The sequence below is a fragment of the Lactuca sativa genome, chromosome 4 (assembly GCF_002870075.4).
Source record: "Lactuca sativa cultivar Salinas chromosome 4, Lsat_Salinas_v11, whole genome shotgun sequence".
Lineage (NCBI taxonomy): Eukaryota > Viridiplantae > Streptophyta > Magnoliopsida > Asterales > Asteraceae > Lactuca > Lactuca sativa.
This window is the reverse complement of record NC_056626.2, coordinates 185,508,600-185,580,688: the sequence shown is the minus strand read 5'-3', so window position 1 is coordinate 185,580,688 and position 72,089 is coordinate 185,508,600. Positions and strand designations below refer to the sequence as shown.

The 72,089-nt window shown below is 37.4% G+C and overlaps 2 protein-coding genes across 2 annotated transcripts in view; both read right to left on the bottom strand.

Annotated features, from left to right (window-relative positions):
* Positions 1-28,928: 28,928 nt before the first annotated feature.
* Positions 28,929-34,177, bottom strand: LOC111886878 (homeobox-leucine zipper protein GLABRA 2). Its single transcript, XM_023883123.2, has 11 exons — positions 33,838-34,177; positions 33,523-33,758; positions 32,012-32,129; positions 31,273-31,467; positions 30,805-31,182; positions 30,622-30,723; positions 30,330-30,539; positions 30,085-30,259; positions 29,725-29,996; positions 29,557-29,643; positions 28,929-29,485 (listed from the first exon to the last, which is right to left on the bottom strand). The coding sequence occupies exons 1-11, from the start codon at positions 33,919-33,921 to the stop codon at positions 29,099-29,101; spliced, it is 2,244 nt and encodes a 747-aa protein (XP_023738891.1). The 5' UTR covers positions 33,922-34,177; the 3' UTR covers positions 28,929-29,098.
* Positions 34,178-65,166: 30,989 nt separating this feature from the next.
* LOC111886943 (L10-interacting MYB domain-containing protein-like) overlaps positions 65,167-72,089 on the bottom strand; it is a 7,743-nt gene continuing 820 nt past the window's right edge. Inside the window, exons 3-6 of the mRNA XM_023883185.1 lie at positions 66,101-66,162; positions 65,988-66,016; positions 65,637-65,934; positions 65,167-65,562 (exon numbers count right to left, since the gene is read on the bottom strand). Coding sequence (XP_023738953.1) covers positions 65,167-65,562; positions 65,637-65,934; positions 65,988-66,016; positions 66,101-66,162 — 785 coding nt within the window. The remainder of the gene's footprint in view (positions 65,563-65,636; positions 65,935-65,987; positions 66,017-66,100; positions 66,163-72,089) is intronic.

The window sequence follows — 72,089 nt, the reverse complement described above, 5'->3', positions numbered from 1 at the left end:
CTGCAACTCCAACAATTAGACACAAACTGTCTGATATCCCTCTTGAGCATGCTCAGATATCGAGACATCTGAGCCTGCTCCGAAGCGAACTCAGGGCAAAACATCACCCTCTTAGTGAACATCCTGGTGATCTCCGTCACCGACTCCGAACTCTGCTTCAGCTCCAGGAACTCTTGAGCCAATCTCTCTCTCTCAACCCGCGGAACATAACGAGTGCTGAACATCTTTCTGAACTGATCCCATGAAACTGTAGCCCTCTGCGCATCCGAATATGACCCCGTGGTCAATCTCCACCAATCCTTTGCCCCGAGCCTTAACAGGTTCAGAGCACACCTCACCCTCTGATCAGCAGGGCATGAACACGTGAAGAAACACCCCTCCACGTCCGATAACCACCTCATAGCAACAATCGGGTCCTGAACTCCATCGAAGGTGGGAGGCTTCATATTATCGAAGTCCTGATACTGAAAGCCCCGACCAACTCCTCCCCCTGTCGCTGCTACAGCCGCTGTAGCCGCAGCGGCAACCGTCTCTGTGAGAGCTGCATAGCGCTCATCAAAATACTCAACCACGGCGGTCTTGATCGACCCAAACAGTTCCGAAAACTCGGCCCAAAACAACGCAGCAACCTCATCATGCAGGATCTCACGAATCCTCGCATCCAACTCGCATGTGCTCATCTGACCAATAACCTCGGGGGGTACTGACCCACCCGGAACTCCCTCTCCTATTCCCGATCCTGATCCGGATCCACTCCCAGCATGCCTCGGAATCTCCATACTGAAATAACACCACAAAATCTCAGACACTTCCCTATATCCCGGGAACCAAGTCTCTCAACCCCACCCTAGAGGTCATGGTTTCCCTGATACGCGTATGGGTCCTGTGCTTTCAGTAGTACGGGCCCATACTACCTTCCACACCTACCTATATTTGTATGAAGTACTACCACAACTCCCTAGAGAAAACATACAATCAAGCGCTCAACCCTCACCACTAGAGGAACACTGGAAATCTCCCACAAGGAAACCCTAGGCTACAGGCATCACAAATCAGGCAGCATTATCATGAAATCCTGAAGATCCCTAGCCTAGCACTAGCATGCTGTTCTAACAAAGCTCAAAAACAAATATCATGTATGGTATTTTGGGGTTACTTACTGGCTCCGGCTGATCGTACCTCTGCGTCCTCCTTTACTTATTTTGAAAACCATTTTAAATTCTCTTTTGAAAACTCTCCTCGATTTGAGACTGGAGTCACACGAGTGTTCCTCCAATTCACTCAAACCAAGGCTCTGATACCAACTTGTAAAACTCTAAAAATTCCAACCAAGGGGGAGATTGTTGGGTAAAAAATATGGTTTATACTTTACTTTTCTAGAAAAATGTATTTTTGTGTCTTGGACCGTAAACAACTTGGTGTTTACAGACGTATACGTGTTTACGGCCGTAAACCCATTTACGGCCCATGTTCACCAACCCCATATTCCCTTATATATATATATATATATATATATATATATATATATATATATATATATATATATATATATATATATATAGGTGTTAGGGTGAGGAGTAGCGATTGATGAATGAGAGAATAAAGAAACTAGAGAGCATTTTGTGTGTGTGAATCTTTTGTATCTGGAACTTTAATTCTAATCAATTCATACAGCGATTCATATTATTCTTCTTCTCCTTCTCTTCTATTTGATCTGACATCATCCGTTTGATTGGGATTCCGCACCATCAAACGGACCTGATTGATACACAGGCAAATTAGGGACTTACACACCTTTATGAATGAGGGACCCTTAAAATGTCCAGATCTACTAGATTTAGCTCCAAAAACAACCTAAGCTCACCAAAACCAAGCAAAAAGGACTAAAATGGCCAAAATTCAACCCAAAGTAGATCTATATAATGAATAACCAAGGTAGAGACTTTATACCTCAGAAGTCTCGGAATGAAGATGTTAACATTGGATTTCTAAGCTCTTCCCTAGAAGTTGAGTCTTTCACCTTCTTCTTCTCTTGCACAAACCACCAAAAGTCTTCTTTTAAGCACCAAGCTTCACCCAAGGCACTCTAGGGTTTCATGAACGTCAAAAGAGGTGGTGGCCGACTTAAAATGACCAAAGGGGTGGTATAAGGTTGTTTATATAGGGTTGTTGGATTTGAGAACAACTATAATGCCAAAATGGTCGTGCCCTCCGGTGTTTCATGTTTGGCCCCTGTCTGTACATAGTAGTTGAAAAGTATTGATTGACACTTATATAATACAAGAAAAACAATATTGCTCATAATTAGTCGCAATAAATATTATACTAAAATCTAGCGGTAATGATACTAGGTTTCGTCAAAGGAAAATAGAATTGTTAGAAGCGAAGCGCTGCCCGAGTTGGGAATCATCACTTTAACAAGTGGGTGCATAGTTACTTTCATCTTACACATATATATGAAGTATTTAATAGAACTACGTGCTATGTGTGCATATTATCTGTTTTCTTGATATCTAAGCTGGATAAACAAAATATACATGTTTTTTTATTTAAACTATATATATATATATATATATATATATATATATATATATATATATATATATATATATATATATTATATACCTATAAATATGATGGGTAAAGATTGGTAGATGAAATAAATGATGAGCGATGAACTAAAATGATGAGAGGTCTCAATGTTTAAGATGATTTAGTCATCTAGCGGAGTATAGATGACGGCCACAGACTATTCCAGACAGTCTAGTGGAATGCTGGCAGACTCGCAACCTGTAGGTGTTTGTGAATGATGTGTTCACTGGTGTACTCCATCCCATTCACGGTTACCTTACTGACATATATTGTTGAGGAGTCCCCTATGTCGTATTGTCATCCCGATGATGATCCTTAGGTTAGGTCACTTAATTTAGATGTTCTAGGGACAGAAAGTGAGGATAACGAGAATGGGTAATCAGGTTGATTGAACTAATGAAATTAATAAACTTAATTATTGTGGGTTGAAAACCCTATGTGCTCACTAGACTCCCAAGCCTGACCCACTCAATTTCTTGTATACAGGTAGTGGAAAGAGGGTACAGGAGCAATGATATGACGAGAGATCAATGGATTATAGGCCACTAGAATAATAGATGTTGTAAGGCCTATGTTATTTCTATTTATGCTTTTGATCTGTATTAACAATGACATCCTAAGGTTTTTAATATAATGAAAATACATTCCTTCGAAAAGGCTTGTTAAATCCTTTATCATATTTTTTGGAACAAATTGCGCAACATTTTTCTTTAAAAGTATACTCTGATTTTCAAATAAAGCATAAACAAATTGGTCTTTTTTGGCTGAGAAAATTGGGATGTCACACCTCATCAACAACAAAGGTTGCATGATGGATATGGTTGATCCTGATGGCAAACTCTGGGTGTTCGATTAGTTTGTCCATAATATGCACGACTCCAGCCCACAAGAGCCAATCTCGATCACGGTGTAAGGCCTCAGCTTCAGCTCGAATTTCCTCGATGAATTTGTCACGATCAGTGACGTCTCGCTCAAGGCTCTTATGTTAAATCATTAATCCATTGTTTCTCTGTACTACGGAATCTACTTTAGCTTCCAGCGCGGTCCGAACCTCTTCGTCAGGAGTCTTCTCCGATGCCAACAAAACATACTTCTGATCGAAATTGCGAGCATCTTTCTCAAGCTCAGTGATCTAATGCTTGAGCTCAGTCTCTTGAATAGCAAAACTAGCATGCATAACCACCATCACATGCAGAAGTTGGACTCGTGGGGGAGCCGAAGACAAAGTAGAACATGGCTTGTGCGACAACGTACGACATATTATGGACTAGTGCATGGCTACCCACCGCATCCATATCAGTGATGGCGGTCGGTGGAAAGGTGTGGTGGGTTAACTCTATGATATTGGTACACATAGACAACCGAGAATCATTCTGCAGATTCCAAGCAGGAACAAAGGGACCAGATCAAAGATCGTTTGAGGATGGAAAGACCTCTTCCGGAGGAGTCTGATGACACGAAGCCCCATCAGGGTAGAAAGACTGGGATTATATTGTGAGACAAATTGAACTGGAACAATGGGTTGTGAAGATGCCCCTTGATTCACCTTAAACTGTTGCGTGTCATCATCGGGGATCACCACAATCGCCTCCGGAGTAGAGGAAATCGAGCTCAGTAGGCGGGCAAAATTCTGCCTCGACTAAATGCGCCTCCCGATCTTGAAAACATTAGAGGAGGCCTCCCTTATCGTCAAGATGGTTTGCCTCTTGGGCATGGACCGCCGGACATCCAAGATAATGTCATCCATGTTATCCTTCACCATCTCAGTGCGATTAGGATTAGTGATTGGAGCCGGTGTGAACGTGGTAATGGGTTGGTGATCAAAGGTCGCTCCCTAGAGGTCGTCGAAGAGCCTTCCAGGGCCAGCGTAACCAGAGTAGGATTCACAACGAGCTGATCAGCACGGTACGACAGAGGGAGAGCTTCGAAAAGGTCTCACGATGCTCCAACTTCCCTCGATACCGCTTCTGCAAGATGTCATCCATGGACAAAGGGAACTCGACACCTGAGAAAGAAGAGCTCGTAGGCAAAGTGGCAGCTATTCCTAGATCCAATTTTCTTTTTTATAAAAGGGGGGCTGGAGTAGAAGGAGAACACAACAAAGCCACTTACCATCAATGACAATGTAAAAGATGGGCATTTTCCCCTGACGTGTCGATGAAGGACTCATCCCAACACCAGCAAGCAGGACATTCGAGTACTCCTCAGGCTAGACCTGGATGGTCTTCAGAAGATCAACAGTAACCTGGTTATGGGGAAACAGTTTTGGAGAAATATCGAAGAAGTTATTTGCTTTGTAGTGCTCGTGGCCAACTCGGTCCTGGTTGACCTACAACCATTTATCCTGCTAATTCTCGGGGGTTTTACCGTCAGGAACCAGGACATAACCACCGCGTTGAGTGGAGAGCTTATACTTGTCACCGGTAGTGCTAAACCGAAAAAAGAACTTAAAGACAAACGAAGCAGGAAGCACACCATTGGCCTGGAAAGTCATCTCGAACGTCCACACTTTTGTTAACAGCGTTCGGGGTAAGCAATTGAATACTACATTTGTTCTTCTGAAGAAGCTCCTACTGGAAGTCAGTGAGAGGAAGGCGTAGACCAACATCGAAACTCTTCAGGTAGATACCAACTTTGTCGGCAAAAGGGGAGAGAATTATTGAGTCAGTCTCCGAAAACTCCATGTTGTCAGCCGAGGAAAAGCCATAAGCGTCAATGAGAAGTTCAAATTCAGCATCAGAAAGAGTAACACCAGGTAGAGCAACCATTGAAGCAGATGGGAAAATAGAGGAAACCTTGATGGAAGAAAAAGGAAAGACGGGAGGAAAAGGTTGAACTGATAAGGAGGATCCCCAACTTTATAAGGAATAAGGAAAGTTGGGATATTCAAAATGCATGACGCAATGATGTAACTGACTTCCATAATGGGCAACCACGTTGCTAGAAAAATTGAAGCGTTGATTGAATAAGAACTCAACACTTGTACAAAGCAGTTAAGTCCAAAACATTATAGCTAGTCTAACTACAGTACAACTACTGGGCTAGGGGACTAGATGACGTGCCCCCAGCACAGGTTAGAAGTTGCGCTCAGACGCGCCAAAGAACTCCCCAAGACAGACCTACACCTAATAGAGCAAGCGTGATAGAACCTTGTTCCCGCAGATGCCACTAAGCGCAGGGCGCTCGCGGAGAAGGCCCAGAACTACCACCTTCTACTCTGCGACAAAGCATAACTGGTCTAGATGACAAAAGGGATTCTCAATGCATTACCACCTAAACCAATTGTCATCTCTGACAGAACAAGGAGCATGATTGCTCAATCAGGGCGCCCGATCCTATCAGGTCTGCCTTTGTCTCATACAGATTGGCAGGAGACATCAGTATAAAAGGCCTCATGTAGCGCCTGGAAAGGTAACACGCTCTTTCCCAATTAATCTCAAAACAATCCAAGTCTCTCCACTGACTTGACCGTCAGAGCGTTTTCTCGGGATCCCCTCCCGGAGAACGGCTAACGGTTCCTCCCTATTGTGACCTTGTAGGTTCATCGGAGTAATAAGAATAAGTAAAGAGCATCACTGGAAGTCGAGGTCACATCACACGAGAACATCTATTAAATCAACAAGGTGAAAACAATTATTTGTCCATGTTAATCATACGCAATTAAATACCTATAATCACATGTGATTAAATGTATAAGAAAAATTATTGAATCGAACAAAAATGAGTATTTTCCATATACTTCATATGCAATTGGATGCATATAATCACACGTGATTTATATGTAGCTAATCATATAATAATTTATATTGACAAGATTCATTTTCGTGTCGTTGATTCAATAGTTGTTATTTAGCAACTTTAATCATATGTGATTAAATATATTTAATCACATGTGATTAAATGTATCTAAACACATATGATTTATATGGATAAAACTCAATATTGTTTATATAAATCATATGTGATTAGATACATATAGTCACATGTGATTCCATACACAGTGCCAACTATTAAATTAATAACACAAGAATAAATATTTTCCATATAAATCATATCTGATTAAATACCTATAATCACATGTGATTATTTACACAAAACCAACTATTAAATTGAAAATGAGAAAATGAATATTTTCCACATAAATAATATGTGATTAAATACATATAATGACATGTGATTATGTATCTAGTCTAATATGATTTATTTGGATAAAATTCATTTTTTGCTTTCTCGATTCAATAATTTTTCTCTTTTATTTAATACATATGGTTATATATATCTAATCACATATGATTTATATGGACAAAAACGAATTGTGTCCATATAAATCGTATGTGATGAAATACATATATAATCACATGTAATTTTATACACGAGAACAACTATTGAATGAAGAACACCAAAAGAAATATTTTTTTACATAAATCATGTCAATAAATATATAAAATCACATTTCATTAAATACACTAGACCAACTATTAAATCGAAAACGTAAAAATGAATATTGTCCACATAAATCATATGTATGTATGAACATGTGATTAAATACACGAGAGCAATTATTAAATCAAAAGAAAATAAATATACTTTCATATAAATAATATGTGATTAAATACATATAATCACATGTGATTATATGTATCCAATAACATATCATTTAATTTATATGGACAATATTCATTTCCACATTCTCGATTCAATAACTGTTATGTGTCCACCTTAATAATATGTGCTTAAATATATTTAATCACATGTTATTATATGTATCTAATCACATATGAATCTTTGGAAAAAAAACCGAATCATATCCATATAAGTCATATGCGATTAGATGCATATAATCACATGTGATTATATACACTGTAACATCCAGATTTCCACGTACATTATTTATTCATTTATTTTGGAGATTTTGAGATGGACTCGGCGAGTTGATGCGTAGACTCGCCGAGTAAAATCGCGAATTTCCATCCGGGTTAATGACCGGACTCGGCGAGTCGACTAGTGGACTCGACGAGTCCGTGCTGTTTAATGAAGCCCTAATTCCCAGGGATTGAGACTATTTAAAGGCTCTTATGGCCTTCAGTTGCGGCTACCAGCTGATAGAGAGGAACCCCAGAGTGTGTGAACGTTTTCAGAGAGAAAGGAAGCCATTTTTTATATTTGTGTGGGTGTTTTTGCAAGAAGAAGGTGACCAAGGCAAGAGGAAGCTGAAGAGGGTGCTAATCTGTGGATTTCAGAGCTTAGGGACTTCATCTTGAGGTAAATATTCGATCCTCTTTCAGTTTTGGTGTAAGCTTTGAGAGTTAGGGTTTCTAGCCCCCTTTTAGAGTATGATTTGTGAAGCAAATGATCCCTTCTTGTGTTGAGGCTTCGAATCTGGATCCAAAGAGGTCCAGAGACCTTAAATCCTTGATCTTTATTGAGTGTCATTGAGAGATATGGGTTTTGGATGGCATATTGAGGCCATTTCTTCAAATAGAGCCATTGGGTCTTTGCATGGGAATCATGATCCAAACTTTACGTGTTTATTATGATCAAGGAGGGCAGATCTATGGGTTAGAGGAACAGATCTGACCTCAGGAGGTCATTTCTGTTGAGCATGGCATGAACTCGCGGAGTCCCAAGAACAAACTCGACGAGTAGGGCTAGGGTTTCCCGTAGTTCACTCAGTGAGTAACTTGCCGAGTTGGGGGAATGAATCGGTGAGTCGGGGGAAATAGAGGATTGGAGTTCAAGGCATAACTCGCCGAGTTCATCATGGTATCGGCGAGTTGAGTCGGGGTGGCCCCGCGATTCATGCCAGGTGTAACCCATTGAGCAGGGGAAAGGCTCGATGTGTCATGAGAGGCTAGAGAGATAGTGGACATGTGTAGACTTGTTGAGTCGCCCAAGTGCACTCAACGAGTCGGGTCAAAGTTTGACCATTGACTTTTGTTGACTTTTAGGGTTTGGTCAACAATGGGGTATTTGAGTCAAGAGAGGGGTAAAATGGTCTTTTACCCTTCTGAGGGTGCCAAGAGAGGGTTGCGTCTAGTCTCAAGAGTTATATTTATGAGAGTATTTACTTTATGTGATTAGGCAGAGGCTAGATTGTATTTCTACCGAGTTAGAGATTTATCGAGACATCTGAGGTGAGTCTTCTCACTATACTTTACCTAGAGTGGTAACAGAGTTATGTGAAAGTGTATTTTAGAGTTATGTGCCAGTGTATTCATATGCTATTTATGTGTTGAGATTTATTGTGATATGTGATATGCATGATTCGGAGGTTCCAGAGTTAGGACCAGTGGGTCCATAGAGTTAGGATCTTTGGGTCCACCGAGTTAGGGCCAGAGGGCCCACAGAGAGTTGGGACTGGAGGGTCCTACTGAGACACACTGACCAGAGGGTCAGCAGAGTTATAGCCTTGAGTGGCTAATATGTGTTAGAGTGGTATTTTGGGAAACTCATTAAGCGTTTATGCTTACAGTGTTATGTGTTATGTGTTTCAGGTACCAGTGACGATCGCGGGAAGGCACCGGCATGATCTGTACACACACACCCGCGGAGTTTATTATGATTTGTTCTTGGGATTGTAATGAGATAATGTTGATACATTGTTTCTTAAAAGTAATTATGAATGAAATTATGTGGTTTTAAAAAGTGAAAAATTGTTTTAATTTTTACGGTGTTACAAGTTGGTATCAGAGCCATGGTTTGAGGGATTCGGATGCATATTCGGGCATATCTAAACTTAAACTGAGGATTTGAGAAAAAATTTGATACTAAAACAATTTTTAAAAAGAGTAAAAAGAGTTTTGAGACAAACAGAGCAGAGCCGTGTGTACGATCAGCCAGTACCCGAACGGTGATTTCTCAAAATACCCTTGCAATAAGTGTTATGAGATATATTATGCTATGATATATGATGAGTTATGATAATGCATGCTAGAGTAGACTCGGTATTCTTATTAGGACTAGAGTGGCCTGATATATGATGCCTTAGTCTAGGGGTTTTGCTGCTAGAGATTCTTGAGAGTGTTTAGATAGCAGCGAGGAGTTTATGAGAGATATACTAGTGAGTAGCACATGATTAGAGAGAGTAGAGTACTTGGGATTTGGGACTCTGGGAGGAGGACTTGGGATGAATGATGATGCGGTGTGGATGGTAGTATTGGGCCCGTACTACTGAAGACACCGGGTCAGTGCGCAGTCCAAGTAAGAATCCTTAGAGTACTAAGGAACAAGTAGGGTGGAGTTATCGAGTGTGATTATACTCGACTGAGTCCCTAATATTCTTATGTTGTATTTCAGAGGGAGATCATGGTAGGGACACTCCATACACCTGAGAGCAACGGTACGAGTGATGCGGAGATCCGTAGAATCATTCATGAGGAGGTGGCTGCGGCCATCAGGGCAGAGATAGCAGAGATGTTCGGGTCTATCAAGACCACTCTGATAGAGACATTTGACAAGAGATACGCTGCTCTTTCTGAGGCTGTTGTTGCTGCGGCCACTGCAGCTATAGCTGCGACTAGGCCGCAGGGTGGTGATACGTTGCTATTTCGAGAATTCAGCAACACGAAACCACCGGAGTTTGATGGGACCCAGGACCTGATTGCAGCGATGAGGTGGATATCATACATAGAAGGGTGCTTCTTTACTTGCTCACCTTTAGAGCATTTGAGAGTCCAGTTTGCGTTGAACCAGCTTCGCTTGGGAGCGAAGGATTGGTGGAAGTTTGTGACAGCACACTATATGCCTGCCGAGCTTACTGCAGTGACCTGGGAGAGGTTCACTGCTACGTTCCGAGATGAATATGTTCCCCAGGTGGAGAGGGAGGGGTTGGCACAGGAGTTTCTGACCCTCAACCAGGGTACCGAGTCTGTTACAGCGATTACACGGATGTTCCATGAGAGGGCGATGTTCTGCTTAGAGCACGTGTCCTCCGAGCAGATACGTATGAGCTGATACCTGAGTGTGTTGAGGAGGGATATACGAGAGTTCGTGGCGAACTCGATGTACCGGACATTTGCTGAGCTTCAAGAAAATGACCGGAAGAGGGAGATAGAGCTGGAGACCCAGGCTAGGGAGGAGGCTAAGTCTCAGGGGAGGGATCGGCGACCGACACAGTCCCAGCCGGCAGCCAAGCGGGCCAAGCCTGCTGATTCGAGATCTGGGAGCCAGAACGGACGCACTTGTGGCAAGTGCGGCAAGAGCCACGATGGGGTGTGCAGAGCAGGCTCTTGCTACAAATGTGGCAAGGAGGGGCATATGGCCAAGGATTTCCCCAAGGGGTTTGTAGTATGTTTTCACTGCAACTAGACCAGACACCGGAAGGCAGAGTGTCCATAGTTGCGAGGGACAGCGCAGGGAGCATCTCAGGGATTTGCCCCTGCTGCAATGAGAGCTACAGACAGCCGGCCCGCGAAAGCCGAGGCACCGAAGGCACGAGGGAGAGCCTTCCAGTTGACTGCGGAAGAGGTCCGTGTAGCGCCCGATGTCGTGGCTGGTATGTATTCTTTCATGTATTTATTTTTATGTTGAGATATTGTGGTTATATTATGATATGCGTAGGTACTTTTCTGTACTTGCCTTAGTGCTATTTGACTTGGGTGCGAGTCGGTCTTTTGTATCTTTGGCTTTTAGCCAGCACATCAGTATTAGTCGAGAGGCGTTGAGTCGACCTCTGAGAGTTTCCATAGCGGATGAGAGAGCGGTGAATGCCACAGAGGTAATTCGAGGTTGCGTACTCAAGATTTTCGAAGTGGAGTTTCCGATCGACTTAGTTCCTATCGTGATGGGAGATGTCTGTGTCATCATGGGCATGGACTTGTTGAGCAGATTTGGAGCGGTTATCGACTGCGAGCGATAGCTGGTGAACATACGAGACCCTAGTGGGGGAGTTCTTACGATGTACGGTGAGGGTACACATTCTGGGTCGGCATTTTGTTCAGCCGCTAGAGTGAGACAGAGTCTACAGCAGGGCTGTAAGGGATTTGTAGCATATGTGATGCACACGAGGGTTGATTCAGAGATACCGAGGTCAGTTAATGAGGTTCCGATAGTGCGTGAGTTCCCGGATGTATTTCCGAAGGAGTTGTCGGGTGTGCCTCCCGAGAGGTAGGTAGAGTTCAGTATCGATTTGGTTCCGGGGACTGCGCCTATCGCCAAGGCGCCCTATCGTCTTTCTGTTGGATTAGTGTCTAAGTCCATAACTATTTTGGTATGTACTTGACCCGATGGTGCATGGTCCTTTTGGGTTGCCTTGACCAAAGCAACTTGATAGGATGAATTATGGAGAGAAAGGATTAAATATGATTTGTTAATATATTATGAGAATAATATATTAAAGGAGAAATCATATTGTTTAATTAATATTAGTCAATAATTAATTGGTAATTAGTTTTGTGACTAAAAGAGATTAATTAAACTTAAGGGACTGGAATTGTAATTAGAAGATAATTGCAATTTGGGCCATGGATTGCCTTATATTAAGGAGTGGACGAATTATATGGGGAAACCCATGGGGAAATTGTCCAAGGCCTTAAGGAAAGGAATCTATGGGTTGCTTAGGGCTTAAGCATCCAAATTAGGGTTTCCTTGTTAGATAACCCTAATAGCCTCCTATATATATATATATATATATATATATATATATATATATATATATATATATATATATATATATATATATATATATATATATATATAGATCCCTTATGACCCAAAAACGTGGCTAAGCATCCTTCTAGGGTTTCACACGTTTTAGGGCAGCCTCCATCCTCTCTCCTTTTCATCCTCTTGCTTTTGGTGTTTGTGAACCATTAGAGGAGTGACATTTGTGACTCTAAGCTTTCTAAAGTCAATACAAGGAGGAATTGGGATTGTTATTGCTATATAACAATCAAGGTATGACCTAACCCTAATTATATGTTATATTGGTTATCATATTCTAGATCTAGGGTTTATAGTCTTGGATAACTTGCATGTACAATAGAGAAACCTAGATCCAAGCATTAGGGTTTGTATGAGCACATAGGATGTTCTTAGGACCAAATCTCATCAGTGGTATCAGAGACTAGATTGGTTTCTATTGTATTGATGCATTGTATGTTGAAAAAATTCATTTTTTGTGGTTCTGCTTGCTGAACTCGCTGAGTCCATGCTGACTCGACGAGTCCATGCCTTAATATAAGGAAACCCTAATTTGGATGCTTACGCCCTAAGCAACCCATGGATCCCTTTCCTTAAGGCCTTGGACAATTTCTTATGGGCTTCCCCATAGAATTCGTCCACTCCTTAATATAAGGCAATCCATGGCCCAAATTGCAATTATCTTATAATTACAATTCCAGTCCCTTAAGTTTAATTAATCTCTTTTAGTCACAAAACCAATTACCAATTAATTATTGACTAATATTAATTAAACAATATGATTTCTCCTTTAATATATTATTCTCATAATATATTAATAAATCATATTTAATCCATTCTCTCCATAATTCATCCTATCAAGTTGCTTTGGTGAAGGCAACCCAAAAGGACCATGCACCATCGGGTCAAGTACATACCAAAATAGTTATGGACTTAGACACTAATCTAACAATCTCCCACTTGGATAAGTCTAATAACTATTATGCATATGACTTCAGATCCTGATCTGCAATCGTAGCTTTCCAAAGCCGCTGTCAACTCTGATCCTATCATATACGCGTGTCCTTTAGATAAGGGATCATATATTCCTCCATTCTAGATATCGTATAAGACATGATTTCAAACCATTCTTTTTTTTTTACTATTTCTCGACTTCTGATTTATGACGACTAACTAATTTGAACAAATCAAATTAGCCCTAGCCCGGCCGAGCATTTATGTTTGTCATCACTAAATCATCGAGGGGCCCAAAGATATCGCTTTTATCCTTCTTTGGATAAAAGGAACGGATAAACTTTGACTCAATGCTCGCTTGCACTTACTCACTGAATCATACACAACAATATGTTTTATGACACCAAGTTACTAGTGCGTTTACATATTATCAATGTGCAACCGATTTGCAAGATACAACTCACACATCTCGGTTTCAAGAATATAAGATGTTATCGTCTCACCAATCACTCGTGATACAATCGATGGAGTGATCTAAGTGAGCGTGGGTTTGATCCAATGCTCAAATTCATAAGCACTCATGAACGTTGCAGCAAACATTTGCTTATGTCTAATGCTCTTTAGACAATCCACACACCAATTCATGACAGTCTTCATTCATACCTACTTCCAACATATGAACGACTGTGGCCCGTTCGAATAATTTGACTGTTCTTAACCAATTAAATTATTCAGGAAGTCAAAACATTCAATGTGAAACACAAGAATAATACTAATCCCATATGGCCTCAAACCTTTGAGTATAAATAAAACACCTTTTATTTATCACCATATCGATTACTCATTATTTGTTGTTTCGGGTAATCAACTTCTTACTTGAATTATTACAACACTTGTCCCATGCTCCTAGCATGCACAAAATGTTTACCTATGGTTCTTACTTTGTGAAATAGATCAAATTGAACACATTTCCAATCATTCTCATTTCACAACTCCTAATCCTTTTTCATAAGTGTAAGAATATCAAATTCTTGCTACTTATAGAATATGCTAGATTCTAACATTTTATGCAATGATCCTTTCGTAATGTCACTGCACCAAAGTCACAAAGACTATTGCCAACGATTTTACAAAGTCCTCTATTGGAGATTGTTACAAGACAATTCCTTAGATATGATGTCTCTCACTCAAGGTACATTCCTTTGAACATCCTTTTGCATAAAAGTTTCTAATCTAGTCATAGATTTTCAATGTTCAATTTCCAATATGGACACGTTTCCATATTTTCCATATGACAACTCATTCTTAATAGAATCTTATCTATTCATAATAATGTCGATATGGTCCATCCAATATGGAAGCATTTCCATATTTTCCAATACTATACTTCCAACTACTCACAAGCGACCAATCCTCGGCGAACTTTGGATTGTCCTTTGATAGTTGTTTAATTATTTTAGTCAAAACCGATTCTTGTCCCCTTTTTCCCTCTAAATGCGCTAGACATTTTGGAAAATTTTCGAATGGTCAAATATTATAGAATTTTCAATCGATCCTATACCCGAAGCGTATGGGACACGATGCATAATGTCTTACATACAGATTTGATACTTTATCAATCTTCTGCCATAATATTTTATTTGCTATGTTCTCAAAATTTGAATTGTGAAGAGGAATGTCGTAATCATAATTGAAATTTTAAGAACACACTATGTACCTTTGACTAAATTTATTAACATTACACAACCTAAGCCTTTAGATTTGAAATGAAGCATAATATTCTCTCCCTTAATTATAGCAAAACAACTTTACAACTCTTGCGACTTTGCAAAGTATAACTCTTGTTTTCTATAATTAATATTGCTAACTTGCAATACTTGCCATAATAATCATACAATCATAACTTTTATGCTCCCACTATCATGATGATTATTATAAACATAACACTCATGCGCCCACTAGCTTTGACATGTATTCATAAACAGCTTAACTTTCAGAAAAACAATACTTATTGAATTTCTTAAGTTCATGTTTCTAATACTTAGTGCTTTGATAATCTTTTATCAAGGCTTCTTGAACTTATACACCTTTGTCTTAGATAGTTCATATGTGTTTCTAAACAATTGCCAAACCTCACAATTCAAATTATGGAAAGGGATACCGTAACCATAATCGAATTCGAGAATGCAATTTTACAATCACTATCTTCTCAAAATCTTTCTTAGTGAAAGTATTTCCTCACAGTCATTTTCATGAAGGAGGAAATCTTATGAAACTTAGATTTAAACGCCGTATGTGTTCCTATCCATGTGAATTTGTCAAAACCAAAGTTTACGACAAGTTCAAACTCATATGGACCGAACTTCCTTAATCTTGATTTCTTACCTTATGGTAGCACAGCTGCCCACCATGTCTTCCAAGTAGTTAAGCAGCTCACATTTTCTTATCAATGTACTTTCCATTAATCAAGGTCCTTGCCTTTTATGCATTCAAATGAGAACTCATGAACTCACATGCATAATTAACTTAATTGGAACGGCACAGAAACAAAATAATGTCAACACGATAGGTTGTAAACCTCAACTCGTGTGCTAGTGATGATCGATAAGGTCTATTTTGATTTGTTCTTGAAACCTTTCAAGACATTAAGACTCCCACTGACTCCTTGACATATAAGATTCTCTTGTCAATAAACATTTCTTGACAACCAAATATTCGAGAGTTAGTGTAGTTTTATCAAAACACTTCATAAATTGGTCCTAGTTGGTCTTTGTCTTATCCAAGACATCACAAATTTTCCATATTTGATGAATGCTATAAACCTTTTTAATACTTATCACTCAATGTCGCAATCTTAACTCTAAGACTTGTTTTGGAACGAAGTATGATTGACTTCTTGATTTAACCATTTCTTCAATTCTTGAATCCTCTTCTTAGACATACAATTGTACTAAGACTCTCTTAGAGGATCAATTGAGATATGGTTCTTAATCATTAAGACCTATCATAAAGCATAAAAGGTACTCTCCCTTCTTCTTAGAATGGAGAAACTTTTATCTTTCTGCCTACTTGATTCTTCTTATTCGTTTTGCTATTGATTTAAACCTTTTTAATCAACTCCGAATTACACTTAATCCTATAAGTATAATCATATTTACTAAACTTTTTGTAAACCATGAAGAATATCTTGTTACTCTTATGGTGGACTTTCACCAACACACAACTTTGTGTACTCGATCTCCTAGTCCTTCACTTGACACTTTGTCAATGAATTAGTCTAATTTCCAAATATGAAATTTCTCATTCTTTGTGCAACCAAGTTGCATGATTCCAAATTTCTGTCCAATTGAAACTTGGGCGATGAGAAACTCTCCCTATTTGGTAAATTCTCGACTTTTCCATAAACACCATAAATAAGAATCATATCCATTTGTTGTAGAAATATGCAAACACCAATTTTCATAACGATTTCATTGCAAGGAAATAAACAAATAAATAAATAAGTCAAACCAAAATTTATTTTATTTATAAAAGCAGCAGAAAACATTTGTCCTTACAATGCAAAATCAACTGAAAACTATGTATTCAAAAAGAAAACTTCTAACAACTCTATCATAACTATCTAAGCTCAAAATCTAATCTTCAAGTCCATGCGATCTAGATCCATTTCTTTGTGATTAGACTCTTCTTGCTCTCTTACCAAGCTTCCTTTCTTTTCACTGATCCTGCAAAATATTCAAATGCAATCTTATCACATCATGTATCAAGAATCAATGAATAGGAACTTGACGGAGTTAGATAGTGGATTTTACCTGAAGCGCAGCCATACTATTTGACTCTCCCATCTTCTGGACTCTTCAGGCTCTTTGGGCAGACTTGTATCCAACGCCCTTTCTTTTGGCAGCAAACGCAGGTCGGTTCTCCTAGAACGTCCTCGGAAGCATGGTCGGTTGACTTTCCCAACAAATACGCTCCATTGCTTCGCCAAATCATTTCTGATTCAGCAGCAATGGGCATGTAAGTTAGGTCAATGAGGTTGTCGTCATGATCCATCATATAATACTTTCTTTTGAACTCACTATATGATTCAGGAAGTAACTGCAAAACTCAATTCACGGCCAACTCATCCGAGAATGACACATCCAACATTATCAACCTATCAATGTGTGATTTCATTCCTAGAACATGGGCACACACGGGTTTACCATCTTCATGTTTCATTTCCAATAGGGCTTTAGTGATATTGAACCTTTCAATTCTTCGATCTTGTGGGTTAGGGAGAACAATTGGAGGAGGTGGAGAAAGTGAAGCATGATTTCTTGTTCCTCGATCGAATCGTGGAATACCATCTTCATGTGGAATGCTTGTTCCACGGGATTTGGGAAGACCATAGTTGTCGAACTTTGACATCTACAAAACGGGAGAAAACGAATTCAAGTTAGTTGATTGATTGAGTCCTTAGTAAATCACCCAAATGAGATACTAAGGCTAGGACCCAACACAATATTCTACAACTCGGGAGAGGGATGCCGTAACCCAAATTGCAGAACATTTGAAGGTAAGTGAATGATGATTCACTAATTTCCACCATGAAAAACGAAAAAGAAATTTAAGTTTTAAATCTATGAAAACTCCTAGATCCTATGAGATTCATTGAACATTTCAATGGCATGTTTAAATCTCGATATGCCCCTCTTGTTTGTGACTGGGATGCCGAGGATCACAAAGTGGGTGTGAATAACCATGCAAACTACATGGTGCCCCCACATGTTACATTCACCTATTCGATGTGTCGGTAAACCACACACGCTCCACCGAACTATGACAAACATTGAGTCACCCTTTGCTACCTTTGCTTAGAACCATTTAGTGTGCCGGTAAACCACACACGCTCCACTAACGTCTTCGCAAGGGCACAAAGTGTAATTTCATGGAATTGCATAAATTCACTTTTGCCTAAGTAACTAAGATTGGGAATTTGTAAAACATTTAGTTACTTTTGTAATTCATTATACTTATAATGGAAGGTTTCATCCTATCCTACCCGTTCGGCTAACGACCCTCCACTAGTCAAGAGTGCGGTGGGTAAGAGTGGATACCCATTCAATCGCCATTTTATAGGCAATTTCCTTAAACACCCCTTATAGACTAGCTTCGTGAATGAGGCCTACTAACGGTAAGACTGACCTTTACTCATACATATATATAATGTTAGACTTTTAGTGTTATACATAGTATAGGGTGTATTTTACAACTTTTAAAATACTAGGTGGTCAAATTTAATAATCATACTTTTAATTTAATTAAATTGTAAACCAAAACTTTTATGGATTTATTGAACCTTTTTTAATTATACACCTTAATTAATTAATAAAACCATAAGGGTATGATTTGAACTTTTTCAAAACAATACTAGGGTTTTAGAATTTAACATTCCTAATTAAACTTTTAATCAACTTTTAAATTCCAAAACCTGAGGGCAAGTTTTGAAACCTTTTTCAAAACATTAGGGTTTCAACTATTTAAATTTCAAAACAACAAAACTTTTGAGGTCAAATTTAAACTATAAAACCTAAAGGGGAAAATATGAAACATTTCATAACACAAGGATCAAATAACAAATAATCTAAATTAACATTTAATCGCATAATTATCCATATTTGATTTATTTAATGATTTCTTGCAAAACAATTTACCAATTTAATCAAAATAATTAATCAATTATCACATAAGGAAACAAATATTTTATTAATTGATAAATATCTTCAATTAGATCAAAAATATAGTCATATATATCAAAAAATTGGATTTATATTGATCTAATATGATAAGGCAAGTATCCTTAAGCAAAAACAGCAAGAAATCCCGGTTTTCCCTCATTCTGACCAGCCGACTCGTCGAGTCAGGCATGGACTCGTCGAGTCAGCATGGACTCAGCGATTTCATCTAGAGACTCGGCGAGTTCAGCAAGCAGAACCACAAAAAATGAATTTTTTCAACATACAAGGCATCAATACAATAGAAACCAATCAAGGCTCTGATACCACTGATGGGTTTTGGTCATAAGAACATCCAATGTGCTCATACAAACCCTAATGCTTGGATCTAGGTTTCTCTATTGTACATGCAATTCATCCAAGACTATAAACCCTAGATCTAGAATATGATAATCAATATAACATATAATTGAGGTTTAGATCATACCTTGATTGTTATATAGCAATAACAATCCCAATTCCTCCTTGTATTGACTTTAGAAAGCATAGAGTCACAAATGTCACTCCTCTAATGGTTCACAAACACCAAGGGCAAGAGGATGAGGAGGAGAGAGGATGGAGGCTGCCCAAAAACGTGTGAAACCCTAGAAGCATGCTTAGCCACGTTTTGGGTCATAAGGGATCTATATATATAGGAGGCTATTAGGGTTATCTAACAAGGAAACCCTAATTTAGAAGGATGCTTAGCCACGTTTTTGGGTCATAAGGGATCTATATATATGGGAGGCTATTAGGGTTATCTAACAAGGAAACCCTAATTTGGATGCTTAAGCCCTAAGCAACCCATGGATCCCTTTCCTTAAGGCCTTGGACAATTTCTTATGGGCTTCCCCATAGAATTCGTCCACTCCTTAATATAAGGCAATCCATGGCCCAAATTGCAATTATCTTATAATTACAATTCCAGTCCCTTAAGTTTAATTAATCTCTTTTAGTCACAAAACCAATTACCAATTAATTATTGACTAATATTAATTAAACAATATGATTTCTCCTTTAATATATTATTCTCATAATATATTAATAAATCATATTTAATCCTTTCTCTCCATAATTCATCCTATCAAGTTGCTTTGGTGAAGGCAACCCAAAAGGACCATGCACCATCGGGTCAAGTACATACCAAAATAGTTATGGACTTAGACACTAATCCAACATATAGATCCCTTATGACCCAAAAACATGGCTAAGCGTCCTTTTAGGGTTTCACACGTTTTAGGGCAGCCTCCATCCTCTCTCCTTTTCATCCTCTTGCTCTTGGTGTTTGTGAACCATTAGAGGAGTGACATTTGTGACTCTAAGCTTTCTAAAGTCAATACAAGGAGGAATTGGGATTGTTATTGCTATATAACAATCAAGGTATGACCTAACCCTAATTATATGTTATATTGGTTATCGTATTCTAGATCTAGGGTTTATAGTCTTGGATAACTTGCATGTACAATAGAGAAACCTAGATTCAAGCATTAGGGTTTGTATGAGCACATAGGATGTTCTTAGGACCAAATCCCATCACTTTCGCCTCCAGAGATGCAGGAGTTATCCTCGCAGATTCAAGAGCTGCTGGGGAAGGGGTTTATTCGGCCAAGCAGTTCGTTGTGGGGAGCGCCTATCCTTTTTGTCAAGAAAAAGGATGGTTCTCACCAGATGTGCATTGATTACCGGGAGTTGAACAAGTTAACGGTCAAGAACCATTACCCATTGCCGAGGACCAACGATTTGTTCGATCAGTTACAGGGAGCATCTTGGTTCTCCAAGATCGATTTGAGGTATGGATATCATCAGGTGAGGGTGCGAGATGAGGATATCCAGAAGACAGCGTTTAGGACTCGTTATGGGCATTACGAGTTCTTGGTGATGCCTTTCGGGCTCACCAATGCACCGGCGATGTTCATGGATCTCATGAATAGAGTGTGCAGGCCGATGTTGAATCGCTCAGTGATCCTATTCATCGACGACATATTGGTGTATTCGAGGTCCAGAGAGCAACATGAGGAGCATTTGAGAAAGATCCTCAGAGTTTTTAGATCGGAGAGGCTTTATGCCAAATTCTCCAAGTGTGATTTCTGGTTACGAGAGGTCCAGTTCTTAGGGCACCTCGTTAACCAGAAAGGGATATTGGTCAATTCTGCCAAGATTGAGGCAATGATGAGTTGGTAGGTGCCGAGATCCCCTACCGAGATCAGGAGTTTCTTAGGATTGACAGGCTATTACCGGAGATTTATCAGGGATTTCTCCAAGATCGCCGTGCCACTCACCAAGTTGACCCGGAAGGGTGTTGCTTTTTCATGGGGCCCAGAGCAGCAGGCCTCCTTCGAGACACTTCGCTAGAGACTATGCGAAGCCCCGGTGTTAGCCCTTCCGGAGGGAATGGAGGATTTCGTAGTGTATTGTGACGCGTCGATATCAGGGTTGGGAGTGGTGCTTATGCAGAGGGGGCATGTGATAGCGTATGCATCGAGGCAGCTGAAACCTCATGAGTCAAGGTATCCCACCCACTATCTGGAGTTAAGGGCAGTAGTGTTCGCCCTCAAGATCTGGCGTCACTATCTGTATGGGGTTCGGTGTACCATATACACGGACCACAAGAACTTGAAGTACCAGATGGACCAGCCCAACCTAAATATGCGCCAGAGGAGATGGTTGGATGTGGTAAAGGATTATGACTGCTAGATCATGTACCACCCGGGAAAGGCTAATGTTGTAGCTGATGCCTTGAGCCGTAGGGCGGAGGGCGCCCCAATGCGATATGTTTGCATGAGGTTGACAGTGATGACTCCGTTGTTGGACACCATTCGTGGGGCCCAGGCTGAGGCCGTGAGACCAGAAAACCATAAGAGAGAGTGGGTTATCGGGCAGGTATCGGAGTTCGTTACCGATAGCCGAGGGCTTATGACATTTCAGGGTCGGATTTGGGTACCATTTGTGGGCGGAACGCATACCATTTTGATGGAAGAGGCACATCGATCGAAGTTCTCGATCCATCCTGGGGCCACTAAGATGTATTTGGACCTAAAGAGAGAGTATTGGTGGCCCTTCATGAAGAGGGATGTCACATGGTTTGTAGAGAGATGCTTGACCTGTCGCAGTGTTAAGACCGAGCACCAGCGTCCATATGGTAAGTTGCAGCCATTAGAGATTCCCGAGTGGAAGTGGGAACAGATTACCATGGATTTCATCACCAAATTTCTGAGGACTGCGAGAGGTGTCGATGCGATTTGGGTGATTGTGGACAGGTTGACGAAGAGCGCTCATTTTCTTGCTATTAGTGAGAGCTCTTCTGCCGAGAGGCTGGCAGAGTTGTACGTGAGAGAGGTGGTATGGTGGCATGGAGTACCGGTCTCGATTGTTTCAGATCGAGATGTGCGTTTCACTTCCAGGTTCTGGAAGAAATTTCATGAAGAATTGGGTACGAGGCTGCATTTTAGTACCGCATACCACCCACAGACTAACGGACAGAGCGAGCGGACGATTCAGACGCTCGAGGACATGCTTCGGGCATGTGTACTGGACTTCGGAGGGAGTTGGGACACGTACTTACCCTTGGCTGAGTTTTCCTATAACAACAGCCATCATTCGAGCATCGGTATGCCACCCTTTGAGCTATTATATGGGAGGAGGTTTCGGACCCCCATTTGATGGGGAGAGGTAGGGTAACGTGTGATGGGTAGTATAGAGATTGTGCTTCAGACGACCAAGAAAATTCAGCAGGTCAGGCAGAGGTTGCTGACGGCCCGAGCTGTCAGAAGAGTTATGTGGATAGACGACGGTCAGAGCTCGAGTTTCAGGTCGGTGACTTAGTACTCTTGAAGCTATCTCCTTGGAAAGGAGTGATTCGGTTCAGGAAGAGGCAAGCTGGGACCTCGGTATATTGGTCCATTCCGAGTGATTGCGAGGGTAGGCCGGGTAGCCTACTGGTTGGAGTTACCTGCAGAGTTGGGCCAGATTCATGACACCTTTCACGTTTCGCAGTTAAGGAAGTGTATTGTTGACGAGTCAGCAGTGGTACCATTAGAGGATATTCAGGTGGATGCGATCCTGAACTATTTTGAGAGACCGGTTGCGATTATGGATCGGAAGATCAAGGTTCTGAGGAACAAGGAAGTGCCCCTGGTGCAGGTCCAGTGGCAACATGGGAAAGGGTCCGAGCTGACTTGGGAGCCGGAGCAAGAGATGCGTGAGCAGTATCTCGAGCTGTTTGCAGAGTAACACTTCGAGGACGAAGTCTGATTCTAGTGGGGGAGAATTGTAACATCCGGATTTCCATGTACATTATTTATTCATTTATTTTGGAGATTTTGAGAGGGACTCGGCGAGTTGATGCGTAGACTCGCCGAGTAGAGTCACGAATTTCCATCTGGGTTAATGACCGGACTCGGCGAGTCGACTAGTGGACTTGGCGAGTCCGCGCTGTTTAATGAAGTCCTAATTCCCGGGGATTGAGACCTATTTAAAGGCCCTTATGGCCTTTAGTTGCGGCTACCAGCTGATAGAGAGGAACCCCAGAGTGTGTGAACGTTTTGACAGAGAAAGGAAGCCATTTTTGATATTTGTGTGGGTGTTTTTGCAAGAAGAAGGTGACCAAGGCAAGAGGAAGCTGAAGAGGGTGCTAATCTGTGGATTTCAGAGCTTAGGAACTTCATCTTGAGGTAAATATTCGATCCTCTTTCAGTTTTGGTGTAAGCTTTGATAGTTAGGGTTTCTAGCCCCCTTTTCGAGTATGACTTGTGAAGCAAATGGTCCCTTCTTGTGTTGAGGCTTCGAATCTGGATCCAAAGAGGTCCATAGACCTTAAATTCTTGATCTTTATTGAGTGTCATTGAGAGATATGGCATATTGAGGCCATTTCTTCAAATAGAGCCATTGGGTCTTTGCATGGGGATCAAGATCCAAACTTTACGTGTTTATTATGATTAAGGAGGGCAGATCTATGGGTTAGAGGAACAGATCTGACCTCAGGAGGTCATTTCTGTTGAGCATGGCATGAACTCGCCGAGTCCCAAGAACAGACTCTATGAGTAGGGCTAGGGTTTCCCCTAGTTCACTCAGTGAGTAACTTGCCGAGTTGGGGGAATGACTCGGTGAGTCGTGGGGAAATAGAGGACTGGAGTTTAAGGCGGAACTCGCCGAGTTCATCATGGGACTCGGCGAGTTGAGTCGGGGTGGCCCCGCAATTCATGCTAGGTGTAACCCGTCGAGCAGGGGAAAGGCTTGAGAGGCTAGAGAGATAGTGGACACGTGTAGACTTGCTGAGTCGCCCAAGTGCACTCAACGAGTCGGGTCAAAGTTTGACCGTTGACTTTTATTGACTTTTAAGATTTGGTCAACAATGGGGTATTTGAGTCAAGAGAGGGGTAAAATGGTCTTTTACCCTTCTGAGGGTGCCAAGAGAGGGTTGAGCCTAGTCTCGAGAGTTATATTTATGAGAGTATTTACTTTATGTGATTAGGCGGAGGCTAGATCGTATTTCTACCGAGTTAGAGATTTACCGAGACATCTGAGGTGAGTCTTCTCACTATACTTTACCTAGAGTGGTAACAGAGTTATGTAAAAGTGTATTTTAGAGTTATGTGCCAGTGTATTCGTATGCTATTTATGTGTTGAGATTTATTGTGATATGTGATATGCATGATTCAGAGTTTCCAGAGTTAGGACCAGTGGGTCCACCGAGTTAGGGCCAGAGGGCCCACAGAGAGTTGGGACTGGAGGGTCCCACTAAGACACACTGACCAGAGGGTCAACATAGTTATAGCCTTGAGTGGCTAATATGTGTTAGAGTGGTATTTTGGGGAGCTTACTAAGCGTTTATGCTTACAGTGTTATGTGTTATGTGTTTCAGGTACCAGTGACAATCGCGGGAAGGTGCCGGCATGATCTGTACACACACACCCGCAAAGTTTATTATGATTTGATCTTGGGATTGTAATGAGATAATGTTGATACTTTGTTTCTTAAAAGTAATTATGAATGAAATTATGTGGTTTTAAAAAGTGAAAAATTGTTTTAATTTTTACGGTGTTACATACACGAAAACAACTATTGAATCAATAATGCAAAAACAAATCTTGTCCTTATAAATCACATATGGTGTGTTGTGGTGGTGGTGGATGGTGGTGGAGGCGGGTGATGGTGATGGATGGTGGCAGTGATGGGTGGTGGTATGTGTGTAGGTGATGGTTGGTGCTTAGTGGTGGTGGCGGATGGTGCTGATGGTGGTGGGTGGTTGTGGTGTCGGGTGAGGGAGAAGGTGGTGGTGACGGATGGTAGTGGTGGAGATAGGTGGTGGTATTTGGTGGTAGGGTGGTGCATACGGGTGATGGTGATAGGTGGGTGGTGGTAGTATAGGGTATTAGGAGTAGTAGTGGCAAGTGGTAGTTAGTAGTAATGGGGCTGGCGGTGAGTAGGTGGTGTTGCTGCTGGGTGGTAGGGGTAGTAGTGACGGGTGGTAGTTGGTGGTAGTGACAGGTGGTGGTGGTGGTGATGCAGGGTTATAGTGGGTAGGTGGTGGTGGTGATGGGTGGTAGCGGGAGATAGGAATGGGTGGCAGTGACGGGTGGTGGTGGTGATGGATGGTGGAGGCAGGTGGTGCTGGTGTTTGGTGGTGGTGATGGGTGGTAGTGGTGATGGTGGGTGGTAGTGGGAGTGGTGGTGGTGGGTGATGGAGGTGGTGGTGGTAGGTGATGGTGGCAGTTATGTGTGGTGGGTGAGTGGTGGTGGTGGATGTGGTGCTTGGTGATTAGTGGGCGATGGGTTGTAGGTGGTGGTGGGTGGTGGAAAGTGGTTGGTAGTGAGGTGGTGGTGATGAGTGGTGATTTTGGTAGGAGATATATGAGGTGGTTGTGGTGGTGGGTGGAGGTTGGTGATTGGTGGCGGGTGGTAGGGTGGGGGTGATGGTGGCGAGTGGTAGTTGTGGATGTTAGTGATGGGTGGTTGTTATGGATGGTGGTAGTGGGTTGTAGGTCGTGGTGATGGGTGGTGGGTAGTGATGGTAGGTGGTGTGTGGTAGGGGTGGTGGTAGTGGGTGCTGGAGGTAGGTGGTTGTAATGGGTTGCAGGTTGTAGTGTTGGATGGTTGGTAGTGGTGATTAATGGTGGGTGGGTCGGTCATGTTGGGTGGTGGTTGGTGGGTGGTGTTGAGTGGTGATGGTTGCTAGTGTTGAGTGGTGGGTGATGGTGGTTGGTGGATTGTAGATGGTGGTAACTGGTGGTAAGTGGTAGGTAGTGGTGGTGGGTGGTGTTGGTTGGGTGGTAAGTAGTGTTGGTTAGTGAGATTTTTTTTTATTCTTTGTAACTAGGGGTGTTGATCAGGTAAAATTTTCGGGTTTTGGGTAGAACGGGTTGGATAGTTCGGGTATTTTCTTAAAATAATAATATCCGATACCCGACCTATATTGTAATTCGGGTTCTCGGGTATTTGGGTTTTAGGCCTGGTCGGGTATTTTCGGGTATACCCGAAAATTATTTTAAGTGTTACTTATTGATTTTTTTTTTAATTTTTTTTAGCATTTCGGTTGCTTTAATAAAAAAGTGGGTAACAAAATATTATATACAATTAACAAGTACATATACGATAACAATACAAGTCATTGTAATATGTTATGTGGTTTTTGCATTCCATTTCAAATTTTGATAAAAAAAACAGTTTATGGAGTACATGGTCAGTGTTTAATCAAATCCGGAGTAACCAAACATGTTACATGATTTAATGCAAAAGGTGAGTACATAAAAGTTATAAATAAAAAAAATTAGCATGTCATTCAAATTGCAGGGAACAATTATATAGCTATATTTTAATTCATAAAGAATAAATTACAAAAAAGAAACATGTGCATAGTTGAAGATACATAGTTGCACAAAGAAAATGAAGGGGAATCTTACATCTCATTCATTTTAGTATATTTGTTGTAACATTCTATTTAAAACTTTATTTCATTTTCAACAATTTTTTTTGTATTTACTATATACCGTTTAAATAATGAATCCATATAACATTTGGTTTAAACTATAAGGAACAATAATTATGTAAAATAATGATACAACTTTAATAGTTATTAGAGTAAATTACACGAATGGTCCCTAGGGTTTGGGGTAATTTGCACGTTTGGTCCCTAACTTATTTTTTTAACTCAGAAGGTCCCTATTGTTTGCTTTATTACGTGTTTGGTCCCTGCTGTTTGTTTTTGTTACGCGTTTGGTCCCTATCTTACCTAAAAATACTATTATTTAAATAGGAAAAAATGGTGGGGTAGGTAAGGTAAGGTGAATGGGGTGGGGTTGGGAGTGTGTTTATCTAAATAAATTAGAAAATCAAGGGCAAAATAGTCTTTTTAGCTAAGATAGGGACCAAACGCGTAACAAAAACAAACAGTAGGGACCTTCCGAGTTAAAAAAATAAGTTAGGGACCAAACACGCAAATTACCCTAAACCATAGGGACCATTCGTGTAATTTACTCTAGTTATTATAACTAGTGTATTAATTAGTTTTTTTTTAATCGAGTATTCGAGTATACCCAAATTTTTTAAACCTACCCAATACCCGACCTATTTAAATATCAGGTTACCCGATATTTACCCGACCCAATCTACCCGAATTCAAAACGTGTCGGGCAGGGTAATGGGGTATTGGGTATTTCCAACAGGCCTATTTGTAACTATTTTTTTTATTTATGTAAATATTATTTTATAATTTTAATTAAAAGAAATTATGGTCCAAATTTATTCTTAAATATTCTCGCAATAAGAAATATTCTCGATTGAAATCTATAGCTAAAATTTGTTTGCAATGTTATAAAATTAATATATATATATATATATATATATATATATATATATATATATATATATATATATATATATATATATATATATATATATATATATATATATATATATATATATATATATATATATATATATATAACCAATGAGATTATTGAAAGTGGAGCTTCTAAGAATGATTTTAATTTTATAACTTTTAGATTTCATAGAAAAATATCAAATTAAAGGTGACATTGCTAAGTACGATTGATATATAATAAGTGTTGGCGATTAACATTTATAGTTCTTGATTTAAAAATTCTATTTTCTTTTTCTTGTTCATTTATGTTCATGTTCATATATGGTTTTTTATAACTTTGTTCATTTATAATGGTTTATGCTTATTAATCTAACACCTTAACAAACATACACAAATGAACATGAGAAAAAGATAAATTGTTAAAGGAGTAAACACAAACAAGAAAATTTGTTCGTTTATCTATTTGTGCTCATTCGGTCAACTTAAACGAATAAATATTAAAAAACCATTTTCATGTTCATTTTGAATTCAGATTTCGAATAGGAGGTGACTTGCATGCTATTCTAAAATGCGTCGCACATCAAATGGTTCATCTTTATAAATGTTCATCAACACCGTGTATTGTGATTATATGTTGCATGAGTCCTTATGCGCTCGAGTCTTACTTGTGATTGTGTTTATAAGTCTTGTATTAGAAGTTGTATATATATCTTACGCATCCGCATGCTCTAGAGTCTATGCTTGGGAGGTCCAGCATACATGGATATGGATATGGATTCATGTTACTTCGATAAGTAAATAGCTGGTTTATTGACTTTGTATGTTTGTGAAATGTTTGTTTATTATCTATTCAAAAGATTCCATGCATTATAAGTCCTCACTTATTTGGTCAAGGGTCCACCACTAAGGCTCCTTGTAATTTGAATTTGTACCATTTACCACTATGAAAATGTATTCCTTACAGAGGCCTTATAAGGCAACAATCTCTGGTATCGTGGCTAGATACAGATGTATATAACCACTTAAATATCATGAAGGACAATCAGTTTATTGGTTGTGACTTGTGAAGTGAGTCTACAGGAGACATGTGCATGCATATATGATATTCCCACCCACATGTAAATCAAACAGATGCATTTATAAATGTACGGATTTAAACTGTTACCATCTAAAGTCTAAAAATGAACTTTATTTCTTCTTAAGTTAACCATAATCAAAAACTTTCACGCTTAAGTTCATCAGTTCATCAACATAGGTTAAAACCCAGGAAATATTTACTAGTTCCAAGACTTTTTCACCTAATATTTGGAAAAAGTCAATAATGTTGACATAAAATTATTCATGTTTCATCTTCACACTGTAAACCAGCCTTGATGTTCTGCAGTGTGTTTGAAATAAGAGTATCAACCGACTCCACAGATTCCACACTTAATTTTCCACCTGTAGAGTCGTCAGTTGTAAGGATTTGAAATCCAACGGTTAGCAACGACCCACCTTCTTCCAAACTTTGATCCTGTCCCTTTGATCTGATCAGTGAAGGCCTCGTTTCTACCCCATCAGGAAGAATAGCAAAACCAGAAGGTAATATAGCAATGTTGCTAGAGTCACAGCCACCCATCACAGACTGCATGTTTGTCACACACACTGGCGCACACACTACCATGGATTCATACGTGTTTGTAGAAGTGTCCTGGATCATCCACATGTTTTCCTTCGACTTCATTGTCTGGATCATAAAAACAATATTAAATATATGATGCAATTTAATATGTTCAAAAATAAAAATAAAAATCTTACATGGATGGAAACGCTATTTCCTCGATCTTGTCCTTTTGCTAAGTTGGCTATAGATTGGACTGGACCTCCATTTGACATTATATCCCACTGAAATATTAGGCGATGATATTATATTTTTATAATAGTGGCTTATATGTAAATTATGCCCATAAAATTAATATGGTTTACCTCATTTCTTCGAGTTTCATCTCGTAGGAAATCGAAAAGAACAGTGTGAGAAACAGGTAACCAAATAGAGGACACTGCACATAGTATCACCCCTAAAGGTTCACCAGGATCATTTAAATTCTTCCTGGAAGCCACGCGTATGTCATCTCCAGTTTTACTTGGAATTTTTTTCCATGTGTGATGGCTTGACCCTCCTAGTGCTCGACTAAAACTCCATGTCATTCTCTCTGCCAATTTGAAAATACTTTTCCTCCCAGCCATTGTAGGAATACCTATTTCAATACTTAGTCGTATTCCCGATAATTTTTATAAAAAAGATAAATATGTAAAAGGAGTATAAAGAGGTCTAAATTTAAATACCAGTAGAATCTTTAGTAGGAACATTAGTTGCAAGGAAGAACACAAAACGCTCGCATTTTTGCTGCAATGTGGCCATCCAATGCCTTGCTCCAAAAGCTACACCGCTATTGATGATTCCTCTATACATAGAATGAGCTACGCTTTTTTGGCATTCCAAATGCTCTATCCATGTCACCTGAAAAAACATGTTTTATATATAAATTTTAAGAAAAGAATATTGGATTTTTGGGGTGAGGGTGCTTTACCTTACAGTGACCATTTGAATTATCCTCAATGATGCAACCAGATGGACGTTTTCTACATCTAGAAAGAGACGCATCGATGTTTTTTTCTATGTTGTCAACTGAAATATCTACAATTGCCCATTTATTAGCACTCAACTGCTTGGAGTATCTCACAAAATATACTTCTCGTGTTGCCACCAAAGGAGTTAGCATTTGCAACTCTACAAACATCTGTAGTCAATGTGATAGGTTAACTAATTGTGGTCCAAAATTATGTTATAAAAGATACCATTATTTGAAGTATGTTACTCACCAATTGAACAGTGCCATTTCTATTAGCACCCTCCCCATTGCAGATTACATCAAGGGTAGCTGCTTTTGAAATCATGCATGGAAAAATCTCTTCATATTGTTCCTACAATAACAAATCCACATTACACAGTGACAGTACTGACAGTGACAATGACAATGACAGTGTTTTATAAATGCAATGTACCACATCCATGAAACTTCGAACTAGCTGTGGAAGATCTGCAAAGACAATGCCACAATCTCTAGAAGCTTCAATGTGTCTCTTATGTTGAAATTTGCTTAAATTTTGAACATGAAACTCCTTCAAGTATTCATCATAGTTAAGTATTTCTCGACCTGTCTCAAAACTCCGTATCCACAGTGGGTCCGCAGCAGCAGCCATCTTTACAAGCTCTTCCACAGCCAAATTAACAATCTCCATTATTCTACAAGTTTCAACACCAAACACACCACTACACAAATCCAATGAGCTTCTGTTTTCATGGTCATTTCCCGTAGAACATGAGTTTGTAGGTGATGTTCCCTTTGGATATTTCCCAATTGAAGTCCTCAGCTTCTCAATCTAGATATAACACAAGTTTATTAATAAACTTTGAGGTGCATAGATTTAGTACAAGTATTTACTATTTATGAATAAAGAAGTAAAAAAAACCTCGGTTTTGAGTTTAGAATTTTCGATACGAAGCTGTTGTTCATCGGTGTAATTGGTGGCATCCTTGCTAGAGCTACCAAATCCACAGTTAGGACAAGTACCCTTTTTGATAGTGTCCCTTAATAACCTATTCTCATCGCGTAGTTTATCCATTTCTGATTTTAACAATGAATTTTCATGGCGCTCCTGTATGGCCTGCAATAGCAACGTAGTTTCATAGTCACTTTTTGTGTAACCTCAATATACATATGACATTTTTTTTTTGTATCATATGTGTAACTAAAGATGGGCAAAAGATTCCAAAACCGAAACTGGTTCTGAACCCGAAACCGGTCCTAAAAGACAGTGGACTGATTAGGACCGGTCTGGTTAAAGGACTGGTTTAAATCCCGATTTAAACCAGTCCTATTTTTAAAACCAATTTCGGTCTTCAGAATCTCTTTTGGTCAGACTTGTTGGAATACTAATTTCTTTTTTGGGAAAGAGTGTTGGAGTACTGAGGAATGTTTAAAGTTGGTAATTTTAAGGTATGTAAAAACACAGAGATATTTTGTTAAAGGTTTATTTTTTAAAATATATTGTGATACTAATTACTAAGTGATTACATAAATATGTTCAGCAAAAATGAATAAAATTTATCTTTTTTTGACATAAAAATCCGATGAAAAACGATCCACACTAACTAAAAGTTAATGTAAAAATCTAGACTAAAAAATTATAAAATTTCCATAAAAAAAACCTTGATTTGGGTACGACGATTTTGAAACCAGAACTTGACTTGTCTAGGATGAAGCCCTAACCGCTTGCTCAACTGTTGTCTTTGCTTTTCATCCGGGTGTGGTGACTCCTTAAATAGTCTGCAATTGGAAGGTCAACATTGATTTATGACACAAATCAAGCATTTTATATTTGAAGGAAGAACTTCTCATCATATATTAATTATATGCCATTTTGTTACTTCAAATTGTGATATATATATATATATATATATATATATATATATATATATATATATATATATATATATATATATATATGTATAATTGCTACATGTTCAATCTAACAAAATTGTTCTTAAAGAATCAATTTCAATAACTAACTTTACTTTACTTCTTCAGGGATTAGTATCGCTTAATTTGTATTGCTACTACATAAAAATATGTAGAGATTATTTATATTTATTCCTATTTGCAAACTTTTTAAGGTTACATAGATAAATGATTTGGATGTGTAATATGTTTTTGGAAGCGTAAATTAGTGTACATAGGAACAAGACATAGAAAGTGACTTACCACTCCTCTTAAGCTATTTGACCAACAGGCAACAATAATGAACTTTTTTAATAATTCAGAATAAGTTGAGTCATACCACAAACTCAAAGGACCACATTTGTCATTAAACAAAAAGACTTTGTATATTTATATTTGTATTTATATACACATGTGACAATATTGTGCCAAGCTTTACCACATCACCTTTAAAATATGGGGACACACATGCTTGTGGTTAGTTGCTGCCTAGCCTTTCGTGACCTTTAGTGATACATTAATATTAAATTATTTAAGAGAAAGGAAATAGCTTTACATGATGACCTTTATATTTTATTTTATTTTATTTTAATTAACAATAGCTTTACCTTTTTTTGGTGTTTCTTGAAGCTGAATTAGTGATCCTATTCAATGTATTATCATCTTACCCAACTACCTCCATTTTGTTGCAAAGATTCTCTGTGGGCTATTTTGATGTAATGTCTACCTCTCACTCATTATCTACCGAGTCCCTCGAACCAACTGAGTCTGTGTTCTTGATAAAACCGAGTCACAAGTTACCAAATAATCAGCTATCGAACGCTTATGCTTCCCCTCCTTTTTCTGGTAAAATTATATGACCTTTGGAAAACTATGGGTCTGATAATTAATGTAAGATTCTTTTGAATTTGTATCTCAAAACTTAAAACCGGTGTAACTTGATTCGTAATGTTAACAATCGTGTTTATGAACCATGCATCAAATTGCACCATTAATTTAGACGGAAGAAAATTCTACGCAATCAGATAATAAGATCTAGACGATTTTGTGATAGTGCAAGTGCGTTTGTGTAAAAATTCACAGCTAAACGAAATCAATCTCGGATCAATTTCAATCTGATCAACTGCATGTTGAATTATGTGCGTGTTTGTGACTGGCGTGATGATTTTAGGGGTAATAATTGAAAAGCATGTGTAAGAGGAGAAATTAAGAACTGACGTACGCTTCCATTTCACGAATTTGTTCGGCGGTGTGACGGTGGTACTTTTTTCTCTTCTTACTTTTGTTCTTATTGTTATCGTCGTCTCCGTCGTCGACGTCAGGATCGGCATCGAATTCATCATCCGATCGTGATCTCGCCGGTCCAGAATACTCACTGCTGATCTCCGTCACCGTCGTATTAGCACCGACGTCATCTGTTCGACCATCCGCCGCCTCCTTTATATCACGAAAAATCCCCTATCAAAACACCAAAATCAAACCATAGAACAAAAAACTAACGAAAATTGAAGCATACAGGAGATAAATTACGACTTACGAGAGTGAGAGCGAGAGATGTAGACGGAAAAAGGTCTTTGGTAGAAGTCGGTGGATTATTTTCATTCGAAGACGACATGACCATGGCAGTATTTGGTTTTGCTTTTTTTTTCTGCTTCTGCTATGAGTTGGCCATGGCGCTGATGATGGTAAGTCTGCTACTGCTTCTACTCAATTGTCTGAACTGTTACTATGGAGGTGGGGTCGGGGTTGAAGAAAACAAAAGGAGGAAATGAAGTCGCAACGTTTTCTTTGCTTTTCGTCTGTGTGTGGGACTGTGACGCTGAGAGAGAGAGAGAGAGAGAGAGAGAAGCCACGCAGAAAACGCAATAGCGGGGATTGGTAGGGGTGGGGGTTGGGGGAGGGGGTATGGGTCGTGGAGGAAGTGAGTGGGGGCTGGTAGGGGTTGACCGTTAGATATTGTTGGACCAGTAGCCTCCTCTTTAGTTTCCAACTATCTCGTTTCCTTTGTGGAATTAGCCAGGGGTTAACTCAAGAAGGTGATGTGTTTAATGGGGTTAACTCTAAACTTAATGTGTTATCATACAGCTAGCATTTTTTTTTGAATCTCATGCATTTGAAATCCTTTTTTTTAAATTCCTTTCACCACATTCATTTGAAACTCCCATAATTTTTCAATTTCTTTACAATAATATTATAAATAAGTTAAATAATGTTCTATAAACAAGAAATGGTGTTTTATTACAATGTTTTCATCCCACATCGATGGTGAAAGTAACAAGAGAATGTTTCCTCATCTATAAATATAAAAGGTTGTGAAACGTTTCAAAGGGACCAAACCATGAGAACTTCCTCATGCCTACCTTTGTAGGATTTTGAAGGTATTATTTGGTGAGATTGTCTATATTGGCAAGTGTCCAGTTAACTTTTAGAATTCCAAAAATGGTTTTGAAGTGAATTTTTTCAGATTTAAACTGTGTTTCAATTAGAAAAAAAAATTATGTAATTGGGTATATTGACTTGAACCGGAGCTGAATCAATTTGGACCGATAAAGGAATCATTTTCCTTTCACAAAAAACATTTGAAACTCCCATGATTTTTTAAATTATTTCTAATAATGTTACAAATAAGTTACATAATTTTATATAAATATAAAAAAGCATCTAACTAAACCTAAAATTATAATTGTTTGAAAAATCAATTTTATTCAAAAGCACGAAATATATACTAAGATTATATTTTATAAATGAATTCTTTTTATAATGAACTTTTGAATCATGAAAATAAATATAAACAAACTTTCTATATTAAGTACCTAACTGAATTTATGATTTTAGAATTAAACAAAAAGATATTCAATAAAAACTTACTTTTTTGAATAGCCACTTACGAGATTATAGAAAATGGAACTATTGAACAATAAAGAAAGGGTAAACAAGAGAAATGGTGTTTTACTAAATAAGTTGAATAATGTTTTATAAACAAGAAAGTGTGTTTTATTACAATGTCTTCATCCCACATCGATGATGAGAGTAAACAAGAGAACGTTTCCTCTACTATAAATAGGAAAGGTTGTGAAATGTTTCAAAGGAACCAAACCATGAGAACTTCCTTATGCCTACCTTTTTAGGATGTTGAGGGTATTCTTTAGTGAGATTGTCTTTATTGGTAACTGTCCATTTAAGTTTTAGGATCCTAAAAATGGTTTTGAACAAGATTTTATTAGGTTCAGTTTCAGCTGAAAAATTGTTATGTAGTTTGGTATATTGAGTTGAATCGGTTTGAATTTGATCAATTTGGATCGATAAATGAAGCATTTTCCTTTCAGCACATACATTTGAAACTCCCATGATTTGTCACATTGTTTCTAATAATATTATAAATAAGTTACCAAAACATACAATTATAATTGTTTGAAAAATAAATTTGATTCAAAAACACAAAATATATACAAACTGGGTTTCAATAGAAAAAACGTTATGTAGTTTTGTATATTAAGTTGAATCGGTCCGAGTTTGATCAATTTGGACCGATAAATGATGCATTTTCCTTTCACCACATACATTTGAAACTCCCATGATTATTCAAATTGTTTATAATAATATTATAAGTTACATAATGTTATATAAATATTTAAAAAATCTACCTAAACATAAAATTATAATTGTTTGAAAAATCATTTTGATTCAAAAACACGAAATATATACTCGATTATATTTTATAAATGAGTTCATTTTATAATGACATTTTGAATCATGAAAATACATATAAACAATCTTTCTATACTAAGTATCTAACTAAATTTATGATTTTAGAATTTAACAAAAAGTTATTCAATAAAAACTTAATTTTTTTATAGCAACTTACAAGATTACTGAAAAATAGAACTATTTAACAATAAATTTTCTGGATAATATTTTATTTTTATTATTTAATATTTTATTTAACAAAATGAAATTATTGGCAAATAAAGAAATGAGTTTAATTAAAATGTCTTCATCCCACATTGATCGTGAGAGTAAACAAGAGAATATATTATCCTCTATAAATAGGAAAGGTTGTGAAATATTTCAAAGGGACTAAGCCATGAGATCTTCCTTACATCTAACTTTGTAGGACGTTGAGTGTATTCTTTGGTGAGATTGTCTTTGCCGACAAGTGACAAATTAAATTTTAGAATTTCGAAAATGATTTTGGACCGTATTTTTTAGATTTGGATCGAGTTTAATAAATATCTGAGTCTCTTCTGGCTGAGTTAAACAAACTTGCTTTCATTGGAGGCCGAGTTTAAGTAACATACCGAGTATTTGGTTGTGTTAGCTAAGTTTTACAACCCTGTATGTATGACAATTTAAAGTTTAACCTTATAAAAGACGTCACTATTATCATATGTTCTATATAATTATGGTAATATTTATGATGCAAAACATTTTTTTACAATTTAAGATAAAAAGTTGTCTCTATTATCATATGTTGTACAAAATAATAAAATTTAAGATAGATAGAAAGATGTCTCTATATTATCGTATTTTCTACATAATGATAATATTTAATATAAATGTTTTAATTTAATATGAAATTATTATTTAATAGATAACAATAACGATTTATTTATTAAAATTATTTTTTCTATTTTAACCATATAACTTTGTATATGCAAAACAGCTTCAAGTTCCAACATTATCTCTTATGATATAGTTCAACATAATAACAATGCTAAAAATATTTTTTATAATTTTTATGAAATTATTATTTAATTTTTAATAACAATGATTTAGTTATTTTTAATATAAAATATTTTTTTATATCACACGCAACGCGCGGGCATTCGCCTAGTATTAATATGAAATACTAAAGAGAAATTTTCAAATATAATTAAAACATGAGAAATAAAAATATCTTCCTACTTTTCTTCTTACATATTTTCCTATCCATTTGAAATGATGACACTTGATAAGTGTAAAGAATCACACATGTCATCATCCTTAAGGTCGAATGACTCCAAGACTCCATCCTTTTGGAGTTGGGCTATGTGTTTCTTGTTTACATGGCCAATACGACAATGCCACAAGCATGCTTTGTCCAAACTATTGGACGAATCAATATTCAACACATCATTTATCAACAACTAACACAGATTCATAAATCCCATTACTAGGTAATGCATTGAAATAAAAAACACCATTCAAATAAACATTAATAGAACCATTACTATTATCAAATGAATATTTGAAACCTTGTTTATACAATCCATGAAAAGAAATGATGCTCCTTTCCATATCTGGCGAATAACAACAATTATTTAAATCTAATCCTAACCCATTACTCAACACTAAAGAATAAACTCCGACTCTCGTCACAGGCGACGATCTTCTGTTTCCCATAATCAGGTTTATCTTCCCATGTTCCACCTCCTTACTTCTTCTTAGGCCCTGCAAATCAGAACAAATGTGGAAACCACATCCTGTATCAAGAACCCATGAAGTAGCAAGTGATGATTTTTTAGATTTAATAGAATACATACCTGCATAGGTGGGCTTTATCTTCCCATCTCTAATGTCCTGCAGATATTTTGGGCAGCTTCGTTTCTAGTGGCCATTCTCGTGGCAATAGAAGCACTCTGCTTCCTTAGGGTCAGAGGAGGGTTTAGCAGAACCTGCTTTGGTCCCACTAGAGAATGAACCATCATGGGACTTTCCCTTTTGGTAGCTATTTGAAGGAGCCTTCCTCTTCTTACCTTCCCTTGGCCAATTGCCAACACGGGAGCAGCCACAACAGGGGATGATGCAACTGATTTATCCTTGAGGTTTCTCTTAGCAGTCCTTGAAGCTTACTCAAGGAGACCTCTTCCTTATTCATGTGGTAGGTCATCCCGAACTGGTTGTAGCAGGAAGGCAAGGAGTGGAGGATGATGTCGATAGGCAAATCCTCATCAAACTTAACATTAAGTTTGAGAAGACGATCAACATACCTCTGCATTTTCTGCAAATGCGCAGTTAGGGATTCTCCACTCCCCATCTTAGCGGTAATCATGTTAGTGATGATCTCATAGCGCTCTTGTCTTGCGCTTTGGTGGTATATGTCCAACAAATCCTGATGCATCTCATATGGATACATGTCCTCATAGGACTTTTTGGAGTTCGAGGTTCATTGTGGCCAGCATGATGCAATGAACTTTCGTAGCATCACGCTCGTGGGCCTCAAAGGCAGCCAACTCTTCAGGAGTAGCAACATCTGGGTTGATCTTTTCAAGTTTCTCATTGAGTACATATTGTTTGTCCTCGTAACGAGTGATCATACGAATGTATCTCATCCACTCGTTGAAATTCAAACCATCAAATGTCACCTTTTGACATAGGTTCATTAGTGAGAATGACCCAGAAGCGTTTTTGTTTGCGTTTGCGTTAGACATATGAAATAGAAAGGAACAAAGTTTGATTAGAAATGAATCCCCAATTAAACACCCAAATGAGAAATTAGGGCTAGGATCCAACAACATTATTTACAACTTAGAAAAGGGATGTCGTAATCTAAAAGTAAATAATTTGAGGTAAGTGAATGACGATTCACTAATTTTCACCATGAAAAATGAAAAAGAAGATTAAGTTTTAAATGTATTTGAAAACACCTAGATCTTTGAGATTCATTGAACTTTTCAATGGCATGTTTAGAATCTCGATATGCACTTCAAATTTGCGACTGGGATACCGAGGATCGCAAACAAGTTGTGAATAACCATGCGAATCAACATGGTGCACTCAATGTCTCTATCACCCAATCAATGTGTCGGTTAGCCACGCACACTCCATTGATCTATGATAAACATCGATCCACACTTCGCCACCAATGTCAATCCCAAATTAGTGTGCCAGTTAACCATGCACGCTCGACTAAGGTTTGACAAGGGTGCAAAGTGTAATTCCATGGAATAGCATCATTTTCACTTTTTACCCTAAAGTAACTAAGATTGGGAATTTGTAAAACATTATAGTTACTTTGTAAATTCATTATACTTGTAATGAGGAATTAAGTGCCCTATCCTATCCATTCGGCTAACGACCCTCCACCAGTCAAGCAAGCGGTGGGTTTGAGTGTACACCCATTAAGCGCCATTTTATAGGCAACAACCTTATACCCACCTTATAGACTGGCTTCGTGAATGAGGCCTACTAGCGATAAGACTAGCTTATTCTTACACACACACACACACACACACACACACATATATATATATATATATATATATATATATATATATATATATATATATATATATATATATATCTTGTAATAATAAAGTATAAGGTTGAATTTTAAACTTGTAAAAATCTAAGGGTTGAAATTTAAATTTTTCAAAATATAAGGGATCAAATAACAAATAATATAAATCACACAATTAATTCAATGATTATCTATATTTGACCTAATCCATATTCTTGCAAGATAAGTTACCCAATTAATTCAAATAATCAATTTTAATCACATAAGGAATTTATTATTTAATGAATTGGTAATTATCTTTTGTTTTTGGTAAGGATAGTGTTACAATGACATTAAAATTCGAATTTTATCAGTAAAAACAGATTAGGCAACTATCCCTCAGCAAAAACAACAAGAAATCCCGAGAATGCCTCTGTCTGACGATCCGACTCGCCAAGTCACTCATGGACTTGCCGAGTTGGGCAGACTCGCCGAGTTTATGAAGTGACTCGCCGAGTCATGTCGAACAGAAGCCAAAAAATGATTTTAAGCATGTTAATCATACAAAACATCCATACAACAGAAACCAATCAAGGCTCTGATACCACTGATGGGTTTAATGCATAAGAACAATCATATGTGCTCATACAAACCCTAATGCTTGGATCTAGGCTTCTCTTTTGTACTTGCAATGAATCCAAGACTTAAAAACCCTAAACTAGCATACATATTTCATAATTTAACATATAGAATCAGATCTAGATGTTTACCTCTTCAATGGATGCTTGAATTCTTCTTTCTTGGAGCTTAGAGTCACAATTATAACTCCTCTAATGGCTTACAAACACCACAAGCAAGAAGGAAACTATGAGAGAGGAGGGAGGATGCTTAATTTAGGCCTAGGGTTTCTCTTGGAAGCAAGTGGCCGAAAATTGAAGGCTAGGGGTCTTATTTATACTATAGGTTGCTAGGGTTTCAGTCTAAACCCTAATGGACACCTTAGTCACCAAGTAGCCCAAGGAACCTTCTGGAATAGGTCCTTGGACGAAAATATGATGATCCTTCATCATAATTTCGTTCCCCCTTAGTCCATTAGGTTTCCCAGCCCAAAACTCAACTATCATACACTTGACAGTTTATGCCCCTTTATTTAATTAATCTCTTTTAGTCACCAAATTAATTTCTAATTAATTTATGACTAATACTAACTAAATAAATATGATCTCTCCTTTAATATATTATTCATATAATATATTAATAAATCATAATATCCTCTCTCTCTCTCATCAAATTACCTTGTCAAGCTGCTTTGATGAAGGCAACCCAAAAGGACCATGCACAACCGGGTCAAGTACACACCAAATATAGTTACGGGCTTAGACACTAATCCAACAAATACCTACTGACAAAAGATAATGAAATGACTAAGTAATCTAGTCATTAACTATAAATCTTTATAACCCAACAGACATTAACTTATATTACAAAAAAGAAAACATAGAAGTCAAATTCTTCTGATCTTCATACCTCATTCGGTACAGAAACCTTCCAGATAGTATTTGCCTTCGGATATGACAACCTTCGGTCAACAGCTTATTGTTGATCTTCTGCGGACGGTCACTTATGGGTTCAACAATCTCCCATAAGTAACCGTAGCTACTTTTTATTTAAAGTTCTGAGGTGTTCTTTAGGAAGTCAACTACCCTTCTAAAAAATCTTCACACAAAAAACATCCACTAAATCTGCTTAACAACTTCCATCTTGATGTATGCATTGGCTTTAGGGGTTTCAAGGGCAACTTTCATGAGGCTCTTCAGAAATGAGTTTGAGCACTAATGTTTCTGAATCAAATAGAAGAATTGTTTTTCTTCTAAGCCATCAATCCAGTAGATGATTCCTAGTTCTGGAGTGTTTATGATCTCAAAATATCGATTTTCAATTCCTTCAAGACTTGAGTCCTTCTCTTCAATGTGAGCCAAAGAAATTAGAGAGTTTATCTCAAAATTAATTGCAACTTTCTCAAGAATTTTTCTTTGGAGATAGGTTCTGATTGGAATGAGGGTTGATTTGATTTTTTATTTTGAGGGGATCCTTTGATTTGGTACGTTGGCAATACATAAGAGATCAACATGGTTTGCGATGGGGAAGTCTGCTTCAGTGAGATAATATCCTTGTTCGTTTGTTCTCTGAAGATCATAGGAGTAATACGAAGCTCCTTTGAATGAACGAGAGTTGAAGCCTTTGACTTTAATTGTGACTCCTTTGGACCATCCCATGCCATAAATTTCTTCTTCTGATGCTTGGAGTAAGAATTCTCCAATATTTGTCTTTATTCGTACAGAGGGTTGCTCCTAGGCTTGAAGGTTTCTAAAGAAGGGAAGATTGGAAAGTATTAGATGTTTGGTAAGATAGGAAGATCCCATTCAAACTCAAAATTGGAAGGGGCGTCATAAGTTTTGTAAGGAGCAATATCCTTGTCTTCAATTATCCTAATGAAGGACTTCCATGGACAAAATAGAGGATCCACATCAATTTCTTCTGAAAGACAGGGAGGAACAACTCTCTCTTTATTATATTGTGCTTGTAGAAGAGTTTCAGTCAAACAATCCTGGTGTTCTTGTTCTAACTTCAGTTGCCTTCTTGTTTCGTCATTATCTTTAAAATTGGGCTAAGTCTGAGGATTAACTTCTTCTGTAGTAAATTTTGTCTTTCTGAGGTCTCTGGGAGGAGTAGAAGCTTTAGGAGGAAACTTTGGCGTTAACTTCGGTGGGCTGGGAATTTTAGGAGACATATGAGGAGTTGGAGCGTTCTTTTATGGGTTTTCATCATCGGATAAATTTTTAATTCCTTCTCCTTCAAGTATATTCTTCTCATCATCATCCTTCGAGAGTTGTGGGTTTCTTCTCCCCTTTTTATGAAGGACGACCCAAACTCATTCACAAACCCATACTTCAAATCATCAAGCTTGGAGATGACTTTGAGAAATGATTGAGTGATATTTTTTGAGAGGGAATCGACACCAGTGTTAATCTCAGTGGTGTCAAGAAAAAGGCCAATCTTCTACACATACTCATTTAGCTTCTATGATTTTTGATGAGGCTACTTAGTTATTAGTTGCACATCGTTTGAGAGTTTGGAACAGACACTTGTCATGACCAGAGTATTGTTTGTGATAGCGAAGAAGATCCTGGTGAAGCTGTCGGTATCCACGTACACACGATGGATGATAGTATTCCTTATGGATCCTTGGACTATCAGCAGGTTATCCCCTCACCACCTTACAAGGCGTGGGTCTGTCGCTGAGAAAGTGAAGCCCTGTATGGATTTGTGATGTGATATACTCCGTCGCCGTTCCCCAGCCTTTTTCTTTTTTCTCATATGGTCAGGATTTCCTAGGGCCGGTCATTCACTTTCATACCATCCCTTGCATACTCTGCATCAAATTTGGTGCGGAGGCTTTGCACTATCTCTATTAGGTTCCCTTTTAGTTGTTTCTCTTCCATTTCTCACTTTAGCACTTAGCAGTTGACAGTATCATGAGTATTTCTTTTTATGGTATTCGTAATAGCATCCCTTCACCCCCTTTCCCGTCTTCCTATCGGTGACAATGTAGATGTCTGTTCGTCGCCCTCTTCTTTCATCCCGTGAGAATGGTCTTAAACGCCCTTGAGGGCGTCTCGTGCGCCCAAAGTGTCTGCTACTACCCTGGCTCTCTTGGTCATGCGTAGACTGGTGGTAGTGTTTTATGACTGGGGTGGTCATGGCATTGATGTATGCTTGTTTTGTTGCCTCTCCTTCTTCCTACCTTAGGTAGTGTTCCACCTTCTCTTTCAACTCGGCTCGTATATGGGGTTTCTTCCCCATGAGCTTCTGGGATAGTGGTGCAGGAAGGATGCCCCACGTGAAAGCTCCTACTATTATCCCTTCGTCATTTCCTGGGACGTCTAAGTTAGTGTTAGTGAATCTCGTAAAATATTCTCTCACCATCTCTCCCTTTTTCTGTTTACATCCAATAATGAAGCGAGAGTATCCCTTGTACTTCCACAGTTGCATGAAGTTCATCAGGAAGTGATACTTCAATTTGCCAAAGTTACAGATGCTTCCTGGACGGAGAGTCTTAAACCACATTCTTCTGTTGTCGTATAACGTTGTTGGGAAGTACGTGCACCAGAACCGTTTGTCTAACTTTAGGGAGGTCATCGTCCACTTGTACGTGTCAATATGGTTATATGGGTCTGTAGTTCCATTGTAAGTTTTGAGGTGTGGCGACTTTACATTATTCGGTATTTCATAGTGTAAAAGTTCTTTTGCAAAAGGTGATGTCACACTTCTTGACAAGCAGTTTTGGTTTGGGATCTGAAGGATGTGACTATGGTAAAACTGTTGGGTGGCAAGGTATGGTTGTACCAACATGTTGTTGTATGCTGAAAAAGGCACTGGAGTTGGTCCGTAGAAGCTTTAGTGTTGGAACGGGAAGGTGAGCGTTGGATTTGTCATGAATGGCTGTTTCATTGGTAGCAATTGGTTTGTTGAGGGCAGCTGGTTTGCTATCAACGACGGAGGTTGTTGTAATAACATAGAGGGTGGTGTAGGTTCAGTGAACAGAGTTGCATGGAGGGTGGCGGCCTGTTCACCAACGTTTTGGTTTACTAAAAGGGGTGGCATTTTCATGAAAGATAATGCCCCACCGGTGGTTTGCACTATCGGTGACGTCATGCAACTGAAAATGGACGTTGCCTAATTGTTGTTAAACGGAAAAGATTGCGATGGTGTGGTGAGAAAAGGCATTGATCCCTTCATGGTTGGGCCTCCAAAGTCTGGTTATCGGAGTGCTAACCATTAGTCGACCATGGGACTGTGGTGCATTGGTTACGACAATTGTCGTCGGGTGTGATGAAGTAGTGGTAGTGATGTCTAGTTTTAACGACATCATGGATCTGATTGGGCTTCCTGGCATTTCACTGACTTCACTGGTGTCTTCTGTTTTCATGTTCAAGGTTAATGATGTGTGGTTGTTGGTTGCTTGTGGTCACACTCCGGACGATGCCAAATGATGCGACTTGGTCCTCCGGTTATCTCGTATGACACTTTTGATAATAGTGAGATGGTATTGGTTGCTCCGAGAAGACCTGCGAGGTCACAATAGGGAGAAACCATCTACCATTCTCCAGGAGGGGCTCCCGGGAAAACGCTCTGACGGTCAAATTAGCGGCTGAACTGAGAGTATATGGTGAGAACTAGGAGAGAACGACTTACCGTTTCTGGTAGAGGAGGAGGCCTTTTATATTGAGACCTCTTTCCAGTCCGTACGAGGACAAGGTCATCAAGTGCGAAAGGATCTGATGCCTTAATTGGTTAATCGCGCTCCTCGTATTGCCAGAGCTAACAGTTGGTTCAGGTAGTAATGCTCTAAGCATACTCCTTGTCGCTTGGAGTTGTTGGGTTTGTCACGGAGTGGAAGGCACCCGCTGAGGGATGAGCCTTCCATGCGGATGCACAACTCTAGAGGAACACCCGCGAGCGCGAGACTCCATTGGTGCGACTATGTTGGGAGTAGCCTGGTCGGGTGGCTTGGCTTGAGGCATCTTTAGAGCGTCTTGAGCGCGACTTTTAGCCCGTGCTAGGGGCACGTTATCAAATATTATTTTAAGTATTTTTAAACTCAATTAATTTAAGAACTACTCAATTTTTTAGTTATTGAAAATTTTCAACCATATTCCTTTGAAACCCTACAAATGTTTATCTTGTGGTATTTAATGGATTGGTTAATTAACATATATTTACTATATAACTCTTACAAATTTTCTACTTATATTTAGTAATTCATCTCTTAATCAAAATATATGAATTTAGATTGATCATATCACTTATTTTATTATTAAATGTAAATATAAAACTCTTTTTTAAAGTATGTCATGATCAAGTGAAGTATAACGGATATAAAAAATGAGATGTTAGAAAAATAAGAATAACATATTTTTTCTATTGGTGATGATTATCATAATCTAAAGAAAAGTCAAGACCTTAATGGCGTTCTATCTCTACACAAAAGTTACTAATACACGTAGAAAATCATGACAAATAGTTGAAATGATGTATACAATAAGCAATGGGAGATTACACACTTACATATACAACATGTTAAATCACTTGTAGTCATTTTTTACATTGTAATTCAATATATGTTTACCTCTTTTCTATTTTCATGGACTCTAGATAACGAAAACAAAAGGCGAAAAGAGGCAAATGTAAGTAACCTAACATAAAAAAATGTTTTTATATAGACAAAATATTTTAATTAACTAATGAATTAATTAGCATAAGTTGAAAAGCTGTAAAAGTTATGTAATAAAAATACTTTTATTAAGCAATTCATTAAATACCATAGGATGAAAGGTTGTGGAGGGTTTCAAATGAATATTGTTAAGGATGTATCATTTATCTTGAACCATACTGATTTGAATCATAACCTTCTTTATAAGATTTAGTAGTTGTATGCCAACACTTTACGCAGGAGCAAGATTGTTCATAAAAATATTGACAACTCATATATGAATATAAAAACTTTAGATATAATCAAAATAAACAATATATATATATATATATATATATATATATATATATATATATATATATATATATATATATATATATATATATATATATATATATATATATATATATATAAAAGGAATTGTTATTTGGAAAACAAAAAACCCCTAAAAATCATAAAAATGCATAAAAAAAATACCAAGACATCACAAAACTTTTTTTGAATTTTTTTTTATCAAAACATCACAACATTTTTTACAATTTCGTTGAAAAAAAAATAAAAAATCATTTTTATTTTTTTGTAAAAAAAAATTTTCAAAATTTTTTTTTTCAAAGATTTTGACCTAAAAGTTGCGATTTTTGATAAAAAAAAATTCAAAAAAGGTTTTGTGATCTCTAAGTATTTTTTTTTTATGCATTTTAATTATTTTTAGGGTTTTTTGTTTTCCATAAAACCAAAACGTGTGTGTGTGTGTGTATATATATATATATATATATATATATATATATATATATATATATATATATATATATATATATATATATATATATGTGTGTGTGTGTGTGTGTGGGAACATTACTAAAAATACATAAGCCTAAAAAAAACTATAGAAACTCTAGAAATTTATCGAAAAACACTTTAAGATATCTATTATTTTTTTGAAATTTTGATAAAAATGTACAATTTTTAGTCCTATAAAGTCAAAAAAACATATCTCAAAATATTTTTTATGCATTTCTAAGGGTTCTAAGGTTTTTTTAGGGTTATGTGTTTTATATATATATATATATATATATATATATATATATATATATAGAGAGAGAGAGAGAGAGAGAGAGAGAGATAGTGGTTCAAATAAGAACCATTAAAGATTAAGAACTCTAAAAACCCTAATTTTATAAGTAATTATTTGTTGTGAATATTACTAAATATGTGAAAATCATAAATTTTGTCTTTTTTATAAGAAAGTGACAAAATTGTAAATTTTTTAGTTTAATATTTTCATTCATACATTCATTTATATTTTAACATAAAATTTATATGAAATTTTACAGTCCATTACAGTTTAATAAACAAAATTTACAACTTAATACAATTAATTTTACAGTAATTCACAAATTTAGAGAATTGTCAAACCCAAACTCTACCACCACCACCATTGCAGGCCACCTCCAAACACCTATGCCAGAATCACATCTATTATTCTTTACAAATCAGATATGCATATAAAGTAATGCAATGACAAGTTAAATACTACATCCATAGTTTAATAAACCTATTAAATTACTCATTTTGAATTTAATACAAAATAATTATAAAAACTAATGCATTCTTACATAAGTATACAACACAAAAATAAATATATTCACCACAACATTTATACAAAAATTCATACATAAATCATTCGTATTTTAAGACTAAATTTATAAAAAAAATTCACAGTAAAATGCAGTCAATTCACAACTTAATATAATCAATTACCGTTTAAGACTAAAATTTATAGCTTAATATAATAAACTAACAATTTAATAAACATAAATGTCATATTCTTAACTTGAAACTTACATTTATACATTATGATATGGAGACTAATGTTTTCTTCAAAGTTTAATTTGCACTATATTCATAGTTTAACTTTTATATAATTCATTTAAACTTAGAGAAAATCATATATGTGTATAATTATTCTTTCTTCACATATTTTAGAAGAAAACACAAAATTCATAAAAACAAGATCACAATTTAATACAGTTAAATCATAGTTTTAGACACAAAATTCATAACTTAATACAATAAATTCACAGTTTAAAACACAAAAATTATATATTCACAACCATATTCTCAACCTAAAACTCACATTTATAAGTTCATATCTGGATGAAATTTTGTGCATTAAATGGTAAAATTATTATATTAAGATGCGAACAAAATTTACAACCTAATATACAAAATTCATAGTTTAATACAATACATTCACATCTCATTGACAAGTATAATCTCATATTCTAGTGTATAAATAGCTCGTTCACGGTTTAAGATAAACATAAATTACCACATATTTCATAGGCAATCATAAAAAAAACATATGCATGAATCATCAAAGATGATAACTTATCTGAAATTAGTGAAGAATATGAAGTTAAGTGAGAAATAGAATATATCTTTACTCTATCACCACCACTAGCATCAACACCGCCAACTACCATACGTTGCCATCAACCATCTCGACCACCAACCATCGGTGCCAACACCGTCAACATCCTTCTCTCAAAAACCAATTTTAGATAAAAAAAAAATAGAATTCACAATTAAATTCATCATTTCAGACACTAATACACAAATTAATTTAATATTTCAACGTTTAATTTACATGATAGTCACGTTTTAAGATTTATATATTTTATTCAAAATTAGAGAAAATCATATATGTGTATAATGTTTATTTAATCTCATATTAAGTTCATAAAAAATCACAGCTTAATACCAACTAATTTATAGCTTATTACAATTAATTCAGAGCTTATTACAGTTAATTCACAATTTAATACACAAAATTTACAAATTAATATAATAAGTGTATAGTTTAATATAAAAAATTCACAACTTAATATAATTAATTAATAGGTAATACAGTCATTTACGGCTTAATATGATAAATTCACATTTTAATACATAAATTTTGCAGCTTAGACTCCGCTTGATAGTTGCTGACTGAGAAAGTGTTGACTAGGAAATGTCTGTCTGGGTAAAAAATCATGACTGAGTAAGACATCTTGTTGTTTGATTATACATCTGACTGAATGTGATGAGTGATGAAAAATGACCATTTTACCTTTCTGTTATATATAGTAATGGATTAAGTTGCTGAATAATTATAAAAGCATACATATTGTCATATAAAATGTAAATTACACACAAATAAAAATGTCATACAAAATGTAAATTGAACATAAAACATTTAATATCCAAATAAAAACATAATGAAATTTAAAATAATATAATAATTTAATGTAAAATAGGTGAAAGTAGTTGATTTGCAATCTGATCACGCAAAACACGCGTATATTTAACGGCTTATGGACTCCATTCTATGCCTTGTAAGTTTTCTCTATCAATTCCCCCACCTTGGACATCAAGAGTAACTATAGTGTCCTCCTCAAAATTTCTAAACAAGTCATTTTCTATATTGTATTTCCTTATAAAATTATGGATCGCGACACAAGAAATGACTATGCCACTTTGCACTGTAAAAGGATAAGGAGTCATTTGTTTTAAGATTGGGAATCTCGCCTTCAAAACACCATAAGCACGCTCAATAACATTTCTAAGTTGTGAATGAGCATAATTGAACCTTTCTTTTCTAGTTAAAGGTCTGCCTCTTCGAAATCGGCTAACCAATACCTAGTATTGCGGTATGGAGCCATAAACCCACGAGTGTTTGTAGATGCGGCATCACAAAGGTAATATTTATCTGCAAATGAATGTGACACATATTATATAATGACACATATTATATAAAGAAGATAGATAATAAAAGTTATATAAATATTACAAACCCGGTGGAGGAAATGGAAATCTAGAAGTCGAATTGAATGCAACTTCTTTCAAAACTCTTGAATCATGTGCTATACCCTCCCATCCAGCCCAAATAAAGGTGAATATCATACCAAAATCACAAATTCCTATAACATTTTGAAAACATTCTCCTTTTCCTTTTCCCCTATAACGATTTTGTTGATCAACGTGTCACACCCCCAAACCAAGGATGGCAGAAATGTCCAGGGGTGGAGGACTTCATGTATAGTATCATAACAATAATGGCAATAGTGATGAAAGTAAACACAAAATCAACATATATATAATTGAAAGAGTTACATCATTGTAGGAGTTACATGTTTCAAAATCAATTACAATATGTTGACAAAATATGAAATGTTTAACGCCTTAACGTCCCATCCTCAAAATGCACTTGATTTCCTGTTTAGTGATTTCCTAAGAATACAAGTTGTTTGAAAAAGTGTCAACACAAAGGTTGGTGAGTTCATAAGAGATTTCGTTAGAGAAGTAAACTGTTTTCCTTGTAAAAGCGATAAAGTATGTATCCAGAAAATCCAATATTTCTTTAATATGTATATGTAGTCCTAAATCCCAGGATCGAGAAATAACAAGTATTTGTCATACTTAAAGATATAAAAGTGGTTTTAAATCGGCATAAAACCCTTTTTGATTTACAAAAAGTCCCGTAAACTATATGTATTGTTAGCTCCCTATGTGAGTCTCTATAACCATACTATGACTAGAGGTAACCTGCACAATGTCTTTCAGACGCCCTGATCCGATGACTCTTGTCAGCCGCAGACCTGCCGGTCCGGATGTAGCTAGCAGCGAGGTGTGGAATGTCAACCTCAATATAGATCTATACACAATTATCACTCTCTCCCTACAAGAGATTTTGGTTATAACTTACATGAATTTGGATCCCGTATTTGGACGTACGGGGAGAGAATGTCTCACAACCTGAGTTAACAAGTTTACGTGTGGTGTGCATGAGTGTAGAACCTTTTTGTATAAATGTACCCTTTTTGTATGAGTGTGTTATGTGGTGTATCATAAACAATACCTATTATAGTTTATCAAAACAAGGGTAAAAGTGGTAATGCACATAAACTATACTTAACTTAGTGTATTCAAATGTTTGTATGTAATAGATGTACTTTGATTATAACAAATTGTTATTTCTATGCTTTGTCTAGAAAAATCCATTTTTTAACTGATGTATGTCTACATACTAAGACAATATTATCATATATTGATATAACATATAATCACATAAAGATATACACCTTGCTCAACATATTACAAGGTGAAATGAAATTAATAGTGTTTTTCTGTTGATAACATTTTCTATCCCTGTTCTTAGAAAATTTGTAGAAAAATCATCAAAGGTCCAAATGTAAAATCCGGATATCCAGGTATGGGAATTTGAGTATTTTATATTGGGGAATGAGGAGACTCGACGAGTTGACGTCTCAACTCGTCGAGTAGGATCGCGTTTTGGGGACCAATTTAATGAAGGGACTCGACGAGTCGGGTATTTGGACTCGCCGAGTCGGCGCTGTCAAGGAAAACCCTAATTGTCCGGGTTTAGGACCTATTTAAAGGCCCTTATGGCCTTCAGTGGCGGCCACCTACACCTTTGAGAGACTCCTATCAAACCAGAGAGCTGATAGAGTGAAGAAGAGCCATTTTGGAGCATTCTTGAGGTGGTTGTGCAATAGAGTAGTCATTTCCAGCAAAGGGAGGTCAAGGGGGGTGTCGATTCAGAGCTTCTGAGCGTGAATCTTCACCATAGAGGTATCAAATCGTTATCCCTTTTCTGTTTTGGGTAAGATTGGTGATTTTAGGGTTTTCTAGCTTCTTTTATGGCTTGATTTGTGGAGTATAGTGTCCCATTGAGTGTGAAGCCATAGATCTGGACCCAAAGAGGTCCAGAGAGTCCCTTCCATCCTGCTTTATGCATTCTATTTGGAGTTTTGAGCTAGGGTTGTTATGTAATGAAGGGTTTCACCCAAATGAGCTTGTAGAACCATGCATGAGTGCCCAAGGTTCGACCTTTTCATGGTTATTGGCTTTGAGGGAGTTAGATCTATGGTTTGGTTAAGCAGATCTGACCTTAGAAGGTCAGATGAGGGTTGTCATGGGAGCAACTCGCCGAGTCCATAGGCAGACTCGACGAGTCGAGTCGGGGTTGCCCCGCGATTCGTTGTCGAGTAACTCGACGAGTGGAGAGGGAACTCGTCGTGTCTAAGAGGTTTAAAAAGGATTTAGAGAACCCGCATGGACTCGCCGAGTCACTCTTGTGTACTCGCCGAGTCTGGTCAGTGTTGACCGTTGACTTGAGTTGTCTTATGTTGACTTTGGGAGTTTTGGTCAACAGAGGTAATAGAGGTCAGGGAGGGGTAAAATGGTCTTTTACCCATTACCTGACTAGAGAGGGAAAGAGTAATCGCCAGTTAATTAGAGTTGGGACTTCGAGTATTAATTAGAGATATTTGCCTTATGTGTTAGGCGGTGGCGAGTCCAAGGTTCGCATGTGCAGATAATTGCTTTCTGATTGCCAGGTGAGTCTTCTCACTATACTTTACCTTGAGTAGGTAACCAGAGTTATGTGACAGAGTATTGTATGCTATGTATGTTATGTGTTGTACTGCATTATTTCTATGTGATTTATGTTGTGCATGTTTACAGAGTTAGAACCGGAAGGTTCCCAGAGTTAGAACCGGAAGGTTCACAGAGTAGGGTCCACGGACCCACAGAGTTATAGCCTCGAGTGGCTAATATGTGTTATGTGTGGTATTTTGGGGAACTCACTAAGCTTCGTGCTTATAGTGTTTTGTATTATGTGTTTCAGGTTTCTCTCAGGATCACGGGACGACACTGACTCGATTGTACACACCAGAGAAAAAGTCATCTTTTGAGGATCCTGGTTGATTATGCAAGTAAAAATGGAGTTATGTTTTGTAATTCGATTATAAATGAGATTTTAAGAAAAATGTTTTTAACAATTAAACGATTATTTTTAAATGAAAAATTGTTTTGAGATTTACGGTGTTACACCAAATCGGAATCCAAAAAATCTGAGAGTTTGGAAAATGAGTCTAGTTTCTCCATAATTTTTCTCATGATTTTTATTGACCTCTAAAATGTGTGAACAAGTCCATAATCACAGACTGGTCCGGATTGATGTTTGAAATGATAGGCAGTTTTGTAAAAATATAAATTGTAGAAAAATCGTATGGAGATGTGAAAGTAGTCATTTTAAAGGTAAGAACTTGAACTATTTGCACCTAATACAGTTTTGAAAACTAAAATGTTTAAATTGTCCAAAACAGTTCGTGAATGGAGTCCAAATTTTCTGATGAAGGCTGTTAGAAAAGTTTAGTTATGTTCTTGGTGTTTTAACTTGTATTCCACCCCTAAAAACTTGAGAAAACATGAAAATGTAGGGGTATGAACTCACCTTGAGTGATTTCAGTAAATGATTGTTGAAGAATGGAAGTGTTCAACTCAAGAACACTTGAAGATTTTTGAGAATCTAACATTAAAGTGATGGAGTTTGTGTAAGCAATCGATGATTGGAGTAGAATGAAGTGTAATAATCTCATGGAGGATGTTAATACTTACCAAAGGTAGAAGAAAAGCTTGGAGAATGGCATTGAATCTCGAATTTTAGGGAGAGAAAATGAAGTTTGATCTTGATGGAAGAATGAGAGAAAATGAGAGAAGTTAGGAGAGAGGATGGATGTTCCAGCCCTAAGGACATGGGGAGGGCTGGTAAATGAGTGGAAAGGACATTGAAGTGACCTAGGTAAGGTGGGGAGGTGTGGCTGGTCATAGAGTGGGTGTGGGGGTGGTTGCTTGTGTCATAAGGTAAGGCAAAGTCAACACTCAACGTTTGTACTTCACCCACTCATTTCTTGGATAATATTTATATTAAAAACACGATTAATCAATATTTAGGGGGGCTTATACGTTAAAATAAAGTTTTTGGTGAAAATCCCGCGTTAAAACGATGAAAAACAAAGCTAAAATGAAGTCGTAGTCGAAAACCGGGAAAAACTTAGTTTTCTGTGAGGCCTCTCGGTCCTGGCCTAGGTTCGGTCCTCGTGATGCTAGGCCCGAATGTGAAATGGAGCGAAAGCAGCAAGGAGCGAAATGGAGCGAAGGTGACTTCGGCCCGAAGGCTTCGGGTTCGGTTCCTTATGCGAGGTTCGGTCCGAAAGGGGAGGGTTCGGTTCCTTATGCGAGGTTCGGGCCCAAGAGGACTTTCGATTCAGCAGCTTTCGGGTTCGGTCGAAGAGGGTTCGGTCCCTAAGAGGACTTTCGGCCCTAAGAGGGGTTTCGGCTCCTTAAGAGGGGTTTCGGCTCCTTAAGGCTATTTTTCTCGTAGACTTCCGTTTTTGAGCAGTTTTTGACTAAATTAAGGGTCGGGATGCCCCGAGTCTTTTTAGAGAGATTTGGGAGAGATTTGACATTCTTGGAGAGATTTGGGAGAGATTTGACATTCTTGGAGAGATTTCACATATGGAGAGAGATTTGGGAGAGATTTGACATTCTTAGAGTGATTTGGGAGAGATTTGACATTCTTGGAGAGATTTCACATACGGAGAGAGATTTGGGAGAGATAGAGTGAATACGATTGAGAGAGGTTTCGTTTGTGACATTGTTGAGTGTCCGGCTTTGCAATGCAAGTTCGGTAAACCTCATTAAGCCTTGTTTTAGAATCTTACACACTCCAGATGAGTATGCAACATTGTTTTATCGGTTTGGTTCATTCTTTAGCACTAAGGATAAGGAAAATTAAACACATGAATTTTCCAAGTGATATTTTCTCATTAAAATAGTGAGCTATACAGTAATTACATAACACAAACCCTAATATACAAGGTTTAATTGAGTTGACCGGTTTGACTCGATGACTTTGTTCGACTTTGACTTGACCCAAAATTGACTATTGTCACATCATCCCCCCGTTAGTGGGAATTTCGTCCCGAAATTTACGTTTTGGTTGGGACTTCAAGAGTTTGGGAAAAAATGTGGGTATTTTTGTTTCATTTGGTCTTTGTGTTCCAAGGTGAACTCAGGTCCTCGTTTAGCGTTCCATCGGACCTTCACGATGGGAATACGACTTTGTTTTGTTCTTTTGATCTCCCGATCCATGATCTCGACTGGTTCCTCCACGAAGTGGAGATTTTCGTTAACTTCGATCTTGTCGAGAGGTATTACAAGTGTCTCGTCAGACAGACACTTCTTTAAGTTGGATACGTGAAATGTGGGGTGTACGTTACTAAGTTCTTGTGGTAATCAGAGTTTGTACGCCACAAGACCAATCCTGGAAAGGATTTCAAACGGTCCGATGTACCTCGGGTTTAGTTTCCCACGTTTACCGAAACGTATCATTCCTTTCCAAGGGGAAACTTTTTGTAGTACCCGATCTCCGACCTGGAATTCCAAGGGTTTGCGTTGCTTGTCGGCGTAACTCTTTTGTCGATCACGAGATGCCTTTAGTCTTTCCCGAATTTGAAAAATCTTTTCTTTGGTCTCCCTTATGATTTCAGGACCAGTAAGGGTGCTATTAAGGACTTTCCCCCTAGCTAGTTGAGTGTCCCCTACTTCTGCCCAACACAGGGGTGATCGACACTTGCGTCCATAAAGAGCTTCGAATGGGGAGACCTTGATGCTAGTGTGATAGCTGTTATTGTAGGAGAATTCAATAAGCGGTAAATGGGTATCCCATGCCTTACCAAAGTCTATCACACAGGCTCTCAACATGTCTTCTAATGTCTGTATGGTGCGCTCGCTTTGCCCATCGGTTTGTGGATGGTAGGCCGTACTCATGTCTAGCCTAGTTCCCAAAGATTTCTGTAGGGACTGCCAAAATCGCAAGGTGAATCTACTATCTCGGTCGAAGATAATGGATATTGGTACACCATGCAGTCGCACAATCTCCTTGATGTACGTCCTGGTTAGCTTCTCCATCTTGTCTGTTTTCTTTATCGGTAGGAAGTGCGCAGACTTGGTCAATCTGTCTACGATTACCCATATGGTATCAAGCCCGCCTGAAGTCTTAGGCAGCTTGGTTATGAAGTCCATGGTTATCCGTTCCCACTTCCACTCAGGTATATCAGGCTGTTGTAGTAGTCCTGAGGGTTTCTAGTATTCCACCTTGACCTTGGCGCAAGTCAGACACTTGCCCACATAAGTCGCAATCTTGACTTTCATGTTCAGCCACCAATATAACTTTTTGAGGTCTAGATACATCTTGTCCGAACCTGGATGGATGGAATATCGAGTCTTGTGTGCTTCATTCATGATGACGTCTCGGAACCCACCAAACTTTGGCGTCCAGATCCGATTCATGAGATAACGTGCTCCATCATCCTTGACTTCTAAGTTTTTATCCATCACTCTTAATGTCTCACCTGTCACATTTTCTGGTTTCAAGGTTTCTAGTTGGGCTTCCTTGATTTGTGTGGCCAGATGGGAATAGATGGTCATGGTTAAGGATTTTACTCGGCGGCCTGAATATTCCTTTCTGCTCAGAGCATTGGCCACTACATTGGCCTTGTCCGGATGATAGCGAATTCCACACTCGTAGTCGTTCAGCAGCTCTACCCATCTTCTTTGTCGCATTTGAGCTCTTTTTGATTGAGAATATGCTGAAGACTTTTGTGATTGGTGAAGATAGTGCACTTTGTGCCGTAGAGGTAGTGCCTCCAGATCTTTAAGGCGAACACTACTGCTCCCAGCTCAAGGTCGTGGGTAGTATAATTGACTTCGTGTATCTTAAGTTGCCTTGACGTGTAAGCGATGACCTTCCCTCTTTGCATGAGTACACATCCGAGACCTTGATTCGAAGCATCGCAGTACACAACGAAGTCTTCGGTTCCTTTTGGGAGAGACAAAACGGGTGTGCTGCATAGGGCTTGTTTTAATGTTTGGAAAAAACTTCTTGTTTATCTTCCCACTTGAACACCACACCTTTCTAAGTCAAGGTGGTGAGGGGTTTGGAAATTTTGGAGAAGTTCTGTATGAACCTTCGGTAGTAGCCGGCGAGCCCTAGGAATTGTCGGATTTCTGTCGGCGTTGCAGGTGCTGACCAGTTTTTGATTTCTTTGATTTTTGAGGGATCCACATGTATCCCTTTCTCGCTAATTATGTGTCCAAGGAATCCCACTTCTCGGAGCCAAAATTCGCACTTTGAAAACTTAGCATAAAGCTTCTCGGCTCTTAGAGTCTCCAGTATTAGTCGCAGGTGTTGCCTGTGCTTTTCTTCGCTCCTTGAATAGACCAAGATATCATCGATGAACACGATCACGAATTTATCTAGGAAGGGTCGACACACTCGGTTCATCAAATCCATGAACACCGCAGGCACGTTTGTTAATCCGAATGGCATCACTACAAATTGGTAGTGTCCATAGCGAGTTTTGAATGCCGTCTGGGGGATATCTTCTTCTTGAACTCGCAATTGATGGTAACCCGACCTCAAGTCGATTTTTGAAAAGTAGCTTGCTCCTTGAAGTTGGTCGAAAAGGTCGTCGATTCGGGGTATGGGATATCGATTATTGATGGTAAGTTTGTTCAAATCCCTATAATCGATGCACATGCGAAAGGATCCATCCTTCTTTTTCACAAATAGAATTGGTGCTCCCCAAGGTGAAAAGCCTGGTCTGATGAATCCCTTGCTTAATAGCTCGCTCAAATGACTAGACAGCTCTTGCATTTCTGCTGGTGCGAGGCGATATGGTGCTTTGGCTACGGGGGTAGCACAGGGAACCAAGTCGATTCGGAATTCGACTTGTCGTGCGAGCTGTACACCTGACAGATCTTCTGGGAATACATCGGGGAAGTTGCACACTTCCGGAATGTCTTTGATGTCCTTTACCCCTTGATTCTTATCTACGACGTGGGCTAAGAAGGCATAGTATTCCTTTCGGAGATACTTTTGAGCCTTGACGCAAGAAATGGTTTGTAGGTTTGTACTGGGTTTATCGCCGTAGACGAGAAGAGTTTCGTCATTTGGCAGATTGAGGCGGACGAACCTTTCGTAACATAAAATGTCGGCACGATTAGGACTTAACCAATCCATACCAATGATAATGTCGAAACTTTTTATTGTGACTGGCATTAGATCAATTTTGAATGAATGGTTGTCTAGAGTGAGAGTACACCCTATGTAAATATCATTAGCACGCTCAACCTTTCCGTTTGCCATTTCTATGATGTATGAATTTTTTAATGACTGGGGATTTTGCTTAAGTAAATGTTTGAATTGGTGGCTCACGAAACTCCTTTCTGCCCCACAATCGAAAAGTACGCATGCATAAGAGTTATTGAGGAGGAACATACCATTAACCACCGTAGGGTCCTTGACTGCTTCTCCATGTCCTAAATTTAGGACTCTTCCTGTACCCCCAACATTGTCGTTTTGTGATTTTGGGCAGTTTCTTTTGTAGTGCCCTATCCCTCCACAACTATAACAGGTTTGGCTTGCTCCAGTGTTGGCGATGGTGGTGGCTTGAGTGGTGTTTTGGGCCGACGCTTTACAGAATCATGCAGTGTGCCCCTTCTTGTTGCAGTTATTGCAGTGTAATTCCTGACAAGCACCGTTGTGGTGGAAGCCACATTTGTCGCACTTAAGGAGTGTCCTGACATATTGCTTCCATGGGGCCGGAGTGGATAGAGTAGTGGCAGCATGAATGGTGAAAGTTTGCTGTTTCTTGGCAGATTCTGGTGCCGATTGATTCTTTTTGTTACTCCAGAACTTTCTTGTATTGTTACTTCCTTTTGTTTGACCGGGGGTGGTAATCACGGTACCATGGCTGGCCCTATGGTCGATAAGTTGTTGTGCCAATTCCTTGGCACTCTCAAAGGTAGTGGGTTTCGAGGCCAATACACTATCATGAATCTGGGATGATAGCCCCCAAAGGTATCGTTCTACATTTTTCTCCTCTGTAGTGACCATTGCAGGACAGAGGAGTGCTAGGTCATTGAATCGGGCGGTATAAGATTCGAGATCCATCCCTGACATCTTGAGGTTCCAGAGTTCCTCTTCCAGTTTTTGCACTTCGCCTCTTGGGCAATATTCCTTCAGTATCAAAGCTTTTAAATCCTCCCAGCTTATATAGTTAGCCACTGCAGGAGTAAGCGACTTAACTTTGCCGTTCCACCAAGTGACAACTCTTCCGATGAAAGTGAATGCCGCGTACTTGACTTTGCTCGCTTCGGGGCAAGCACAAATTTCGAAGACTGCTTTGGTTCTCTCGAACCATTGCATTAGTGTGATGACGCCCCCGCTTCCATTGAAAGAATCGGGTTTGCCATTTGTGAAGTCCTTGTAAGTGCATTCTTTTGTGTGCCCCGAACTGTCACCCTGATTAGAGGGTGTAGCACCAGATCCAGAACCACCATTGCCGTTAGTGCCGATTTGTGACATAGCTGCCGCCACAGCTGCTGTTACTGCAGCCTGGAACATTGTTGGGTCAAATTGTGGTGGCGGCGGCGGAGGAGGTGGTGGTGCGCTACTGGAAGGTCTTGGTCTTTTCCTTGGTGGCATAGTTCTGTCATAATTTTAAAATGACAAGTTGATAAGACTTCAATAGTAATAACGAGTCGAGTGTTACTGGTTTCATCTCAATTGTATTATATCCCGAGTTTATTACTTTAGCAGGTAATTCATCGAAAAGTTTATGCAATTAAACTTATGAATTAAATAGTGTTGACCCAAGCAGAGTCATGTGCTTGGTTCATGTCAACATCCAAGGAAGTAAAATACATGCCAAATTCATTGATAACTTGTTAGTACATATTGTTTTAAAAATTTTTGACCTCAAAAGGGTCTACATTACATCATAATAAAAGATAAGGTTTTGGCAGTACAAAAGCCCCTTTTTGACTAGTGTGATCACTTAGTCGCGGGGTCAACCTATTCGCAATAAAGAGTTGCACCAACGCATACTCGAAATCCTAGATTTATAACAAAACATGAGCAGCGCGAACACTACTCGCGGCGGGTGGTATCTGGTCCATGGTGGCCCTGAGATGAGGTTGAGGCTCCCTGAAGCTCCGCAATCCGGCGTTCGGCTGCGATCACTCTCTCCTCGAGAGTTATGTGCCTCTCCTGGTACTCCCTTACCTCCGCTCTAGCCGTGGTAAGGTCCTCGATGAGTTGGTCCACTGGATAGAAGTCCCTCTCCAAATCCCTGGTGCGTGCATTGGTGGCTGCCGTAATAGCGCTGAGATTTCGAACTTGGTCTGCCGTTTCTCTACTCTGGTTCCCCAAGTTCGTGATGTGTTGGACCATGACGGGGAGGGCTCTGTCAGCCGGTCCCCCGTGGTTGAGGTCATAGTAACCTTGTTGGTCGCCATATGGTGACCGTTGGCGTTGTTGCCGGCTCCACCTCTCGATCATGGTTGCCCAACGGGGCTCAGGCCCGTTGTGGCCAAAGCGGTTCACAGGCACCCTGGCGATGTAAGGAGGGTTGAAGACTTCCTCCACTAGTTCTTCTTCACTTTCGTCCTCATCCATGTCTACCTCGTCGTCTTCCTCTTCTTCTTCTTCGTCAACCTCCTCTACTTCTTCTTCGGGTTCCTCTTCGGGGTCCTCTTCAATCAGCTCTTCGGGCTCTTCTTCAATCCCGCCGACATTTCCCTGATTTGGAAAGTATGGGTCTCCTGGTAAGTGGAATCATGCCATGTCGTCTGCGTGAGAATAGGGGTGTAAGAAGCAGGTAATGGTTAATAATAATAACATTGCGCTATAGCAACATACAAATACTCCTATAGTATATTAAATGTTTAGATTTGGTTCTTAGAGCATTCTTTGTAGAGTGAAGTTAGGTTATTAGATTTGTTGCCCCCTATGACTATCCCTCGGTATGAGTAAGTCACTTCTCGAACAAATATAGTTGATCAGGCTATATCCTTCCCAAAACTGATTACTCATACCAAGGCATACTCATAGCATTCAAATCCTCTTCTTTTACTTTATGTTCTTCTAGTTATGACACTACGCGAGTATGTAATGCATGTAGGTATACTTTTAAACAAGAAACTATTTATTTTCTAAAAGTATAACCCGTTAAAATGTTTTAAAATCAAAGACTTTTAGTCCCAAATGTGTTTATAGTTTGTATATCCTATGTTGTTTGATATACTTAATTCACTATAAACCGTGCTCTGATACCAATCTATCACACCCCCAAACCAAGGATGGCGGAAACGTCTGGGGGTGGAGGACTTCATGTATAGTATCATAACAACAATGGCAATAGTGATGAAAGTAAACACAAATCAACATATATATAATTGAAAGAGTTACATAATTGTAGGAATTACATGTTTCAAAATCAATTACAATATGTTGACAAAATATGAAATGTTTGACGCCTTAACGTCCCATCCTCAAATGCACTTGATTTCCTGTTTAGTGATTTCCTGAGAATACAAGTTGTTTGAAAAAGTGTCAACACAAAGGTTGGTGAGTTCATAAGAGATTTCTTTAGAGAAGTAAATCGTTTTCCTTGTAAAAGCGATAGAGTATGTATCCAGAAAATCCAATATTTTCTTTAATATGTATATGTAATCCTAAATCCCAGGACCGAGAAATAACAAGTATTTGCCATACTTAAAGATATAAAACTGGTTTTAAATCGGCATAAAACCCTTTTTGATTTATAAAAAGTCCCGTAAACTATATGAATTGTTAGCTCCCTATGTGAGTCTCTATAACCATACTATGACTAGAGGTAACCTGCACAACGTCTTTCAGACGCCCTGATCCTATGACTCTTGTCACTCGCAGACCTGCTAGTCCGGTTGTAGCTAGCAGCGAGGTGTGGGATGTCAACCTCAATATAGATCTATGCACAATTATGACGCTCTACCTACAAGAGATTTTGGTTATAACTTACAGGAATTTGGATCCCATACTCGGACGTACGGGGAGAGAATGTCTCACAACCTGAGTTAAGAAGTTTACGTGTGGTGTGCGTGAGTGTAAAACCTTTTCGTATAAATATAACCTTTTTGTATGAGTGTGTTATGTGGTGTATCATAAACTATACCTATTATAGTTTATCAAAACAAGGGTAAAAGTGGTAATGTACATAAACTATACTTAACATAGTGTATTCAAATGTTTGTATGTAATAGATGTACTTTGATTATAACAAATTGTTATTTCTATGCTTTGTCTAGAAAAATCCATTTGTTAACTGATGTATGTCTACATACTAAGACAATATTGTCATATATTGAAATAACATATAATCACATAAAGATATACACCTTGCTCAACATATTACAAGGTGAAATGAAATTAATAGTATTTTTCTATTGATAACATTTTCTATCCCTGTTCTTAGAAAATTTGTAGAAAAATCATCAAAGGTCCAAATCAGAATCCAAAAATTCTGAGAGTTTGGAAAATGAGTCTAGTTTCTCCATAATTTTTCTCATGATTTTTATTGACCTCTAACATGTGTGAACAAGTCCATAATCACAGACTGGTTCGGATTGATGTTTGAAATGATAGACAGTTTTGTAAAAATCATCATAAATTGTATAAAAATCGTATGGAGATGTGAAAGTAGTCATTTTAAAGGTAAGAACCTAAACTATTTGCACCTAATACAGTTTTGGTTGTCCAAAACAGTCCGTGAATGGAGTCCAACTTTTCTGATGAAGGCTGTTAGAAAAGTTTAGTTATGTTCTTGGTGTTTTAACTTGTATTCCCCCCTAAAAACTTGAGAAAACATGAAAATGTAGGGGTATGAACTCACCTTGAGTGATTTCAGTAGATGATTGTTGAAGAATGGAAGTGTTCAACTCAAGAACACTTGAAGATGCCTTGAAGATTTTTGAGAATCTAACATTAAAGTGATGGAGTTTGTGTAAGCAATCGATGATTGGAGTAGAATGAAGTGTAATAATCTCATGGAGGATGTTAATACTTACCAAAGGTAGAAGAAAAGCTTGGAGAATGGCATTGAATCTCGAATTTTAGGGAGAGAAAATGAGAGAAAATGAAGTTTGATCTTGATGGAAGAATGAGAGAAAATGAGAGAAGTTAGGAGAGAGGATGGATGTTCCAGCCCTAAGGACGTGGGGAGGGCTGGTAAATGAGTGGAAAGGACATTGAAGTGACCTAGGTAAGGTGGGGAGGTGTGGCTGGTCATAGAGTGGGTGTGGGGGTGGTTGCTTGTGTCATAAAGTAAGGCAAAGTCAACACTCAACCTTTGTACTTCACCCACTCATTTCATGGATAATATTTATATTAAAAACGTGATTAATCAATATTTAGGGGGCCTTATACGTTAAAATAAAGTTTTGGGTGAAAATCTCGCGTTGAAACGATGAAAAACGAAGCTAAAATGAAGTCGTAGTCGAAAACCAGGAAAAACTTAGTTTTCTGCGAGGCCTCTCAGTCCTGGCCGAGGTTCAGTCCTCCTGATGCTAGGCCCGAATGCGAAATGGAGCGAAAGCATCAAGGAGCGAAATGGAGCGAAGGTGACTTCGACCCGAAGGCTTTGGGTTCGGTTCCTTATGCGAGGTTCGATCCGAAAAGGGAGGGTTCGGTTCCTTATGCGAGGTTCGGGCCCGAGAGGACTTTCGGTTCAGTAACTTTCGGGTTCGGTCCAAGAGGGTTCGGTCCCTAAGAGGGGTTTCGGCTCCTTAAGAGGGGTTTCGGCTCCTTAAGGCTATTTTTCGCGCAGACTTCCGTTTTTGAGTGGTTTTTGACTAAATTAAGGGTCGGGATGCCCCGAGTGTTTTTAGAGAGATTTGGGAGAGATTTGACATTCTTGGAGAGATTTGAGAGAGATTTGACATTCTTGGAGAGATTTCACATACGGAGAGAGATTTGGGAGAGATTTGACATTCTTAGAGAGATTTGGGAGAGATTTGACATTCTTGGAGAGATTTCACATACGGAGAGAGATTTGGGAGAGATAGAGTGAATACGATTGAGAGAGGTTTCGTTTGTGACATTTTTGAGTGTCCGGCTTCGCAATGCAAGTTCCGTAAACCTCATTAAGCCATGTTTTAGGATCTTACACACTCCAGATGAGTATGCAACATTGTTTTATCGGTTTGGTTCATTGTTTAGCACTAAGACTAAGGAAAATTAAACACACGAATTTTCCAAGTGATATTTTCTCATTAAAATAGTGAGTTATACAGTAATTACATAACACAAACCCTAATATACAATGTTTAATTAAGTTGACCGGTTTGACTCGATGACTTTGTTTGACTTTGACTTGACCCGAAATTGACTATTGTCACACAACGGGTACAACCGCATGTACAAGAGTTCCATCTAATGCACCTATTGCTCCAGAAAAAATATTTTTTTAACCGTCTATGGCAGTCCGAGTTATGTCTTGTTGGATTAGGAGTTGTTGGTACTATAGTTTCTTTTGCAAAACACATCATTGTAGTTCGGACCTCATGATGGATTGTTGAAACTAATGGATTACATGGTAAAAAAATTTGGATAACTTTATGGCTTCTTAATTTATAATTTATTTTTTTTTATAATTTTGAGTAATTACTATATGAAATGGATTTACCATATATCTTCAATTTTGAGCCCAATTAATAAAAGAACTTCATTGTTGCGATATTATGTATAACTAATCTGTCAATGTACAAATAATGTGTCAATTTGAAGTAATCCAAAATAACCTATTTTGGATTAATTCAAAAAAATTATTTTTTGTTTGAAATTTATGAAATCAGATAACATTGATGAATCGTTTGTGTGGAGTGATGAAATCTTCACTTAACCGCGCGAAAACGTTCATTATGTCTTATAACATGTAAGAATATAGTCATCTTCTCTTCAATGCTTATTGTCCTACTAGCTTGCAACCAAATTTTTTTGGGTAAAATGGTTGCAGAATAATGCAAATGCCTCTTGTGTAAGTCGCATCATATCGTAACATTGTGTAGGGTCTTCGTACATCAAATCTTGTGTATATGCATACCCGCTTGAATCGTTATCTCTAATTCTATGAATTCTGATTAGCATGCGTCGGTTTGACCTCAACCAATAAAACACAAGTAAAAAAACTACAACTTCACCATCAGAAACCATACTTGACTTGGGACAAACAATTAGGTAACATGTTAAAGTAACATCTAAAAGTCATGCAAGTAACATCATCCCAAGTAACATAAAAAAGTATTAAACATAGGATCCAAAAGTTATGCAAATAACATCATCCAGAGTAATATTCAAAAAAGTATCAAACATAGGATCCAAAAGTTATGCAAATAACATCATCCAAAGTAACATCCAAAAAAGTATCAAACATAGGATCCAAAAGTCGTGCAAATAACAAAAATTCATGCAACAAAAAACTAATAACCAAACTTTCCAACCCGCACCCATCAAAGGTAACCATACTTCCTACCCGCACCCATCACCCATGACTCGCAACTAGTATGTGAAAGTCGTAACCAAACTTTTCTAACATCAACACTTTCACCAAATAGAAAAAGAGTGGTCTTGTGTCTTTCATCTTCTTCTCCCCATTCCATTTTGTTCAATTTCTCCATACACGCATCAACATCCTTATCCATTTCACTTTTTTCAATTCTTTCATTTTTTCCACTAACGACCTTGCAAGCTTGACAATATCCTCTTCAGCTTCTAATGCCCTTATATCTCTTTTTTTCCCACCAACTTTTTTGTTTCCACCAACTTCCATATTTTTTGAGCGCCCCGAAGATTCTTCACTTGCACCTACGTGTTGTGTTGAGGTTTCCATTGGAACATCATCATCAAAATCATGGGCACTAAAGTCTTCTATAGGACGAGGGAGTGTAGAAGATGGCCCCCAACTTTGGAAGTCGGGTGAGGTCGACCCTTCAAATAGTTGGGTGCAAAGATCAGGAACCAACAGAGGTTTGGTTTTCAATGACAATAAGTACTTGTTCAACTGTTTACAATTTTTATAAATATTAGTATTTTTTATAAAAATAATCGTAATAGTATTTATTATAAAAATATTACCTTCCCCTCTTCCTTCCATTGTTCATCGGTCAGATTAAATTTATTTTTTATCGGATCATATATATTGTCGGTTTTGTTTTTCAGTTTCACCCAAGCAACATACTTTGATTTGTAGTAGTCAAAGTGGTTTCTCATTTGCTTCTGATCAACCTCTTTACTGTGTTCGTTTATCATTTTTTCGCGTACTGTCTTCCACGAACTATCCTTAAGTCCAGAACCCTCACGACCATTAGTGATTAGTTCATGGATACATGCATCAAGAAACGTTTTGTCCTCACTTTCGTTCCAAACCAACATCCTAAAACATTAATATTTAAAGTAATTTATCATAACTTTTATCAAGATTAGAACAATTTTCTACCATTGAAATTAACATCATCCTAAATAATAATAGAACAATTAAGGTCAACATTGCCAACATAGCTTATACACAAAAAAAAAATCAGATTTCGTTCCAAACCAACAATATCATCACAACTTTCAGTTTTCCACTTTATTCTATTTTCTTTTTTCTTTTTATCTGTTTCTACATTTAAATTAGTACAAGTCATTTTTACATTAATTTTTTTATGTAACTTTAAATTTAAACTCATTACCTAATTCTCATACTAGTTAATGCACATCCGTAAAAGTAATTATAAATTTTATATGCCCTTTTGATAGGAACCATGAAATCATTATGGTAATTTTTACAGGAACCACAAAACCTCTTTATTAGTTTATTTGCATATGCTTTTTTCTGATTTCTTTTTTAACAAGAAGCATGGAACCATTTTGGTGATTTTGACTAATTTTGACTGTATGTCATTATTACCATTTCAACTATATTGTTCGTTTCTATACAAGTCATTTTGATTATACATGTAATTTTAACCCTTTTTCCTCATACCATTTTACCTTGCAATTTGATCTGAATTTGAGACACATGTTCTTTATTTGTTTTCACTAGACCATGAAACATCAGTCACCATCTTATTGCACAAGAACAAGATCAGGGGATTTAAAAAAAAAGTCTCACTTTCAATCCTTAACATGCAACAATGTTTTTCTTCTTGTAGTAATCAATAAGTAAAGGACTCAAATTCAATCACCTTTAACACACACAAGTGACACAAATCATTCAAAAACCATAAATAACAATTGACAATTTTACCCTTTTACTCTATATAGATCAATTTTCAGTTAAAAATGTGATTTCCAGCAATAACAACAATCAATTTCAACAAATTGAACAAGATTTTTCATGTTTAAGCAATTATATACATTTTGAAAAAATAAAATTGATTTCCAGCACATGTTAACATCTAATTTCAGCAGATAAAGTTGATTTTCAGCAAATATACATATGATTTCATAATACATTATACATAGTTGATAATCTGATTTCATAACTGATTTCAATTGTATCAACATACCCCATTAACAGAAGAAGGGCTTTACCTGGAGATTATATGTGCGATCGACTGGAGAGATGGGGTGGGGAGAGATGGTGGCGACCAGCGACGAGGCACTATCCGACGAGATGGTGGCGACCGGAAATGAGGTGATTTCGGCTGTAGATGAGACAATGTGCGGCTGCATTTTTTTGGTATGCACTCTCTGTGTTTTTAGGTCACGATAGAATGAGAGGAAAGAAGAATAAAGAGGGATGGGTAGAAGTGTCTTATTTCCCAGTCAGCGATGTATATTATGCCGACCCGGTAAGCAATTTGAGATAGATAGCTTACTGAGAAAGCCACAAATCAAACAAAGAATGTTTGATCGAGTCAGCCCAATTTGCTGACTCGACCCTTAGTTTAATAAATTTGCAATTTACTACATACGCAAGCATATTTTCAACTTAATAGAATTGTTCATAACTAATTCACAACTTAAAACTTATAAAACTCATGAATTCATTGTTTAAAGCTTATACTTTTTGTTATTAATAACAATTAAAAGTAACATTAACATAACTAAAGAATAGTCGAAACATCATGATTCACAGCTTAATGCATACATTCATCGAACACCTTGTGATGCTTGTATTCACATTTTAATACATACGTTCAAAGTTTAATACAAGCATTCATACATTATTCATAATTTAATTAAATATATGTATAACACAAAAAACATTATGTATTTATATATTTGTCATAGTTTAATAAAAAAAACTATATATCCAAAAAAGAATAACATGTTAAAACTTATGTATTTCATTGAAACAAATCATCAAACACATTGTGTGCATCCTATTGTACGACTCATGCAACATAAAAAAAAATCATCCTAACAATATATTGTTACAGATACAATCATAAGCACACAAGTTTGAAGAAAGTACAATAAATTCATAAAAATCAAACATATCGACAAAATTTCCATGGAAAAATTTCTAAAGCCATATCCTGATATAAAAAAACCATTGATATAGCAAACCATAAATATGTGTTCAAAATATGCATTAAAGCACAAATACTTCAAGCACAGAAGCAAATATGACGTTATATTACCTCCATTTAAGTGAAACTTCAATAGATCTACAAAATGCTTGTCAAAAATGACAAAAAATCATATCAAGAGAAGGTGAGAGAATAACAGCATGTGCGTTGAAGAAGATAGTTAGACAAAGATCGATCTTAGCATATGTTGTCACATATGAAAGGATCTTGGTGGTCGGAGATGAACAAGGTAGCTGGATACGGTCAGAGACAAAACAGATATGGAGAAACCGAATGTAGATCTGGAGGAACCAAAAGCAAATCTAGAGGAACCGGAAGCAGATCTAGAGGTAGGCGGTGGATCCTCACCTGAAAAAAGCGGACTTCGGAGTTAAAGAACCAAATAAAATAAAGAACAATATGTTTTCTGGTGTTTTGGCGAGGTCAGAGGTCGGTATCGGGGACGAACATAGATCAGAGGTCCGAGACAAACACAAATGTCTAGGTGTAGAGGTAGAACTCTATGGTGATAATTACGTTCGACGGTGAGGGTCTTAGTTAGCATCAATTGATAGAAATTGGGTCTTTATTTGGCGTCGTTTGCGAAATCAGTTCATGGGAGGAACAATGGAGGAGAGGCTTGAAATCTAGCGACTTAGGCATTAGTAGCAGCGACAGTAGCAGTAGCAGGCAACAATGCCGGTAGGTCTAGCCTCTCCGGTAAGAAGAGGAGGAGGTGGTGGAGCAAATCTGATGAGGTGATTTATTGCAGATCTAGACCTAAACTATGTTAAACACATCAGAACAGATGTACATCGGGTGTTGTTTCACCAAAAATCGAAGAGAATGAGATGGTGGTGATCTACGACGACAATGACGATCTACGACGATGACAATCTTTCGCGACGTCGACTGTAGGTGGCGGTAGTGGTGGTAATTGATGGTGGGAGGGTTTGTGTTTAAGTCTTGAAGGTGGGTATGAGAGTTGAGTAAATTACACGAATGGTCCTTATGGTTTAGGGTAATTTGCACGTTTGGTCCCTAACTTATTTTTTTTTAACTCGGAATGTCCCTATTGTTTGTTTTTGTTACGTGCTTAGTCCCTACTATTTGTTTTTGTTACGTGCTTGGTCCCTGTCTTACCTAAAAAAACTATTATTTAAATAGAGAAAAAATGGTGAGATAGGTAAGGTAAGGTGAGATGGTGAGGTTGGGGGTGTGTTTATTTAAATAAATTAAAAAATTAAGGGCAAAATAGTCTTTTCAGGTAAGACAGGGACCAAAAACGTAACAAAATCAAAAGTAGGGACCTTTCGAGTTAAAAAATAAGTTAGGGACCAAACGTGCAAATTACCCTAAACCATAGGGACCATTCGTGTAATTTACTCATGAGAGTTTGAATGTAAGAAAAAAATGATCATATTTTTCTTTCTAGTATCACGTGGATTGTGATGTTAAAATTTTCAAAATGCCTATCATATCCTTATTGATTTTAGCTATTTATTAAATCTTTGAAAAAAAAGAAAAAAAAAAGAAAAAATAACAAATATTTTAAATTGACATGAGTTCTTTAACTTTTAGAGGTTCTCGTTTGAACCTTTATACACAAGTTTAAAAATTAAAGTTTGTTTATAAAAGAAAGTATAAATAAAAAATAGAAGGTTTGTGAAACAAATACGAACAATAGAAGTATTCACATTAAAAAGGCGGGTGTAATTAATGCGAATACCGACGGCTTCATATAATCTATTTTAACGAAGCTCGAATTTTTTTATTAATGTAAAAGCTTGGCCCTCTTTATGACATGTTGGCTTCATGTAGAGGTAGGTGCATTTAATGTAAATTTTGCGGTTTAAAAAATAGATGTATTCATATAGATATTATATTTTAAGCTTAAAGAAAAAATAAAAAAGAACAACTGTAATTTTGACAAAATGATCATCATTGTATGTTTGAAAGGTCCATGGATATCATATGGACTAGTGTTCCTAAATGGAAGTCAAATCCATGGATAAAATTTCACGGAATCAACCAAGATATGAAGACTTCTAAATGAAAGAAATAAAAAATGAAGACTAGAACACCTTGTTCTATGTGCTTATGGTATACATGTACATTGATATACACGAGGCTATGCTTGTCGCGCGTTTTTGCTGATATAGATATTGATTATTGAATAAGTTAATAAAAAAATGGTAACATAACTTAATTTTTAATAGTTGAATTTATATACCAACTTGTCATATGTATGATTGTATTTATAGAAGGACCAAATAAGTATCAACACAAAAGGTACTATCACAACTAAGACGATGAACTTTTTATGAAATGAATTTGACTTTCAAAAGCATACTTAAAAACGACAACACACAAAAAATTCAAAAATAATTCTATAAAAGCTATATTTATATAAATATCCGTAAAACAATAAGATGTAAATATTAGAAAAAAAAACTGAGTTCTAAAAGAAAGAGTTTTTTAAAAACTTGGACAAAAACAAAGTGTTTTAGAATTTGGGTTAAACTTACAAAAAAAGAAAAATACTGTTCGTAAGAAAAAACAAAAAAAATCTTTACATTTGGTTAAAAACTATTATAATAATAATAATAATAATAATAATAATAATAATAATAATAATAATAACTAGAGAAGAAACCCGCATTTGCAGGATTTGCTACCAAAACAAAAATGGACAAAACACAAAAAGTTTATTGAGTTAATACAAATGTTACATTCCATAAAAAAAAAAAGACCATTCATCATCCAAAAAAGAAGATCATTCATCACTTATCTTCTCAAGGATTCTGCTTCATCACAGAAATAAAAAAAAAGTTTTTTTAAGAAAATTAGAAATTAAGGTTTAATACGGAAAAAGAAACCTAATATATATTGGGTATCACTTATATGTTTAACATATATGGTGATGAAATCATATGAAATTTACTAATATTGCCAACAAATCAGACACTAAACATTTACCCTGCACATTCCATTTGCAATCAATAATCAAGATTACTACGATCAACTACAAAATCACACACAGCTGGAACACAGTTAACATTTAAAGAACATTTAAAGAAACAGGTATAACACTTATATCTACTATATACATCTGGAAATAACATGTAACTAAACATCACCTGTTTTGCATATGCCACTTATGCACAACAAACTCCAAAAAGCGGAAAATATAAGGAAAACAGAGAAGAACATGACGACAAATCCATCAACTAAATTCTTAAAAATATATTAGGCCTTTATTCAACCTATATCGCGAGTCCAATTATGCATTATAAATGGATCTATTATGCAAAAGAAAGCATACAAAAGAAAACACATGGCTAAAACAGACACCACCCAGCATAACCAAACATAATATAAAATTAAAACACACTACCTTAGTTGTAAATTAAAAAATTAAAAATTTTTAAAATTTTAAGATATAAAAGAAAAAGGACAAAGGAAAAAAATATTAATAAAAAAAGGATTTACTTCAAAATTAAGCATCACTAAATGCTTACATCCAGTTACTACAATTGAATACACGAACCCCATTTATTAAACATAACTATATTATGACCCGCGTAAAACGCGGAAGAACATACAAAAATGTATATATAAAGGTATAAAAGAGTTGGCACTATAAAAAAAAATATAAAGTAACATAAACAGACTTAACATTATTGGTAACATTGAAATTTAAAAAAAAAACAATGAAACACATGAATATCTATAATCGTTGAAGAACCTCTTTGTAGACATAACTTTTTATTTTATTAGTTGGACGACCTTCCTCGTAATATATGAGTACCTTCAATCCCTTTTCACTTGTGACGAGAGAAACAAAAAACATATAATTGACAATGAGTGTAGACGGGCCTACTCAAGTATAATTCAATATTTGATAATTATTGTCATTGACTTTTGTTAATAGCCATAACAAAATAAACAACTATGAGGATTTGCCTCCGCTAAAAACGGAATGAGATTCTTTTATTAGACGGAGTTAAATGCATGCAAGGTATATAAG

Bases quoted from the DNA above. Each gene is read 5' to 3' on its own strand.
- LOC111886878 (XM_023883123.2), bottom strand. From the start codon at position 33,921: ATGGTCATGTCGTCTTCGAATGAAAATAATCCACCGACTTCTACCAAA. The intron at 31,468-32,011 runs GTTTTTTTTATG...TTGCTATTGCAG, and splicing joins ATCGTCGTACCCAAATCAAG to GCCATACAGGAGCGCCATGA. The intron at 30,724-30,804 runs GTACATTGCATT...TTGTTATTGTAG, and splicing joins TTCGAAGTTTCATGGATGTG to GAACAATATGAAGAGATTTT.